The sequence below is a fragment of the Salmo salar genome, chromosome ssa18 (genome assembly GCF_905237065.1).
Source record: "Salmo salar chromosome ssa18, Ssal_v3.1, whole genome shotgun sequence".
Classification (NCBI taxonomy): domain Eukaryota; kingdom Metazoa; phylum Chordata; class Actinopteri; order Salmoniformes; family Salmonidae; genus Salmo; species Salmo salar.
The window spans coordinates 58570928-58643016 of record NC_059459.1 but is presented as its reverse complement, the minus strand read 5'-3'; the positions used below and the strand labels follow the sequence as shown (position 1 = coordinate 58643016).

At 42.7% G+C, this 72089-nt stretch overlaps 1 protein-coding gene and 1 long non-coding RNA gene across 2 annotated transcripts; one reads left to right on the top strand and one right to left on the bottom strand.

The window, feature by feature from the left end:
• Positions 1 to 37888: 37888 nt before the first annotated feature.
• On the bottom strand, positions 37889 to 38619 carry LOC123728646 (uncharacterized). Its single transcript, XR_006760278.1, has 3 exons — positions 38412 to 38619; positions 38181 to 38314; positions 37889 to 38075 (listed from the first exon to the last, which is right to left on the bottom strand). It is a non-coding gene; the product is annotated as an uncharacterized lncRNA (long non-coding RNA).
• A 1768-nt stretch (positions 38620 to 40387) lies between these two features.
• Positions 40388 to 44722, top strand: LOC106577568 (alpha-2 adrenergic receptor-like). Its single transcript, XM_014155714.2, has one exon. The coding sequence runs from the start codon at positions 40742 to 40744 to the stop codon at positions 42038 to 42040; it is 1299 nt and encodes a 432-aa protein (XP_014011189.1). The 5' UTR covers positions 40388 to 40741; the 3' UTR covers positions 42041 to 44722.
• Positions 44723 to 72089: the final 27367 nt, after the last annotated feature.

The following is a 72089-nucleotide window of genomic DNA, read 5'->3' as shown; positions in this document are numbered from 1 at the left end:
TTGACGGAGTCGAAAGCCTTGGCCACACTGAGCCGTGTGGCTAGAGTTGGTAGAGCATGGTGTTTGCAACCCCAGGGTTGTGGGTTTGATTCCCACGGGGGACCAGTACGGAGAAAAAATGTATGAAATGTATGCATTCACTACTGTAAGTCGCTCTGGATAAAAATGGATAAGAGCGTCTGCTAAATGACTAAAATGTAAAATGTAAAAATGTCAATGAATATGGCTGCACAGTACAGTATTGTTTCTTATCGATGGCAGTTAAGATATCGTTTAGGACCTTGAGCGTGGCTGAGGTGCACCCATGACCAGCTCTGAAACCATATTGCATAGTGGAGAAGGTATGGTGGGATTCGAAATGGTCGGTAATCTGTTTGTTGACTTGGCTTTCGAAGACCTTAGAAAGGCAGGGTAGGATAGATATAGGTCTGTAGCAGTTTGGGTCAAGAGTGTCCCCCCCCCTTTGAAGAGGGGGATGACTGCAGCTGCTTTCCAATCTTTGGGAATCTCAGACGACACGAAAGAGAGGTTGAACAGGCCAGTAACAGCGGTTGCAACAATTTTGGCAGATCATTTTAGAAAGAAAGGGTCCAGATTGTCTAGCCCGGCTGATTTGTAGGGGTCCAGATTTTGCAGCTCTTTCAGAACATCAGCTGACTGGATTTGGGAGAAGGAGAAATGGGGAAATGGGGAAGGCTTGGGCGAGTTGCTGTGAGGGGTGCAGTGCTGTTGACCGGGGTAGGGGTAGCCAGGTGGAAAGCATGGCCAGCCGTAGAAAAATGCTTATTGAAATTCTCAATTATAGTGGATTTATCAGTGGTGATAGAGTTTCCTTTCCTCAGTGCAGTGGGCAGCTGGGAGGAGGTGCTCTTATTCTCCATGGACTTTACAGTGTCCCAGAACTTCTTTGAGTTTGTGTTGCAGGAAGCAAATTTCTGCTTGAAAAAGCTAGCCTTGGCTTTTCTAACTGCCTGTGTATATTGGTTTCTAACTTCCCTGAAAAGTTGCATATCACGGGGGCTGTTCGATTCTAATGCAGAACGCCACAGGATGTTTTTGTGTTGGTTAAGGGCAGTCAGGTCTGGAGAGAACCAAAGGCTATATCTGTTCCTGGTTCTAAATTTCTTGAATGGGGCATGCTTATTTAAGATGGTGAGGAAGGCATTCAAAAACGATAACCAGGCATCCTCTACTGACGGGATGAGGTCAATATCCTTCCAGGATAACCGGGCCAGGTGGATTAGAAAGGCCTGCTCGCTAAAGTGTTTCAGGGAGCGTTTGACAGTGATGAGTGGAGGTTGTTTGACCGCTGACCCATTACGGATGCAGGCAATGAGGCAGTGATCGCTGAGATCTTGGTTGAAAACAGCAGAGGTGTATTTAGAGGGCAAGTTGGTTAGGATGATATCTATGAGGTTGCCCGTGTTTACGGCTTTGGGTGGTACCTGGTAGGTTCATTCATAATTTGTGTGAGATTGAGGGTATCACGTTTAGATTGTAGGATGGCTGGGGTGTTAAGCATGTCCCAGTTTAGGTCACCTAGCTGCACGAGCTCTGAAGATAGATGGGGGGAAATCAGTTCACATATGGTGTCCAGAGCACAGATGGGGGCAGAGGGTGGTCTATAGCAGGTGGCAACGGTGAGAGACTTGTTTTTAGAGAGGTGGATTTTTAAAAGTAGAAGTTCAAATTGTTTGGGTACAGACCTGGATAGTAGGACAGAACTCTGAAGGCTATCTCTGCAGTAGATTGCAACACCACCCCCTTTGGCAGTTCTATCTTGTCTGAAAATGTTGTAGTTAGGGAAGGAGATTTCAGAGTTTTTGGTAGTCTTCCTAAGCCAGGATTCAGACACGGCTAGGACATCCGGCTTGGCAGAGTGTGCTAAAGCAGTGAATAAAACAAACTTAGGGAGGAGGCTTCTAATGTTAACATGCATGAAACCAAGGCTATTACGGTTACAGAAGTCATCAAAAGAGAGCGCCTGGGGAATAGGAGTGCAGCTAGGCACTGCAGGGCCTGGATTCACCTCTACATCGCCAGAGGAACAGAGGAGGAGTAGGGTAAGGGTACGGCTAAAAGCTATGAGAATTGGTCATCTAGGACGTCCGGAACAGAGAGTAAAAGGAGCATGTTTCTGGGGGCGATAAAATAGCTTCAAGGTATAATGTACAGACACAGGTATGGTAGGATGTGAATACAGTGGAGGTAAACCTAGACATTGAGTGATGATGAGAGAGATATTGTCTCTAGAAACATCATTGAAAACAGGTGATGTCATTGCATGTGTGGGTGGTGGAACTGAAAGGTTGGATAAGGTATAATGAGCAGGGCTAGAGGCTCTGCAGTGAAATAAGCCAATAAACACTAACCAGAACAGCAATGGAAATGTCATATTGCCATTAAGGAGAGGCATGCTTAGCCGAGTGATCATACGCGTCCAGTGAGTAGTGAGGTTGGTTGGGGTCACGGCAATTCAGACAGCTAGCCGGGCCATGGGTAGCAAGCTGGCAGAAGATGGACTGTTTTTAGCCACCTCGTGCGTTTCCGTCGGTAGATTATTGGGGTTCCGTGTGGTAGAGGGGACCAATCCAATTGGCAAAATAGTTATAGTTATAGTGGCCCAAGAAAATTATCCGATAGACCTATTCAGATAGCAGCCGATAAGACAGCTAACGATTAGCGGGCCGCAGATGGGCGTTCAGGTTACGTCGCGACGGAGGGGCCAGTTGGATAACTCCCTTGGGCAGAAATATAGAAATATAAAGAATAAGATGAAGCTCTGGTAATATGGATAGCCTAGCAATTGAACGGTTGGACTAGACACACGTTTTTCTACTTTGTAATGGACACGGTGCGACATTTAATAAGCTGCTGGCAGGCTATTCGGCTGCGCTTCAGCAACGCCAATTCAACCCGTGCTCATGCCATGGATCTTACAGATAGGAGAAGTGAAATGATAGGCTACAATGACTTTGTTCATTATGCACACCGCTAATGATATGTAACAACACCCTAAGCGCATTGGACACAAAATAAAACACCAATACAAACGTAACAACAGCACAACAAAATAGAAAAACAAGTTTGTGGAATTTGTTTCGCAGGTGTCTTTTCATTATAATGTAACGTAATGTAAAACGGTGACTGTCTTAACAATGGAACTCTAGTTGGCTCTTAGGTATCACATGCACTCATGTCAATCTCATTAAGACTGCAGAACTGGCAGTTTACAAGCTTAATCTTTATTAACAGAGTACAACATAATACATGGACTGGCATGACACTTTCACCCACAGTTTGTCCAACAGAGCTAACCCAAGGCCATGCCTCCAACATGCTACACCTCCAGATCCTATAATAGGCAGCCGCCACGACGATAGGATAGAGACACTTGTGGTTTCTAGCTGCACCAATCAAAAGGGGAGCGGGGTTCCAAAATGCAATCATATCACACGCAATTTTACCATTTATGAAATGGTCATATAAATTTTTTTATACAGACTAGCTAAAACATAAGTGAAATTTGACAAATGTCCAATGGATTATGATCATTTGTTAGTAAAAAAGTGGAGGTGCGAAAACACAAGTTTGGACTCCCTATTTTATTTGTCTCCATGGCGGCCAAGTGTAAGCTATGGCAAAAAGTTGTTTGGCTCAGCTCAGTTTCGACTCGCGAAGAGGATGAACTTTACAGGTGCTTCTGATTAATACACAATGCCATGCTGGTGGGTGGTAACATTCAAATAAAACCCAGCCCTGAAAAGAAACGTAGGCTGAAAAGTATTAGCACATCATATCATACGGGAAACGCACGGCATTGACACAGAAAATATAAAAAAATAGGGTAACAATTTCCAAAGTCCAAATATATCATACTTTAACTAAAACGGTGTCTTATTGACTTAAATTCTTGTGCAATCGTTGTGCAACACCATGGGAATTGTCTTTCAGCTCAAAAAGGGAATTTCCGTTCTTGTGGGCGTTTAATGTCACCCTTTAATGTCACCCTTGTCCATGTTGGCTCTAGGAAGAAAAATACTCAAGTCACTTGAGGTTGACTTTGAAATAAAGGTACTCTTATGCTTGAAACAACTTTGGAACCAATTATCCACCTACTGTAGATAGCTACATTGGTCCAGGGACCAGCTAGCTAACTAAATTAGCTAGGCTTTAGCTTTGCCGGCAAAACTCCAGGGATTATTGTGTGAATAACTCCCGACTAAGGGCTGTTCCTAGGCTCGACACGAAGCGAAGGACCGGGGAACATCCCTTAGGAGGGTGTTAATTATGATAATTCCAGGGTTCAAGGGTCCCTATTGCTTTAATGAAATGGTTGCCAACATGAAATATGAAAATGTTTTACATTAAAAAAAGTTATTTTCACGAATAAATTATTTTTATTTCATCCTTCCACCATATAATATAGTCCGGGCAAAAGCCAGTCATTAGTTCTGAGATTCTGACTTTGCTTGCCAAACAGGCTGGTAGTCCATTCTTCCATTCTAAGCAAAAACGGTTGCTATGGAGGTTAGCTACTTCTCCTTTGCTAGCTAGACAACCATAGCAAACACACAATCATCAAGCAGTTGAAATGACAGCAAACTATGTGCATTTGAATTTGTTTTACCTTTGTTTCTATTGTCATTTATTTGGGTGGCTCAGAGAAGCTGTCAGTCTCATCCACACACGTTCATACTCTATGGCAGCAAGGTTTAGACAAACCCCAACATTTGCAAACCAAATGCTTGGCTATAAGCATGTGGAAGAAATGTCTAGATCCATTTTTCCAGGGGAGATTAAGTTTCTGAATTGCCTGGCTGGGCTGTTGGACAGTGGATGCGCATTGATAAATGCGGGCATTATCCGGGGATTACCCAGGGATTACGGTGAATAACTCCCTGCTATCAACCAATCAGCACCCAGGATCCAAACAACCCGTTTTATAATTTTGTTTTATTCATTTAGTGTGTCTAAAAAAGAAGTAGCTAAGCCCAGAAGACGTGTTTTTGATATCTATACCTCCTGGTGGCTTCCTCTAAATTTCTCTGTAATTGCCACTAAAGTGGGCAGGTAGGAAAGACAAAATAACACCCTTCCCTGCATCACTCACTGTATGTAGATAAACACTTTATTAAAAAAAGATGAAAACAATCGGTTTTAGATATGTTTTCTAACACAAACCGTCAACATTTTACAAAGATTACACTTACTCCTAATCTGTGTGCATAAATATTCCAGAAACTATCAGACTAACAAACTATAAATAAAATGTCTCTCTCTCTCTTTGGCTGTTCCTATGGGCTTGCATGCAATGAGCTTTGGGGTACAATTTGGGTTCTCGAGCAATGGAGGTGCCACAGGTTCAGTTAGGTTGACAATGACTGCATGGATTCAATGCTTCCCATATGGTACTCCGCGTCAGGTGTATAAAGATGTCCTTTCCGAATGGGTGGAAGTGATGAAGGTCATCCTACCAACATCCCAATAATACTAGATTTATTTGACTTGGCACAAAATGTTTCCAGGTGTGTCTATTGTCAGTGAGAATTGCAATGTGCTGACAGCAACCACAGACACAACCCCAGCGGCTTCCGGTTCCAACGAACAGCTGTGTGGATGCTAATGATATGAAATATACATGCATATACTGTAAGTATGTGTGTTGTGTGCGTTGTGTCTCATCAGTGAAAAAGCATTACCTACATAATGATCATTATCCAGACAGGTCATCATTGTTTGCATGACTAAGGGGGAACCTCTGACAAACAACGCCATTAAATGGGGCCATCTTAGGAGAGCGAGTTAGAAGTCGTGATTGATCCAGTGACTGGCCTGCTCAGCTCTAATTAAATGTTATCGCCTGTTAACGATGCTCACGCCGGCAAAACCACAAACACTCGCAGGGCTTTTCATCATTCCAAACACATTTCATCACCTCGATGATGGTTCACCTCGATTGAGATGCTGTAGCTGACTGTGACTGGTAGACTATTGTGTGGATCAGTGCTCTCCATGAATTCTGCACCGACCAGGCCCATTGACCATTCTAAAGTGGCTTACTTAATGACAAGTCCCTCTGAGATTCATAACAAAGACAGAGAATGTCATGTCTCTCCTTTAACTTGTGAATGTCTTGTCATCAATTTCCTTGTTATTACATTGATATAATAACCATGAAATTACTAGGTAATAATCATTCATAAGCCCCTTAATCAGTTCATGACCTGAAAACAGATTAATTCGATTTTCCACGCTGATAATAAATAAGCCCCATGCATAACAATCAGCAGACAAAGCAATCCTTGTAAGTTCCATTTGGTTGTTTTGTATTCGTCCTCATGCCTCATAATTGGATTTCTACACACATTTAACAGTATACTTCTCACATGGTAGCCTTGGGAGACCATTTGTTCTTTCGGTTCCCTTGACTAGCCGCTAGGGAAGGGTTTCTGTCTGGTGAATCCTACCCTGCTGTAATGACGCTACTGTTGCAGCCCGCTCACACATTTGGTCTCGGCACAGGAAGTAACTGCTTCTGCGTTTGAAGTCAAATCTCTTTCCCCCCTGCTCTGGGCCTGCCGGGAAAAGTCCATTCTCACACCCAGCATGTGAGCTGCCCTATGCCCTGCATGTTAATAACGGCAGAACACGATCTGCCTCTCTCTTTTCAGAATGTGTGAAGGTGAACATGATACCTAATCAGATGGAGAAGACACTGGCAACTTAATCAAGCTTAAACAGGCCACTGTTGGGCTCAAGGTGTCAAATTGAATGATGAAATGTTCCAGGTAAATTGCAAACTTCATTTGTCTCCCTGGATTCCTTGTTTTTATACACTTAGAATAAAAGGTGCAATCTAGAACCTAAACTGTTTTTTTGGCTGTCCCCATAGGAGAACCCTATGAAGAAACCTTTTTGGTTCCAGGTAGAACCCTTTTGGTTACATACAGGGTTCTACATGGAACTCAAAAGATCTGCGTTGGGGACAGCCGGATAACTGTTAAGGAGCCCTTTTTTCTAAGAGTGAAGTGAGCTTATTTAGAGGCCTGGACTAAAGTACTTGTTATCACTATCACAGTACTTGTTATCACCCCAAAATGTTTTACACACACATTCAGATATCCACATGTACCCCACTTTAGGAGATGCTTGAGGAAATTGAAAATAAGACCTTTGCTGACTTGAAGACCTGTCGGAGACTAGGTGAGTGATAAAAAAACAATGACTTTTGAATCTCAGAATCAAATTATTGCTGCCAAGAACATCCAAAACGAACTCTAAATAGCGTTCGAAGACAAGCCATTCATATTGTCGTTTGGGGCAGCCTGTGTTATCAACAACATTAAAGGATACCTATTTGTGTCAAATAAACTTTCATCAAGACTTTACTTTCATATTTAACAGTTGGGTAAGTTTTTTCGACAGTGAGTTACCAGAGACAGCATTGTAATGCATAATGTGCATCGCTGTCATATACCATAACAGCCAAGAACACCCCATCATATATTAAACTCCCTAGCTTCTAGTACATGTTCCATATAAAAGGGTAACTATTGCAAACCCCTAGCTATGACAGTTATCAGGGTGTTTAGTTATTATGGATAACCAATCATTCCAATAGCACAGAGCTTGTTGTTTCTAAGCCAGTCTGAATATAATTAGCAACTACCCAGCTGTATGCATGTAAAATAGGAACGATACCAGACGTGCCTTTACTGTTTGATGCAACAGTGGGTGTTTCAGCCCCTATGGAGTGAATACTTTATCCTACAGTACATGTAAATGTCCTTGACAGTATAGGTCACTGAGGTCTTAAAAACCCCAGGTGGCTCCACAATATAATTGCACCAATAGTGTTACTTTCTTTTAAGATAGGCATATCATAAAGAGAAAGAATACTGATGTATTCAGGAGAAGGTCCAATTAATAATTAAGAAAGAAACATTAACACAAGTCATCTATTGCATTATTCATAGCATGTGTGACAGCTTGACAAGCCGAGCTTAGTGGAGCACTCCAAAGTAAAAACGACCTCTGTAGTAAATACTGTATATCCACAGACTTTTAAATTAGCAGAGAAAAAAAACAAATGACGTTTTAGTCTGGATTTTAGTTTGTTACTTTTCTTTAGCTCACAATTAGCCATCGCCTATCAGACCTTCCTGGTTAGGTTGACATAAATTGGAGGAACAGTGGAGCCAGCAATTAGTTTGGTCATTCCTGCATTGTAATGGACTTAAAGTTAGTGTACCATACTCCTGGATCTGGCCGAAATAAGCAGTAGTAATACCTAGTAGCAGGAGTCAAAGTGGAGTCCACTGACTACTGAATATTATGACCTGAGGTCAGTTAATTTGTCACAAAACCAAACAAAAATGAAAAGAATGGCTCCCAGAGATGATGCTGGCGCTTTCGTACAGTCACTCAGCAAATACCCTGTCTATTTTAAGGGGTGAACCCCATTGGTTAAAAAATAAATAATGGTCCCAGAGCTTTCACATGGCACAAAGCACTCATGCTGACAAAATGTCCTTAACCTCCAACCCAAAGTAATCCCCTCTCTACACATACACACACATGAATACACACACATGAATACACACACACACACGCACGCACGCACGCACGCACGCACGCACGCACGCACGCACGCACGCACGCACGCACACACACACACACACACACACACACACACACACACACACACACACACACAAACACACACACAAACACACACACACCCTGGGGTGGAGCACTGCGTGTGTCTGTTCCATGTTAACTCAAAGAACTCGTCACCATAGGGCATTTCATCTCTCCATTACGTCTCCACATGGTCCTGAACTCCAACAGCGTTCACCACATCACCACTCAGAAACTCCTTGAACTTAGAGTGGATTTGACATTTGGGCTCCTAGACTTTGGAATGGTCTGCCAGAGGTTTGCAGATCACACATGGCAAAAAATATAGGCCAAAAATAAAACAAAAGGAAGTATGCTTTGAAGTCTCTGAAATGCATCAGAGAGACATAACAAAGCTCAGGAGAAAAAAAACCGCCTTGTATAACCCGTATCTAAGCAATAAGGCACAAGAGGCAGTGCTGTATCATGAATACAGTCACAGGTAAATGCCGGTTTTCGGCCCGATGCGATATTGCCTTGCATGCCTTATTGCTTTTATAAAACGGTTACTAACATATTAAAATAACAATTACACATTTTCATTAAAACATTATTTTGATAAGTACATTTATAAAATGTCATTCTTTCACCAGAAGATATAGTCCAGACAAAAATCTGGTTGTTTGTTATTTTGGTCGTGTTGCTACAGACTAACCCAGTCATTAACTATTTTTGCATAGTTGCTAAATAAAAAGAACTGGTCTTCCAGTTAGCTAGCCAACTTAGCTAACTCAGACACATCAAACATTGCACCTGGAATGACAGTACACTAGCTGCATTTTAATTTATTGTAGTGTTTTTTCTATTGGCATTTACTTGGATATATCCATGACAATGATGTTGATGCCTGATTGTGCCTGATTTCTCCAGGAAAAAGTTGTCTGGGCTAGCTAGCAAAAGTGAAACTGTTTCCTAGGTCGAACAAGGCTTATATTAAGCACTGTACCAAACGAAATGCTTGGCTGGAAGCAAGGTGAAATAATGTGCGAGTTGAGATAAATACAATAGATGATTCGGACAGCAACATGAACATGATATTCTTATGGAGGCACAGTTATAATTTTCAGATGGAACTGTTAGCAGGCATAGTGTGCCTGTGACAACCAATATAGCCTGGTTCGGAACGCTGCTTGTCCAATCAGCATCCAGGAAACAAACTGATATGCTGACCTGTGTTGACACGGACCTGACACAGCAGTACATCGAAGCTGAATGTGGACAACATGATGTCCAAACATGATGTCCAAACTCAGTTGAACTGTGGAACACACAGGTTGACACCAAGACTTGAAACATCCAGGGCCCGGTTTCCCAAAAGTATCTGGGTAAGTTCATTGTCAGAACCTTCGTAGGAGGATCGTTAAATCTCAGAGCTGTTTAACCAAACCATTGTTATTAATGTTGCACTTGACAATGCTTGTCATCTAACGCCTGCCTCACACCACTCATAGAACAGTTAAGTGCGTCATTAGATGCTTTTTTTGCCCTCCCACGTCTGTTTATACACAGAAGATCTCCACTAAACATAGAATCACATAGTTTATCCATCTCTCTGTGACCACCGATAACTTCAGAACAAAGTTGACTATAAAATACAAAGTTGTCAATGTCTTTGCAATTGAAACCAACAAGTGACGTAAAAGGCGCTTCAAATGAAAACCGAGATGACTGCATTAAAATATAAACAGTAGGTTATAGGCCTATTTCAATCACAGTGAGTCAATACAGCTTCTCCTCATTGATTCCCCCCATTTTCCTGTTGTTTTGGGATTTTCTTGGCTCCAAAAACACAACCCCGTTATTGACTGGACCTCGAGTTCAATCCTGGGTTGGAGTCCGTTCTGTCATTCCCATTGCCTTAAAGTGGCGCAGCATTCCCCGAGATGTCCTCCTCAGGGCTTAAGTAAAGCCTCGTATTTCTCTGCCGTTCCCGCAGAGTACCATGACCTCCTGGAGGTCTTCAGCAAGGCACGGCTACTTCTCTTCCCCTGCATCGTCCCTACGATTGTGCCATTGACCTTCTCCCAGGCACCACACCGCCTCGTGGTTGGCTATATTCTTTATCTGGCCCGGAGACCAAGGCCATGGAGGAGTAAATTGAGGACTCTCTGGCTGCTGGAAGCCTCCGTTCTTCTGCATCCCCTGCCGGTGCAGTGTTTTTCTTTGTGGAAAAGAAGGACAAGACCCTGCGTCCGTGCATTGACTACTGGAGTCTTAATGACATAATGATCAAGAATCGTTACACCCTACCACTCCTCTCATCGGCTTTCAAACCTCTCCAGGGGGCTACCATTTCTTCCATGTTGGACCTTCGGAATGCCTACCACCTGGTTCGGATACACAAAGGAGATGAGTGGAAGACAGCCTTCAACACTGCCAGTGGACATTATGAGTACCTGGTCATGCCGTTTGGTCTCACCAACACCCCCGTTGTCTTCGAGGCCCTGGTAAACGATGTGCTCCGGGATATGGTAAATCGTTTCATGTTCGTCTACCTCGACAATATCCTGTTTTTTCCCCGTTCTGCCCAAGAACACGTCCTCCATGTTCGACAAGTCCTTCAGCGCCTCCTGGAGAACCAGCTATTTGTAAAAGAGGAGAAGTGCGAGTTCCACCGTTCTACAATCTCCTTTCTGGGATATGTCATCGCTGAGGGAAATGTCCAGATGGACCCTGAAAAGTTGAAAGCAGTAGTGGATTGGTCCCAACCTACGTCCAGGGTGCAGCTACAACGTTTCCGGGGTTTGCCAATTTCTACCGCCGTTTAATTTGAGGCTACGGCACCCTGGCGGCCCCCCTCTCTGCACTCACCTCTCCCAAGGTACCATTCACATGGTTCCCAGGTGTTGACAGAGCCTTTGTGGACCTGAATCATTGGTTCACTACAGCCCTCATCCACGTCCATCCGGACCAGTCCCGTCAGTTTGTGGTTGAGGTTGATGCTGACGTTGGCGTGGGGGCTACCCTGTCCCAGCGTTCTGCCCAGGACCAAAAGCTCCATCCTTGTGCCTTCCTGTCCCATCAACTCAATTCTGCAGAAAGAAACTACGATGTAGGTAACCGAGAAGTTCTGGCGGTCAAGATGGCACTGGAGGAGTGGAGGCACTGGCTTGAAGGAGCAAAACATATATTTTTGGTTTAGACTGACCATAAGAATTTGTAATATCTCCGCACAGCCAAGCAACTTAACTCCAGGCAGGCCCGGTGAGCTCTGTTATTCACCAGATTCAACTTCACTATTTCCTACCGCCCAGGGTCCAAGAATGTGAAACCTGACTTCCTCTCTCGCCTATACAGTTCAGCTGCCACACCCTCTGACCCCGAGACCATCCTCCCTACCCCATGCCTTGCGGATTCAGTGGGCTGGGGTATTGAGACCCTGGTCCGCAAGGCACAACGTTCCCAGCCTGCCCCTGGAGTGGGCCCGGCTAACAGGTCATTTGTCCCTAATTTAGTCCAGTCCCGGGTCCTGGAATGGGCTCATTCATCCAGGCTTACCTGCAATCCGGGTTCCCGTCGAACCCTGGCCTTCCTCCGACAACGTTTCTGATGGCCTACAATGGTTCCTGATGCCTCTGACTTCGTCGCCGCATGCACTGTTTGTGCTCAGAATAAGACTCCGCGGCAAGCTCCGTCTGGCCTCCTTCAGCCACTACCTCTCTCTCATCATCCCTGGTCCCATGTTTCCCTGGACTTTGTCACTGTCACTGGGCTCCCTCTGATGGCAACAGCGTCATTCTGATGGTAGTGGATCGGTTTTCCAAGGCCGCCCATTTCATTGCTCTCCCCAAACTACCCTCTGCCAAAGAGACGACCCAGCTCATGGTGCGGCACGTCTTCCGGATCCATGGATCCCTGTCGACATGGTCTCCAACCGGGGTATTCAGTTCTTGTCTCGGTTCTGGAAGGCATTCTGCACCCTTATTGGGTCGTCGGCCAGCCTGTCCTCCGGAATCCATCCCCAATCCAACGGCCAGTCGGAGCGAGCGAACCAAGACCGGGAAACAACCTTAAGATGCCTCGTCTCGATCAACCCCACTACCTGGAGCCGACAACTGGTCTGGGTGGAGTATGCCCAGAACACTCTTCCCTGTTTGGCCACGGGACTCTCCCCTTTCGAGTGCTCCATGGGGTTGTTCCCAGAACAAGAGCAGGAAGTCAACATACCCTCGACCCAGATGTTCGTCCGCCGCTGTCAGCGTACCTGGAGAAGAGCTCGGGCGGCGCTTCTCAAGACCAACTCCAGGTATCATCGACAAGCGGACCGCCACTGGACTCAGGCTCCTCGCTATCGCATTGGGCAGAGGGTATGGCTATCCACACTGGACCTGCCCCTTCGGGTGGGGTCCTGTAAACTTTCTCCCAATTTCATTGGTACTTTCCCCATCTCTAGAGTCCTTAGTTCCATTGCTGTTTGTCTTTTGTTACCCCAATTTATATTAATGTTCCACTGGGTAGAGATCAGAGCCATTTTTATAGATGTGTGGAAAAAGAGATGGGACACGGAGCACAAGGGCCGGCATTTATATGCTCTCCAAAGAAAGGTTGGTGACCAATATTCAATCTCACACAAATGATCAATGAACCTACCAGATACAACCCCAAAGCCGTAAACATGGGCACCCTCATAGATATCATCCTAACCAACTTGCCCTCTAAATACACTTCTGCTGTTTTCAACCAAGATCTCAGTGATCACTGCTTCATTGCCCGCATCCGTAATGGGTCAGCGGTCAAACGACCTCCACTCATCACTGTCAAACGCTCCCTGAAACACTTCAGCGAGCAAGCCTTTCTAACCGACCTGGCCCGGGTATCCTGGAAGGATATTGACCTCATCTCGTCAGTAGAGGATGCCTGGTTATTTTTTTTTTATGCCTTCCTCACCATCTTAAATAAGCATGCCCCATTCAAGAAATTTAGAACCAGGAACAGATATAGCCCTTGGTTCTCTCCAGACCTGACTGCCCTTAACCAACACAAAAACATCCTGTGGCATTCTGCATTAGCATTGAACAGCCCCCGTGATATGCAACTTTTCAGGGAAGTTAGAAACCAATATACATAGGCAGTTAGAAAAGCCAAGGCTATCCTTTTCAAGCAGAAATTTGCTTCCTGCAACACAAACTCAAAAAGTTCTGGGACACTGTAAAGTCCCTGGAGAATAAGAGCACCTCATCCCAACTGCCCACTGCACTAAGGATAGGAAACTCTATCACCACCGATAAATCCACTATAATTGAGAATTTTTCTACGGCTGGCCATGCTTTCCACCTGGCTACCCCTACCCCGGTCAACAGCACTGCACCCCCTACAGCAACTTCCCAATTTCTCCTTCTCCCAAATCCAGTCAGCTGATGTTCTGAAAGAGTTGCAAAATCTGGACCCCTACAAATCAGCCGGGCTAGACAATCTGGACCCTTTCTTTCTAAAATGATCTGCCGAAATTGTTGCAACCCCTATTACTTGCCTGTTCAACCTCTCTTTCGTGTCGTCTGAGATTCCCTAAGATTGGAAAGCAGCTGCGGTCATCCCCCTCTTTAAAGGGGGGGACACTCTTGACCCAAACTGCTACAGACCTATATCTATCCTACCCTGCCTTTCTAAGGTCTTCGAAAGCCAAGTCAACAAACAGATTACCGACCATTTCAAATCCTACCTTACCTTCTCTGCTATGCAATCTGGTTTCAGAGCTGGTCATGGGTGCACCTCAGCCACGCTCAAGGTCGTAAACGATATCGTAACCGCCATCGATAAGAAACAATACTATGCAGCCATATTCATTGACCTGGCCAAGGCTTTCAACTCCGTCAATCCCCACATCCTCATCGGCAGACTCAACAGCCTTGGTTTCTCAAATGATTGCCTCGCCTGGTTCACCAACTACTTCTCTGATGGAGTTCAGCTTGTCAGATCGGAGGGCCTGTTGTCCGGACCTCTGGCAGTCTCTATAGGGGTGCCACAGGGTTCAATTATTGGGCCGACTCTCTTCTCTGTATACTTCAATGATGTCGCTCTTGCTGCTGATGATTCTCTGCTCCACCTCTAAGCAGACGACACCATTCTGTAAACTTCTGGCCCTTCTTTGGACACTGTGTTTACAACCCTCCAGATGAGCTTCAATGCCATACAACTCTCCTTCCATGGCCTCCAACTGCTCTTAAATACAAGTAAAACTAAATGCATGCTCTTCAACCGATAGCTGCCTGCATCTGCCCGCCCGTCCAGTATCACTACTCTGGATGGTTCTGACTTAGAATATGTGGACAACTACAAATACCTAGGTGTTTGGCTAGACTGTAAACTCTCCTCCCAGACTCACATCAAACATCTCCAATCCAAAGTTAAATCTAGAATTGGCTTCCTTTTTCGCAACAAAGCATCCTTCACTCATGCTGCCAAACATACCCTCGTAAAACTGATCCTCGACTTCGGCGATGTCATTTACAAAATAGCCTCCAATACCCTACTCAATACATTTGATGCAGTCTATCACAGTGCCATCCATTTTGTCACCAAAGGCCCATATACTACCCACCACTGCGACCTGTACACTCTCGTTGACTGGCCCTCGCTTCATACTCGTCGCCAAACCCACTGGCTCCAGGTCATCTACAAGACCCTGCTAGGTAAAGTCCCCCCTTATCTCAGCTCGCTGGTCACCAAAGCAGCACCCACCCGTAGCATGCGCTCCAGCAGGTATATCTCTCTGGTCACCCCCAAAGCCAATTCCTCCTTTGGCCGCCTCTCCTTCCAGTTCTCTGCTGCCAATGACTGCAACGAACTACAAAAATCTCTGAAACTAGAAACACTTATCTCCCTCACTAGCATTAAGCACCATCTGTCTGAGCAGCTCACAGATTACTGCACCTGTATATAGCCCATCTATAATTTAGCCCAAACAACTACCTCTTCCCCTACTGTATTTATTTATTTATTTATTTTGCTCCTTTGCACCCTAGTATTTCTACTTTGCACATTCATCCACTGCAAATCTACCATTCCAGTGTTTTACTTGCTATATTGTATTTACTTCGCCATCATGGCCTATTTATTGCCTTTACCTCCCTTATCTCACCTCATTTGCTCACATTATATATAGACTTATTTTTCTACTGTATTATTGACTGCATGTTTGTTTTACTCCATGTGTAACTCTGTTGTTTTATGTGTTGAACTGCTTTGCTTTATCTTGGCCAGGTCGCAGTTGTAAATGAGAACTTGTTCTCAACTTGCCTACCTGGTTAAATAAAGGTGAAATAAATAAAATTAAAATAAAAAAAAGATTAGGAAGGAAGAGGTGGTGTTGGCTCGATTGCGCTTAGGACATTGTACATTGAACTCGTCATTATATCTGGTTGGCAAGCATGTGAATGGTTTGTGTCTGGAGTGTATGGTACATGAAACGTGTTGTTATATTGTTGTAAGTATGTTGAAGAGAGGGACAGATTGAAGTGTAAGGTCATTGATGTTGGATGGGGTTGGAAGAAATTTTGGGATTGGTGGAAGCTTTAAGGTTTATTAGAAGTTAGTAGGGCTCTTTTTTTATTTTCTCAGAAGTACTGAGTCAGGTAGGAGGATTTAGAAATGTTGTAAACCATGATTGGCAACACACTCCAGCGGAGTAGTTGGCGGCATGCACCTTTAACGTTGGTTTGCGGACCGCCATTATATCATAGAAGAAGAAAAAATATCAAACTAAGAGTAGGTGGAGGAGTAGATGTGTCACTTGATGGGTTTCGAAAGCATTTGAGGGTGAAAAGTGAAGATTAAGAAAAAAATTCTGCAGGAGCAAGTAAGCAAACCAAGGTAAGTTGAATATAGCTAGCAAGTTATTCATTTTGCACATTCATGTCCTGTTTCTAGCTAGTCTAAATCATTTATTAAATTCTAAATGTGATGCAAGCTAAAGTTTGCTAAAATATTTTTCTAGCTAATGTTAGCTAGCCAACAGTTACCAAGCAAGCTCAACAGTTTTAGTTTTACAGTAGGTTACCAAGCTAGCAAACAATTTAAGCCTGCTAACTAGGAAGCTAAGTATAGCTAGCTTGTTCAACAGTTTTAGCCTTAGGTTACCAAGCTAGCTTGATAGTTAACACTTACATTTTTTTTTTTTTTAAATAAACACTTTAAGCCTGCAGGCTAACTAGCCAGCTAAATATGTTGCTGTTCTAATAGTAGTAGCAACATGAATGGACAGAGAGTGCTGCTGCTCTTGGAACATAACTGTGTCAACCACAGTAGGTATTGCTGCTCTAAGAGTAGTTTGAGTCAACTGGATCTTCTGCTGCTCTAAGAGCAGAACTGTACTGTGTTATCTTGATGTTGCTGGTCTAGGAGCAGCTCAAGTGAACTATCAGCACTACCGCTCAACTAGATCTAGATTTTGCTCTTCTAAGAGCATAACTGTCAGTACTGGGCTGCATTTCAAACACGTATTTCCGGGCAAGGGCGGTCCATTTAAAAATCCTTCCTTCCTTCCTCGCCCCTTGCCCTGGAAGTGTATACTCCTCAGCCCTCAAATTAAGTGGACACTTCTGTGTTTTTCTGGATTTTTTTGTTGTTATTCTGTCTCTCACTGTTCAAATAAACCTACCATTAAAATTATAGACTGATCATTTCTTTGTCAGTGGGCAAACGTACAAAATCAGCAGGGGATCAAATACTTTTTTCCCTCACTGTAGCTTATTCTTAATGTTTGTCCATAGGTTACCAGAGTGAGGACCGACATTTTCGGAATAAACGTGGTGAGTGAAAGACATAATTAAATTGCCCACTGCGGTATCTTATTCTACCGCTATATAACTTTGTATGCGTTGTTTGTTGGCAATCTTGTTATTTACTACGTTTTTGGAACAAATTCCTGTTGGAACGTTCCACAAATTATACCCACCCCTTCAAATAAACTCTGACTTGACTACTAACATCACTTATTTCCTGACTGTAAAACATACATCATCAGATCCTCACCAACTCAATAATGTATGTTGGGTTGTCTTTTTGATCCTAGGCATGTAATGAGCTGGGTCAGATCTTGATGGAGTGAGGTGTGAGTGAGAATGCCTTGTCTGGACTAGGGTTGGACGATATGAACAAATTCATATCACAATATTTTCCACTGTCCGGACGATAACATATCACGATATACTGTACCATTTTATTTATTATTATACATATTTTTTTGTACATGTTATGAGCCCTTCAAATTTAATAAATTACATAATATTGCTTTTAACATTATAGAAACAGAAAGGGGGCATTGCACATTATTTAAAAATGTTTTTACTTCTGCGTAAACCTGTGCAAACATGAAACTTAAAATGGTATACGAAAACAAATATGCAGTAAAATTAAATAAACAAATATTTAAAGTACTTGGGATTTAAAGAAAATTGCATGTGACCACATTGCCCCCAGTGCTAAATGCTCTCTCAGAGGGTGAACTTGTGGCAGGGATGGATAAGTATTTCAGACAGACTGTCTGCTGCCATCAGAGTGTAGCTGACCAGCTCTTGCTCAATGACCTGTCTCTGGGTTCTTAAGACCGGTGCACTACTGGTTTTCTTAAAAACGCCCCCAAGGCTCTTGGTCTTCTTTGCTGATTGTGGAGCAGTGGCAGCTTCTTTCTCTCTCTCTCTCGCTCTGGTCCTCTTCAAGAGAGAAGTCTTCCACATCTGTGTTCCCTACCAAGAGGGCTTCTGTCTCTGAGGCAGCTCTCACCTTCACCTCCACCAGCTTCTCAGTGGTGATGTAGGTGGTCTTGAACCTTGGGTCCAGAAAGGTAGCCATGGTGAGCAGCTCATCTGTTTTAGGGTCGGTGTATTTGTCATTCAGGTAATCTCGGACCCTCATCTTAATCTTTCGGGTCAGTTTTGGCTTTGCCCTCATTTGATTTCAGAACCTCCGTCTTGAACAAATGGAGGACGGGCTTTAGATAGGACACACTCACGTATGTCTCTCCTGACAGGGCATCTGTGAAATCCTGGAGGGGCTTAAGTGCTACTGTGATAGATTCAAAGACCTCAATGTCTTGCCAGGAGGGTACAAGGTGCTGTGTTTTTTGTCTATAGATTTACATACAACTGTTGTGATTAAAAGAGCTATGTTGTTTTAGAAACGGGATCATTCATTGAGTAGGCTATTTATTGAGAGGATGGATTCATATATTGAAACCATAGGCTAATGTATAAATTAAAAATAAAAACAATAATGTTTGGATATTGTACACATTTACAAATACTATAGATTTGCATAGCTGTATATATTTGGCTTAACTTATAAGAAGGATCAGGCAGTGTAGTCAGCTATAACTTTAAACAGAGGAAATAAGGAGTACAATAGTTATTCTGCATTTCAAGTTATGTTGTTTTTAAGTTATGCTATTTTTCTAACTAGCTCTGTGTTTTGGACGTTGAAACTTACCAATAGCAATGTGTAGCCTGTGTCTGAAACACCCTAGTCTTGTCCATTTGTTCAGCTCCAATTCTTTGATCATGTTCGATCCGCTGTCAGTAATCATACATACTTGACGAGACTCTTTCAAGCTCCAGGATGAAAGTGCCTCCCTCAGCCCAGCTGCAATTATTTCTCTAGTGTGGTCGTCTGGGAAATAAGAGGTCTGAAGGCTTTTGCTTTGCAGCTTCCAGTTGCCATCAATGTAATGAATCGGGAGGCTAATGTATGGCTCTGTGGTCCGGCTTGACCATAAGTCGACAGTGGTAGAGAAGAATGCAGCGTTACGGATTTCGTTGGCAACTCTGTCCCAGTGTTTTGCTGAAGTATTTATGACTCAGGATCTCGTACAGTGAGGGGAAAAAAGTATTTGATCCCCTGCTGATTTTGTACGTTTGCCCACTGACAAAGAAATGATCAGTCTATAATTTTAATGATAGATTTATTTGAACAGTGAGAGACAGAATAACAACCAAAAAATCCAGAAAAACACATGTCAAAAGTGTTATAAAATTATTTGCATTTTAATGAGGGAAATAAGTATTTGACCCCTCTGCAAAACATGACTTAGTACTTGGTGGCAAAACCCTTGTTGGCAATCACAGAGGTCAGACGTTTCTTGTAGTTGGCCACCAGGTTTGCACACATCTCAGGAGGGATTTTGTCCCACTCCTCTTTGCAGATCTTCTCCAAGTCATTAAGGTTTCGAGGCTGACGTTTGGCAACTCGAACCTTCAGCTCCCTTCACAGATTTTCTATGGGATTAAGGTCTGGAGACTGGCTAGGCCATTCCAGGACCTTAATGTGCTTCTTCTTGAGCCAGTCCTTTGTCGCCTTGGCCGTGTGTTTTGGGTCATTGTCATGCTGGAATACCCATCCACGACCCATTTTCAATGCCCTGGCTGAGGGAAGGAGGTTCTCACCCAAGATTTGACGGTACATGGCCCCGTCCATCGTCCCTTTGATGCGGTGAAGTTGTCCTGTTCCCTTAGCAGAAAAACACCCCCAAAGCATAATGTTTCCACCTCCATGTTTGACGGTGGGGATGGTGTTCTTGGGGTCATAGGCAGCATTCCTCCTCCTCCAAACACGGCGAGTTGAGTTGATGCCAAAGAGCTCCATTTTGGTCTCATCTGACCACAACACTTTCACCCAGTTGACCTCTGAATCATTCAGATCTTCATTGGCAAACTTCAGACGGGCATGTATATGTGCTTTCTTGAGAAGGGGGACCTTGCAGGCGCTGCAGGATTTCAGTCCTTCACGGCGTAGTGTGTCACCAATTGTTGTCTTGGTGACTATGGTCCCAGCTGCCTTGAGATCATTGACAAGATCCTCCCGTGTAGTTCTGGGCTGATTCCTCACCGTTCTCATGATCATTGCAACTCCACGAGGTGAGTTCTTGCATGGAGCCCCAAGCCGAGGGAGATTGACAGTTCTTTTGTGTTTCTTCCATTTGCGAATAATCGCACCAACTGTTGTCACCTTCTCACCAAGCTGCTTGGCGATGGTCTTGTAGCCCATTCCAGCCTTGTGTAGGTCTACAATCTTGTCCCTGACATCCTTGGAGAGCTCTTTGGTCTTGGCCATGGTGGAGAGTTTGGAATCTGATTGATTGATTGCTTCTGTGGACAGGTGTCTTTTATACAGGTAGCAAACTGAGATTAGGAGCATTCCCTTTTAGAGTGTGCTCCTAATCTCAGCTCGTTACCTGTATAAAAGACACCTGGGTGCCAGAAATCTTTCTGATTGAGAGGGGGTCAAATACTTATTTCCCTCAATAAAATGCAAATCAATTTATAACCTTTTTGACATGCGTTTTTCTGGATTGTGTCTTTCACCGTTCAAATAAACCTACCATTAAAATTATAGACTGATCATTTCTTTGTCAGTGGGCAAACATACAAAATCAGCAGGGGATCAAGTACTTTTTTCCGTCACTGTATCTTTGGTCTAGAGTTCGAATCGACTTTCTGAAGCCGTCTTTCTCCACAGTTTAAACCAATACAATGTCTTTCACTATGTGATACGTAATTGCACTCGTTCTCATTCCACTTCTTGCTCGTCTTGTCATAGGGAGTACCACTAACGAATGATGCCTTGAGTGATTGCTGAGTGTGGGCCTGGTTTGACGATGTCCTGTGACTTGCTCCAGGAATTTGTTACTCGCATTCCGGTAGATTCTTCATATACGCGCACATGCAGGGTTTTCAGGTGGTGAAAAAGATTGCTGGTGTTTCCACCTTTTGGCTAGCACAATGCGTCGACACAACAAACGGTACTGTTTTTTGGTCGAGGTCTGATATCTTAACGCCAAACCAGTTCCAAATGGCAGAGGCAAGCTTTTTTTTTTTACCAATTCTTTGTCCTCCTGCAAATCAACCTCAATAGCGTTATTTTCCTTGTCTTCAGTCATCCTCAAGGCTTGCTTACATGTTTGCGCTTGATTTTCGGATACTTTCGCTAACAAAAGGAGTTTACTTCACTAAATGTTCTCTTACTCTGCTGTTGCGCATGCTTGTTTTGACTTTGATTGTCAGGCAGATAGCATGTAACATCCATGCTTCTAGTTTTTTTCTTTGCTAAAAAAGGCTGTTTTTAGTCAAATTAACAATTTGAACTAGCCCACATCACTTGGCTGAAATTTAGATCGAAACAAAAATGTCTTATTTCATAAATTTAATAAATGTATCATGATATGCACAATATGGCAAAATCCATATCATGGCACAACGTCATCCCGGTATTCACGTTCATACAGGCATACCGCCCACCCCTAGTCTGGAAACATACGGGTCATCATACCAGGGAGACTGCCTACTTCGCAGTGTCACAACACAGATTTACTCTATACATTTTTGTTCCTATTTAATCTACACTGAATAAAAATATAAAAGCATCAATTTCAAAGATTTTACTGAGTTACAGTTCAGTCAATTTAAATAAATTCATTAGGCCCTAATCGATGGAATTCACATCACTGGGAATACATATGTATCTGTTGGTCAGAGATAACTTAAAAAAAGGTATGGATCAGAAAACCAGTCAGAATCTGGTGTGTCTACCATTTGCCTCATGCAACACAATATATCTCTTTCGCATAGAGTTGATCGAGTTGATCAGGTTGTGGCCTGTAGAATGTTGTCCCACTCCTGTTCAATGGCTGTGCGAAGTTGCTGAATATTGGTGGGAACTGGAACAAGCTGTCATGCACGTCGATCCAGAGCATCCCAAACATGCCCAATGGGTGACCTGTCTGGTGAGTATGCAGGCCATGGAAGAAATGGGACAATTGCAGCTTCCAGGAATTGTGTACAGAACCTTGCAACGTTGGGCTGTGCATTATCATGCTGAAACATGAGGTGATGGTGGTGGATGAATGGCACAACAATGATCCTCAGGATCTCCTCACGGTATCTTTGTGCATTCAAATTGCCATCAATAAAATGCAATTGAGTTTTCAGTGCTGTGCAGTGTACTAATCTCTTTGTCCCTGTGACAGTGCGCTCCTCCCCTGGTGGTGGCGGCCACCATCGATGATAAGATAGGGGTGTGTGCTGCCAGCCTACCCAATACCAAATGTCCTGACGTAAGATCTGAATGACATTTGTTTGGGTCCCCCATATTCATTAGGAACCAAACGGAAGAACATTCACTAAAACAGGGAGACACTACCTGAACTTGTCCAATAGGAAACACTTTTTTTTTTTCTGTTGTGAAATGTTTTGCAACGGTTTGCCCTAATGAATACCAACCCTGATCGTAGCCCCTAACAATGGTTTGTGGTTCTCTTACAGGTACCTGTTGAAGTTTGGCACTGTCAGACGCTACCTGGGCTACAACACTATGCAGGACTTCTTTTCCACTGCAGGCCACTGCAGGCCAACCCCACGTGTGATGACCGCCACTGCAGAAAACAGCAGGACAGCTATAAGGTAACCAAGGCTCCTTCTTCTCGCTCTCACTTTCTGTCTCTGGTGGTCGCTGTGTTTCTCTCTCTCTCTCGCTCTCATATATTTATATATCATGACCTAAGGTGTGTGAGGGGATGTATATGACTAAGTACAGTTGTAATTGACGGTGTTGTGTGCTTTACATTTGATTGTCACAGGCCACATGACAGAAGCTCCATGGAAAGTGTCACCAATGTTTTTTACCACATGATGTGCTGTTTTTGCAAGATCGAATCCCCGAGCTGACGAGGTAAAAATCTGTCGTTCTGAGCAGTTAACCCACTGTTCCTAGGTCGTCATTGAAAATAAGAATTTGTTCTTAACTGACTTGCCTAGTTAAATAAAGGTAAAATATATATTTTTTTAATTTCACTTGCTACATCTAATGGTTTTGATCATGTTTTGGCGTTAACCTGTTAAATGATGAGGGCCATAAACAATACCTAGTTGTCACAAGGAGAGGACCAAAACGCAGCAGGGAAGTGTATACTCATCTTCTTTATTGACAGGAAAAGAAGTAAAAAACCAAACAAACACGTATACAAAAATAACAAAACGATGCACGACAAAATAACAGTCTCGAAGGCAACACAGCAATCCAAGAACAATCTCCCACAAACACTAAACCAAACACATACCCATATATAGGACTCTCAATCAGAGGCAACTAGAAAACACCTGCCTCCAATTGAGAGTCCAACCCCAATAAACTAGACATAGAAATACAAAAGACTAGAGACCACATAGAAATACAAACATAGAACATAACCCGGAACTAACTAAACAAACACCCTACTAAATAAATCACCACCCCGAACCACATAAACAAAATACCCTCTGCCACGTCCTGACCAAACTACAATAACAAATAACCCTTATATTGGTCAGGACGTGACACTAGTAATGCTTATACTGCCAGAAAGATTAAAATCTCACCTTTCTGGTAAAAATAGTTATAAATTGCTGAGGTGTAGTCACTTTTGAGGACACAAGCTCAAGTACACAGTATAGATATTATATATTTTTTCTATTCAACAAAAGTCAGGGAATAAAGCTTGAAATGATTGAAATGCTTTCTAAATATAGTAACAGTCAAACTATAAACTATTTCACTATTCTTCTAACTATGAAATAAATGCTTAGTGACAGTACAAAAGTGGTCTTGTTTAAATTCTAATAAATTATTTAGTATTTTTTTCATGTTGAGGAGCTGCGAAGTTCGATCTTGTCTGGATGAAAAAAGAACGTGATGCTTCGCTCCCAATGCAAATTAGATTTCAGATTTCACATACTGCATCTCAGATGAGATCGGAGAAAGGCATACGATGCGGGACAACCAGAGCTGTCACGGGGTGCACAGGAATTGATGTTGCACCGTTCACAGAGCGATCTGTACACAAAAATGTTGGTCAGAATGGTCCAGAACCATTTAACGTTCCGTGTCACTCCCTACTGTGTATTCCAGGGCAGCCAAAGTGTTCTTGAGCTCTTAACTCGTCTGGAGATGGGTCAGAGTGTGTTGGGGCCAGACCGCTCGGACTGTGGCCAGTCCCTCAACAACCAAGCTGCCCGCCACACTGAGAGGAAGGAGTACGACAATGCAGAGGACATGTACGAGAGAGCCCCGGACATCAGGATGACAGCCCTGTCCCCTGACCACTCCTCCTTGGCATACACCCCCAAACACCTGGGAATGCTCTACAAACACAGGGTAGGTTGAGGAGATGGGATGTTTCTAACCAAGCCACCACAGGGCTGTTGCATATAATCCCATTAAACCAAGTCCTAGACCAGGAGAAGTTCACTCTTTTTACAACCAATTCTGTATTTTGGATGTAAATGACATGTTATAGATGTGTGGGGACAGTTATAATTTTTTTTAAAACAATTCCCCCAATTTCACTTGTTTTTGAGAAACTTACCCCAAGCAGCGATATACTTCCTCATTCTCGTTGTGCAGTACAGGGGTGCCGGAAAAACATGAACAAAGGCTCCCAAAACGTATGTCCTCTTAGAAATGGAAACTCTCATTATTGTGATGCAGGTCTTTAGATGTTGTACACATGAAATTGTGTCATTCCGAACTTTATCTGCAAAGTTATATTCCATTTTGTGCGAATTGAGCGGTTTCCCCTATCCAGCTGTTCCATTCTCCATGTAGCCTGCTGCTAGAATGGACAGAGGTATCACTTCTAAAGTTTTGATTGACAGTATTTCTTGTATACAACATCTAAAGACCTGCATCCCTATACTGAGAGCTTTGCTGTTTCTAAAGGACGTATTTGGGTATTTTTGGAGCCTTTGTTCATGTTTATCCACGGCCCCCATAATGCAGAACGAGTAATGAGGAAGTGTATCGCGGGTGGGGAAAGTTTCTCTAAACCAAGGGAAATCGCAAAAGTATTCTCTTCTATAACATTGCTGTTTTGAAAGTTAGCTTAGAGACCTTGAATTCTTATTCCTCACTCAACTCAAATTCTATTAGGTTGTGTGTAATCCTGATTTGTGACGCTGACGGAGGATATGTGTGATGTCCAGGGGAAGCTGGAGAAGGCTGTTCCTGTATGAGCTGGCTCTGGACATCAGGGAGAAGAGTTTTGGACTTAAACACCCAGTATGGCCACAGTATTGGTCAACCTGGCTGTATTCTACAGCAAACTGGTGAGAGGACCAATACTGCTTACAGTTCACTGCATACCAGACCGTGGTTCAAATATTAAAAAAATATTTTCAAATAGATGATCGTTTGGTTGAGTCTGCCTAGAGTGCCAGATGAGCGGGGTTTGCAGTTTTGGGACTCTTCTATTGGTTTATTAAGCCAGGCAAGCTGGAACAGGCACAGATGTGTTTGAAATGATTTGTCATATAATTGAAACCCAGGTCTGCTGCATGCATACTATGGACAGCTGTGTGTGGTTTGATTTTAATTGGATTCCCAGCTTAATTAGATTTCAAATGGAAATTTAGACTGTTTCTCCCAGATTCTGTCTGTGTTATTGTCTGACAGAAGAAGCACTTCCTCATTGTGCAGTATGGGGGTGCCGAAAACATGAAAAAAGGCTCCAAAAAGACCCAAATATATACTTTTAGAAACTGAAACGCTCTCAGTATAGTGATGCAGGTCTTTAGATGTGGTACACATGAACAGTCATTCCAAACTTGATCCGCAAGTACTTTAGTCTAGTAAACAGGAGTGGTACTCTGAAAGATCCATTCTAAACGACCGTTGGTACGTCTGACGTATACATTATAACAGAGCTACAACTACGAAAGATTTTGATCTCTGGTGGACAAACCAGAGACTTTCTGTTGAATTACTCCCCAGACGGACCGGCGATTTCAACAGAGAGACTGTATGTAAAGACCAGATAAAATGTACAAAACTGCATGAGCATAATTATCAAGTGCTTGTCAAATTGTGAATGAGAGACTGATGAAGTGTGTGCAGCCTGCCAAGAAATAGAGCAGAGTGCCTCCCTTTCATGTTACTTTTTTCAATGCATCATTTGTCCCATCATGCAGCCATAGAATGTATTAAAAATCAAAACATATAGCCTATAGACTGAGTAAGATGGTGCCAACAGAGAGGGCTGCCTCGCTTCTAGTTCTTAGGAAACTTTGCAGTATTTTGTTTTTCTATGTATTATTTCTTACATTGTTAACCCAGAAAATAGTATGTGTTATTACATATAGCCGGGAAGAACTATTGGATATCAGAGCGGCGGTATATCACCAGCACTACCAGCATTACGACCAGGAATACAATGTTCCCGAAGCGGATCCTGTGTTCGCACTACCCGGGCAATTGAACTGATTCCAGAGGCCAACCGAAAACAATGCCGGCGAAGGAGAGGTACTCGGAGCGATCTTCTAGTCCGACTGAGGAGGCGCGCACACCACCCACGGCTTCCGAGTATATTACTCGCTAATGTTCAGTCCCTGCATAATAAAGTTGATGAGCTCAGGGCAAGGGTTTCTTTCCAGAGAGACATCAGGGATTGTAACATACTCTGTTTCACGGAAACATGGCTCTCTCAGGATATACTGTCGGAGTCGGTCCAGCCATCTGGATTCTCAGTTCATCGCGCCGACAGGAATAAACATCTCTCAAGGGAAGAAGAAGGGCAGGGGTGTATGTTTTATGATTAATGACTCATGGTGTAATTGTGGTAACATACAGGAACTCAAGTCATTTTGTTCATCCGACCTAGAATACCTCACAATCAAATGCCGACCATATTTTTACCTCCCAAGAGAATTCTCTTTGGTTATAGTCACGGCCATGTATATCCCCCCCTCAAGCCGATACCACGACGGCCCTCAAGGAACTTCACTCGACTTTATGCGAACTGGAAAGCATAGATCCTGAGGCTGCATTTATTGTAGCTGGGGATTTTAACAAAGCAAATTTGAGGAAAAGGCTGCCTAAATTATATCAGCATATCGACTGTAGTACTCGCGCTGCTAAAACACTCGACCACTGTTACTCCAACTTCCGGGATGCATAATAGACCCTCCCCCGCCCTCCTTTCTGCAAATCTGACCATGACTTAATTTTGCTGCTCCCTTCCTATAGGCAGAAACTCAAACAGGAAGTACCCATGCAAAGGATTATTCAATGCTGGTCTTACCAATCGGAATCCACGCTTCAAGATTGTTTTGATCACACAGACTGGGATATGTTCCGGGTAGCTTCTGAGAATAATATTGACAAATACACTGAGATGGTCACTGAGTTTATCAGTAAGTGTATAGGAGATGTTGTACCCACTGTGACAATTAAAACCTACCCTATCCAGAAACCGTGGATAGAAGGCAGCATTCGCGCAAAACTGCAAGCGCGAAACACCGCATTTAACCATGGCACGGTGACTGGGAATATGGCAGAATACAAACCGAGTAGTCATTCCCTCCGCAAGGCAATCAAACAGGCAAAACGTCAGTATAGAGACAAAGTGGAGTCGCAATTCAACGGCTCAGACAGTCTGCTGTCTGCTGTCCCCACATGCTTCAAGATGGCCACCATTGTTCCTGTACCCAAGAATGCAAAGGTAACTGAACTAAATTACTATTGCCTTGTAGCACTCACTTCTGTCATCATGAAGCGCTTTGAGAGACTAGTCAAGGATTATATCACCTCCACCTTACCTGTCACCCTAGACAAACTTCAATTTGCTTACCAACCCAATTGGTCCACAGACGATGTAATCGCCATCACACTGTACACTGCCCTATTCAATATGGATAAGAGGAAACATATGTAAGAATACTGTTCATTGACTATAGCTCAGCATTCAACACCATAGTACCCTCCAAGCTCATCATTAAGCTTGAGGCCCTTGGTCTGAACACCGCCCTATGTAATTGGGTCCTGACGGGCCGCCCCCAGATGGTGAAGGTAGGAAACAACACCTCCACTTCACTCATCCTCAACACTGGGGCCCCACAAGGGTGTGTGCTCAGCCCCCTCCTGTAATCCCTGTTCACCCATGACTGCGTGGCCAAGCAGGCCTCCAACTCAATCATCAAGTTTGCAGACGACACAACAGTAGTAGGCTTGATTACCAACAACAACGAGACAGCCTACAGGGAGGAGGAGAAAGCTCTGGGAGTGTGGTGCCAGGAAAATAATCTCTCACTCAACGTCAACAAAACAAAGGAGATGATCGTGGACTTCAGGAAACTGCAGAAGGAACAACCCCCTATCCACATCGACGGGACAGCAGTGGAGAAGGTGGAAAGTTGTAAATTCCTTGGCATACACATCACTGACAAACTGAAATGGTCCACCCACACAGGCAGCGTGGTGAAGAAGGTGCAATTGCGCTGCTGGAGCAGGTTTTCATTATGGATCTCGCTGTACTTTGCTCCGTTCATCTTTCCCTCGATCCTGACAAGTCTCCCAGTCCCTGCCGCTGAAAAACTTCCCCACAGCATGATGCTGCCACCACAATACTTCACTGTAGGGATGGTGCTAGGTTTCCTCCAGACGTGACGCTTGGCATTCAGGCCAAAGAGTTCTATCTTGGTTTCATCATACCAGAAAATCTTGTTTCTCATGGTCTGAGAGTCTTTAGGTGCCTTTTGGAAAACTCCAAGCGGGCTTTCATGTGCCTTTTACTGAGGAGTGGCTTCCGTCTGGCCACTCTGCCATAAAGGCCTGATTGGTGGAGTGCTGCAGAGATGGTTTTCCTTCTGGAAGGTTCTCCCATCTCCACAGATGAACTCTGGAGCTCTGTCAGAGTGATCATCGGGTTCTCGTCTCACCTCCCTGACTAAGGCCCTTCTCCCCCGAAAACGTTTTGGTGCCCTTCCCCAGATCTGTGCCTCGACACAATCTCTAACACAATCTCAAGCTTTAAGGACAATTCCTTCAACCTCATAGCTTGGTTTTTGCTCTGACATGCACTGTCGACTGTGGGTGTATGTCTTTCCAAAACATGTCCAATTAATTGAATTTGCCACAGGTGGACTCCAATCAAGTTGTAAAAACATCTCAAAGATGATCAATGGAAACAGGATACACCTGAGCTAAATTTCAAGTCTCATACTGTAGCAAAGGGTCTGAATACTTATGTAAATAAGGTATTTCTATTTTTTCTTTTTAATACATTTGCAAAATTTTTTATGTTTTCATTTTGTCATTATGGGGTATTGTGTGTAGAATGATGAGGGGAAAAAACCATTTAATACATTTTGTTAGACCTGCCTAAAATAAATAATGGATTATTGGGATAGTGTAGGCTATATTCAATTGATTCATTAGACTTTTTAAAATGTAGATGTTCCAAAGGTCTGCATCAGTGGCTTGTAGGCTATGTGTGGAAGCCTGAGATGCTAAATGTCTTTATGTTAATTAACAGTCAGTTACCATGAGACCAGCAGTTATTTGAATGACAATCACCGTCTGACAAAATTTCATGACCACCACAGCACTAAGTGTCACAGGGTTTATGTTTATCTCAATACATTGGGTTCATAGGCAAAATATGAATGTCACAGGGTGGATGTTTATGTAAATACATTGCAGTCAATGTGAAAAGATATGAGTCGACCAATTTGATCTTATGTCAATAATTTGCAGTCAATGGGAAAATAGGACTATATAGGAAAATAGGACAGTGTTGATGCTTATGTCAATAGGACAAGATGAGTGTCACGGGGTTGATGCTTATGTCAATACATTGCATTCAATGGGGGAAGATTAGCATCACAATATGGACACATAGAGAAAGGCATCACTGACATGACAGCATCACTGACATGACACCTTCCTCTCGCTCTCCGTCCCTCTCTCTCTCTTCTTTCTCCCTCTATCTCTTTCCCCCCCTCTCTCCTTCAGTCTCTCCCTCCTTCCCCCTCCATTTTATCTCCCTCACTCTAAAAATTAGGGGTTCAACAGCGGTTCTTCTAAGATCCTCAAAGTTCTTTGAAGAACCTTAGGGTTCTTGGCACTGAAAATAGCCCCCAAAAGGTTCTTCCAAGAACCCCATAGGATGTGTGGTTAATTGAGGAATCTCCTTAGTTGGTGGGTTCTTGCAGGAACCTAACTGTCCAACTGAAACGTTTGGATTTGAATTTGAAAGGACAGCAGGTGCAGGCACTTAACTTTAAAATGTATAGTTCTCCTCAATTTAACCTCTTAGTGATCCCTTCACGCGCCAATCCCTTTAGCGGGATGGATTTGACATCATCCAGTGAAATTGCAGAGCGACAAATTCAAACTACAGGAATGTCAATATTCAACATTCACGAAAATATAAGTCTAATACATCAAAATAAAGCTTAACTTCTTGTTAATCCAGCCGCTGTGTCACATTTCAAAAAGGCTTTACGGCGAAAGCAGACCATGCGATTATCTGAGGACAGCGCCCCGCATACAAACACATGAAAATCATTTTTCAACCAGGCAGGTGCGACACAAAAGTCAGAAATAATGATATAATAAATGCCTTACCTTTGAAGATCTTCTTTTTGCAATCCCAAATGTCTCAGTGACACAATGAATGATCATTTTATTTGATAAATTCCTTCTTTATATCCCCAAAATGTCAATTTATTTTGCGCGTTTGATTCAGAAATACACTGGTTCCAACTCGCCCAACATGACTACAAAGTATCTAATAAGTTACCTGTAAACTTGGTCCAAACATTTCAAACAACGTTCCTAATCCAACCTCAGGTATCATAACATTTAAAACGGGCTAATCTGTTTCCAATACCGAAGAAAAAGAACACGTAGCGCTTCCTGTTCACGCGCACCAAAATAGTAGAGACCTTCAGAGTGACACATGGAATGAATTGCACTACTTCTTAATTTCTCAAAAGAAAAACATCTACCAAATTCTAAAGACTGTTGACATCTAGTGGAAGCCATAGGAACTGCAAACAGGAAATCCTATGACCTAAGGGTTTTGCCTGCCAAATCAGTTCTGTTATACTCACAGACATAATGTTAACAGTTTTAGAAACTTTAGAGTGTTTTCTATCCACATCTACCAATGATATGCATATCCTTGCTTCTGGGTCTGAGTAACAGGCCGTTTACTTTGGGCACGCTTTTCATCTGGACATCAAAATACTGCCCCCTAGCCTTAAGAAGTTTTAAGGTAAGGTGTGTCTCTTATATGACCTAAATGTATATTGTTGTTTGATACCACCTATCTTTTAATATTTGTGCAAATCTTTCTAAAACAGAAAATGGACACAATTCAATGGATATCAATCAACAAATAGGTAAGAATATGTACTGTATGCTGTAAGAATATTCTGAAGGCTAGCTCTATTGGGTGCGGATGACTGAACTGCTCACTTTTGTGTCTGTGTCTGCATGTATGCAGACGAGGAGGCATACAAAGGTATGTCTATTGATATGTTATGCAGATCACACGTACCATCCTCCTTCCTTAACTCTTCCATGAAAATCCCATGGACAAGGTACAGTTTAAGTCGAAAGTTTACATACACCTTAGCCAAATACATTTAAACTCAGTTTTTCACATTTCCTGACATGTAGTCCAACTAAAATTTCCCAGTCTTAGGTCAGTTAGGATCACCACTTTATTTTAAGAATGTGAAATGTCAGAATAATAGTAGAGGGAGTTTTATTTCAGCTTTTATTTCTTTCATCACATTCCCAGTGGGTCAGAAGTTTACATACTCAATTAGTATTTGGAAGCATTGCCTTTAAATTGTTTAACTTGGGTCAAATGTTTCGGGTAACCTTCCACAAGCTTCCCACAATAAGTTGGGTGAATTTTGGCCCATTCCTCCTGACAGAGCTGGTGTAACTGAGTCAGGTTTGTAGGCCTCCTTGCTCGCACACACTTTTTCAGTTCTGCCCAAAATGTTTCTATAGGATTGAGGTCAGGGCTTTGTGTTGGCCACTCCAATACCTTGACTTTGTTGTCCTTAAGCCATTTTGCCACAACTTTGGAGGTATGTTTGGGGTCATTGTCCATTTGGAAGACCCAAGCTTTAACTTCCTGACTGATGTCTTGAGATATTGCTTAAAAATATCCACATAATTTTCCTCCCTCATGATGCCATCTATTTTGTGAAGTGCACCAGTCACTCCTGCAGCATAGCACCCCTACAACATGATGCTGCCACCCTCGTGCTTCACGGTTGGGATGGTGTTCTTCGGCTTGCAAGCCTCTCCCTTTTTCCTCCAAACATAACGATGGTCATTATGGCCAAACAGTTCTATTTTTGTTTCATCAGACCAGAGGACATTTCTCCAAAAAGTAAGATCTTTGTCCCCATGTGCAGTTGCAAACCGTAATCTGGCATTTTTATGGCGATTTTGGAGCAGTGGCTTCTTCTTTGCTGAGTGGCCTTTCAGGTTATGTTGATATAGGACTCGTTTTACTGTGGATATATATATATACTTTTGTACCTGTTTCCTCCAGCATTTTCACAAGGTCCTTTTGCTGTTGTTCTGGGATTGATTTGCACTTTTCGCACATAATTACGTTAATCTCTAGGAGACAAAACGCGTCTCCTTCCTGAGTGGTATGACGGGTGCGTGGTCCCAAGTTGTTTATACTTGCGTACTATTGTCGGTACAGATGAACGTGGTACCTTCAGATATTTGGAAATTTCTCTCAAGGATGAACCAGACTTGTGGAGGTCTACAATTTATTTTTCTGAGGTCTTGGCTGATTTCCTTTGATTTTCCCAAGATGTCAAGCAAAGAGGCACTGAGTTTGAAGGAGGGCCTTGAAATACATCCACAGGTACACCTCCAATTGACTCAGATGATGTCAATTAGCCTATCAGAAGCTTCTAAAGCCGTGATATAATTTTCTGGAATTTTCCAAGCTGTTTAAAGGCACAGTCAACTTAGTGTATGTAAATTGTGATGCAGTGAATTATAAGTGAAATAATGTCTGTAAACAATTGTTGGAAAAATGACTTGTGTCATGCACATGGTAGATGTCTTCTCTAGGGTAGGGGGCATTTTGTATTTTGACGTCCGGATGAAAGGCGTGCCCAAATTAAACTGCCTGCTACTCAGGCTCAGAAGGTAGGATATGCATATTATTAGTAGATTTGGATAGAAAACACTCTGACGTTTCTAAAACTGTTTGAATGATGTCTGTGAGTATAACAGAACTCATATGGCAGGCAAAACCCTGAGACAAATCCAACCAGGAAGTTGAAAATCTGAGGATTGTAGTTTTTTCAATTGTTTCCCTATTCAAACTACTGTGACTTAGGGTTCATTTTGCACTTCCTAAGGCTTCCACTAGATGTCAACAGTCTTTAGAACATTGTTTCATGTTTCTACTGTGAATATGGAGCGAACGAGAGGGCCTGGAAGTAGATGTGTGAGGAAATGACATGAGCTCAGAGGTGCACGCTCACGTGAGTGTGAGCTGTGTTCCTTTTCTTTTCTGAAGACATTGTAATTGTCCGGTTGGAATATTACTGAAGATTTATGTTAAAAACACCCTAAAGATTGATGCTATACATCATTTGACATATTTCTACGAACGCAAATATAACTTTTTTTTACTTTTCTTTGTGACATTTTCGCGCGCTTCCTGCATTTGGAGTAGTGGACTGAACGTGCGAACAAAAAGGAGGTATTTGGACATAAATGATGGACTTTATCGAAGAAAACAAACATTTATTGTGGACCTGGGATTCCTGGGAGTGCATTCTGATGATCATCAAAGGTAAGTGAATATTTATAATATTATTTCTGGCGCATAAGTCATTACATCGCATTCAAGGCAAAAAAGTTAGTGATCGAGCAGCAATGGGTAAATTGGTAAAATACTCAGACAGACAGACACATCCACTAACAGACATACAGGCAGGCAGACCTATAAACTCACAGACAGACAAACAGACAGGCAGAGAGGAAGGCAGGAAGACAAACTCTAAACTCAACCCTAAATCTTACCCTAGCTTTGGGAAGGTTTAATCTTCCCAAATTATACATATTTGTAACTGGGGGACCAGTCATGACCCGGGAATATGACATTTGAAGACAATCGACACAAAAGCATTTTTGACCTCCATTGGACACAATGGTCTTGCAGTTATATAAACTCTGAGACTTGTTATGAATTCCTGAATTAATTTTGAAGAGGATATTGATCAATTTGTTTGTAGATTTACTTGAAACTTGAAACGCTGCCTGTCTGTGTGCCTGCCTGCCTAACTGCCTGCCTGCCTACAGGTCTATCTATCTGTCTGCCTGCAGTCTGTTTGTCTGTGTCTGCCTGTCTGTCTGTCAGTTGGCCTTTCTGTGGGAGAGAGGAGGGAGAAAGGAGAGAGAGAGCGGGAGAGAGAGATGAGAGGAGGGGGAGGCAAGGAAAGAAAGGGGGAGAGAGAATGGAGGGGAGGAGGGAGAGGGAATGGAGGGGGAGAGTCAGGCAAGGGGAGAGAGAGGGAGAGGGTGAAGGAGGGATGGGGAGAGAGGAGGAAGGGGGAGAGAGAGAGAGAGAGATGAGAGGAGGGGGAGGGAGAGGGAGAGAAGGACAGGATATTTGCAGGTTCCATCAAGTTAAATGTAAGACTTTTTAAGACCTTTTTAATGCCACTTGAAATACAATTTAATACTTATTTTGAGGTCTGCGTACACCACAAACCTGCTAATATCTCCATATTTTTTTTATGCAATCACCAATAGAAAAAATAAGTAGGCTAATCATCTCCTAATGGCACGAATATAATAGACTAATATATTTGGTGCTAATTCACCAGCTGGGTAAGGGGAAACTCAAAACACAGTAGCTAGATCACGACCTCTAAGTTTAATTTTCACTGGAAGTAGCCATGTTTTAATCTAACAGTAAAGTAATTATGAATGTCCAAATTTATTTTGCTAATACCCAATGAGACCGATGTTCTCGCAGAGGCTGATGCGCTTTCACTCGCTCCGTATCTCAAATCCATTCACTCTAAAAAGAAAAGGTTCCTGAAGTATTTGTTAGGGGTTCTTCAAATTGAAACTGTCAGAGAACCCCTATAAGTTCTTCAAAGAAACCCTTTTAATTAGAGGTCGATCGATTATGATTTTTCAACACCGATACCGATTATTGGCGGACCCAAAAAACCCGCTACCGATTAATCGGCCGATTTTTTTTATTTATTTTTTTTAAAATTTGTATTATTATTATTATTTTTTTTACATTTATTTATTTGTAATAATGACAATTACAACAATACTGAATGAACACTTATTTTAACTTAATATAATACATCAATAAAATCAATTTAGCCTCAAATAAATAATGAAACATGTTCAATTTGATTTAAATAATGCAAAACAAAGTGTTGGAGAAGAAAGTAAAAGTGCAATATGTGCCATGTAAAAAAGCTAACGTTTAAGTTCCTTGCTCAGAACATGAGAACATATGAAAGCTGGTGGTTCCTTTTAACATGAGTCTTCAATATTCCCAGGTAAGATGTTTTAGGTTGTAGTTTATTATAGGACTATTTCTCTCTGTACGATTTGTATTTCATATACATTTGACTATTGGATGTTCTTATAGGCACTTTAGTATTGCCAGTGTAACAGTATAGCTTCCGTCCCTCTCCTCGCTCCTACCTGGGCTCGAACCAGGAACACATCGACAACAGCCACCCTCGAAGCAGCGTTACCCATGTAGAGGAAGGGAAAAAACTACTCCAAGTCTCAGAGCGAGTGACGTTTGAAACGCTATTAGCGCGCACCCGGCTAACTAGCTAGCCATTTCACATCAGTTACACCAGCCTAATCTCAGGAGTAGATAGGCTTGAAGTCATAAACAGCGCAATGCATTGCGAAGGGCTGCTGGCAAAACACACGAAAGTGCTATTTTGAATGAATGCTTACGAGCCTGCTGCTGTCTACCACCGCTCAGTCAGACTGCTCTATCAAATCATAGACTTAATTATAACATAATAACACACAGAAACACGAGCCTTAGGTCATTAATATGGTCCAATCCGGAAACTATCATCTCGAAATCAAAACATTATTCCTGTTACATTGCACAACCTTCAGTGTTATGTCATAATTACGTAAAATTCTGACAAATTACCCAAAGTGTTGCATATACCCTGACTGCGTGCAATGAACGCAAAATGACACAATTTCACCTGGTTAATATTGCCTGCTAACCTGGATTTCATTTAGCTAAATATGCAGGTTTAAAAATATATACTTCTGTGTATTGATTTTAAGAAAGGCATTGATGTTTATGGTTAGGTACAGTCGTGCAACGATTGTGCTTTTTTCGCAAATGCGCTTTTGTTAAATCATCCCCGTTTGGCGAAGTCGGCTGTCTTTGATAGGAAGAAATAGTCTTCACAGTTCGCAACGAGCCAGGCGGCCCAAACTGCTGCATATACCCTGAAATTCATGTTAGCAGGCAATATTAACTAAATATGCAGGTTTAAAAATATATACTTGTGTATTGATTTTAAGAAAGGCATTGATGTTTATGGTTGGAGCAACGTGTACCTAAGCGATTATATGCAACGTGTAACAGTGTAGGTTCCGTCCCTCTCTTCGCCCCAACCCGGGCTCCTTGCACACATCAACAACTGACACCCACCGAAGCATCGTTACCCATCGCGCCACAAAAGCCGCGGCCCTTGCAACACAAGGGGAAACCCTACTTCAAGTCTCAGAGCGAGTGACGTCACTGATTGAAATGCTATTAGCGCGCACCACCGCTAACTAACTAGCCATTTCACATCAGTTACAAACGCAGGACAGGCTAGATAAACTAGTAATATCATTATCAACTATGTGTAGTTAACTAGTGATTATGATTCATTGATTGTTTTTTATAAGATAAGTTTAATGCTAGCTAGCAACTTACCTTAGCTTCTTACTGCATTCGCGTAACCTCGTGGAGTGCAATGTAAAGCAGGTGGTTACAGTGTTGGACTAGTTAACCGTAATGTTGCAAGATTGAATCCCTGAGCTGACAAGGTAAAAATCTGTCTTTCTGCCCCTGAACAAGGCAGTTAACCCACCGTTCCTAGGCCGTCATTGAAAATAAGAATGTGTTCTTAACTGACTTGCCTAGTTAAATAAAGGTAAACATTAAAAAAAAAAAATAATAATAAAAAATAATCGCCCAAATCGGCGTCCAAAAATACCGATTTCCGATTGTTATGAAAACTTGAAATCGGCCCTAATTAATCGGCCATTCCGATTAATCGGTCGACCTCTACTTTTAATGGATCCTCATGATCTTTTGAGGAACCTTTTGGGCTAAATGTTTTAACTACACATAATAACAACAATAACACTATTTTAGTTTTCAATGTTTATTTAGATTTTAGTGGCAAAGCAGAATACAAAAATCCAAACATGAGGTAAACTCCCAGCAGAGCCCCAAGTCTAATGGGTATATCCTCTGGCTGTTGATGTTTTAATGTGTTGATGTTCTCCGTATTCATAGTCAGAACGATTTTGCAGTGCATGATTGAACAGGTTTCCTGTTACATTCATCAGAGGTGTAGGGAGGATGAAGTCTGTGAATCCCAAAAATAGTCATTATACAGATGATTAACAAAACATGCACACAACAGTATTCATACCTTCGTGTTTGTGGTAAATGTAAATGGAAATGGACATACCTTGTCCATAATGTAGAGGCCTATGGGCCTATGGGATATTTATTGAAGAGGGAAGGGAGGAGGATGGTAAATCTGATCTGCATAACATACCAATATCAATTGGCATAACTTTGTATGTCTCCTCGTCTGTATACCTGCAGAAACAAAAACAAAAGTGAGCAGTTCAGTCATCTGCACCCAATACAGATAGCCTTCAACATATTCTTATAGCCTGCAACACATTATTATTACCTCTTTGTTGATTGAAATCCATTGAATTGTATACATTTTCTGTTTTAGAAAGAGTTGCACAAATATGAAAAGATAGATGGTGTCATCAGAAAACAATATCAATTTAGATCATACAAGGGACAAATCTTACCTTAAATTGAAGAGATCTTTAAATGTTTCAGTTAAGTGCCTGCGCCTGCTGTCCTTTCAAATTCAAATCCAAATGTTTCAGTTGGGCAGTTAGGTTCCTGCAAGAACCCCCACCAGCTAAGGAGGTTCCTCGATGAACCCCAGCTCCTATGGGGTTCTTGGAAGGACCTTTTGGGGGCAATTTTCAGTGCCAAGAACCTTAAGGTTCTTCAAAGAACTTTGAGGATCTTAGAAGAACCCTAGTTGAATCCTTAAGTTTTAGAGTGTATCAATATCTGGGTTGTAAAATAGACAGCTGAGAAATAAAAAATATACCTGCACAAAGCTGATTATGAAGATAATGCACTTTACTGTTTGAACAAATCATTTAATAGCTAAATAGTTAACTAGCTAGCTAACGAGTGCACTAACTAGCCAAGCTACAAGCAATGCTTCAAATTGGCTATCTATTTTGTAGCCTATCTTACTTCCTGTGCTCATTCATCTGGCAATGTCCGACTTGCAGTGGCACACGCACATCACACGCACACAGAGTCTTAGGCTTCATGTGGAGTTCTCAGGTATCTTGAAAATGCGCCTCAGTAGGAGTAGGCTATCATTTGATGTTTTTTTTATTTTATTTGTAATTTTAACAGATTTTGCCACGGTGGCAACAATTAAGCAGCTGCACAACATAGCGGAAACACTGAAGTCATCTCCGGGCACATTTTTTAAGACCATTGAAAACTGAATTTAAAACTTAAGGACACATGGGCACCCTGGAGGGAAAGGAGGGAAAGAGAATGGAAGGCAGAGGAGAGAGAGAGAGAGAGAGAAGGGGGAGAGTGAAGGAGGGAGGGGGGGAGTGAAGGGGGGAGGGGGAGAGAGAGGAGGGAGGGGAGACAGCCAACATACAGACAAAGGTGGGAGAGAGAGATGAGAGGAGGAGGAGGCAGGGAAAGAAGGAGGGGGAGAGAGAGAACGGACAGTGAGGGAAGGGAGGAGGGAGAGGTGAAGGAGGGAGAGGAGGAAGAGAGGAGGGACAGGGAAGAGGGAGAAAGAGAGAAGGGGAGGGGGAGAGAGGTGAGAGAGATTGAGGGAGAGGAGAATGAGGGGGATAAAGAGGAGGTAGAGAAAGATAGAGAGACAGACATGAGATAAATGAGAAAAACGTCAACCCAGTGACACTCATCTTTTCCCATTGACTGCAATGTACTGAGAAAAACGTCAACCCTGTGAAACTCATATTTTCCTATTGACTGCAATATATTGAGAAAAACATCAACCCTGCAACACTCGCCTTTTCTCATGGACTGCAATGTAACATTTTACATTTTTGCAAAAACGTGCCAGGATGACGTTTTCCTATGACATCATGTCGATGTCAGCTTGGCTGATGAGCTCAACTCAAAACACCCAAAGCGTGGAATAAAAAAAACAAGTGCCTTTGATTCCAGCTTCATCACTGGCATGTTTTTCATGTTTTAGTATTGTAATGACGATTTTTTTTTGTAATATGTAGTGATTATAATAATCAGTTACAATATATATTTCAGGTGACAATAGATGTGTTCGCAAATAAAATGTTCTCCCTCATTTAATAATTACCTTAATTTGACTTCCGTTATCTAGCGTATTGGCATGATAGACAGGCATAAGTTATAATCAATACATCATATGATCATTTGTCAGACGACTTATTTCAATATAGCCTAGTCGTCTTTCACAAAATAGCTTATTGAACTGATATAACAAATACAAAAGTATTGCATACTATAATTCAATGAGGTACCAGTTACCAAGAAAATCATGCACTGTGTTGGGGCGGGGCAGAAATCAGTTAGTTGTAAGTGAACAACACATGGGCACTGACTGAGACAGCTTTCTGATATCGCGGCGCGCTGAGAGGGAGGCAGCAGCCGATGGAGAAGGGTTGTCTGTCGTGATATAACAGTGTGCATGTACAAGGCAAGGTGGCATCTTCGTTTAGTCAATTAACCAGATATATGTTTGGTGATTTTCTCTTTGAAGAAGTCTTATTTGGCATCTAATCCAGGAGATGGCATTTAATCCATTCCTTCACCATTGTGCGCATTTTAATTTTGGCAATGTCAATACTGCCTATTTATCTTGGACCTGATATTTTCTGATGGACTCTATATGCATAAAATGACTACTTCTTGAATCGACCATTCTGGAATAACACTAACCACATAGACGGGATGGGATCTTTTAATTCAAGCGGAGTTGACACGTTCCCAGTTTTCAATTTAAATTCCTCATCAGAAAGTCCATATACTTTGGCTACTATAGCGAGTCTTGCAGCACTTGTAAGTTGTCTTATTTTGTTTACAGTGGTCGGTAACGTTCTGGTTGTAATTGCGGTGTTAACAAGCCGGGCACTGAAAGCACCCCAGAACCTGTTTTTGGTTTCCTTAGCCACAGCAGACATTCTGGTTGCCACTTTGGTGATGCCTTTTTCTCTGGCAAACGAACTTATGGGCTATTGGTATTTCGGGAAAGTTTGGTGTGGAATTTACCTTGCTTTAGATGTCTTATTTTGCACTTCGTCCATTGTCCATCTGTGTGCAATCAGTTTGGACCGTTACTGGTCCGTTACGCAAGCTGTTGAATACAATCTCAAACGGACTCCTAAACGAGTGAAATGTATTATCGTCATTGTATGGCTTATATCTGCGATGATATCTTCTCCTCCGTTAATATCAATAGACAAGAACAATGATAACTCTCAGTACCCAGGATGTGAGCTGAACAATGACACTTGGTACATCCTTTCCTCTAGCATTGCGTCATTCTTTGCTCCTTGCCTAATCATGATATTAGTATATATTAGAATATACCAAGTGGCCAAGACAAGGACCAGGGGCATGTCAGAGAAAAAACATGGTCCTGGTGAAGCTACAATGACTGAGAATGGGTTAAGCAAAGCCACCTCGTGCAAAATCAACGGGGACAAAGAGAACGGGCACTGGCAGTGCCCTTCCACGCCCACCAGCATGAGGACCACCGGGGTCCCAGATGAGGTGGACCTGGAGGAGAGCTCTTCCTCAGAGGGCAAAGGTCACCCCAAACCTCAGGACCTGAACCATAAGAGGGCCAAGAGAGCCAGCCGGAAGAACAGCGCCATCTCCAAACACTCCAGCCGGATCTCCAGAGCCAGTAACAAATCCATGGACCTGTTCGCTTCCAGGAGGAAGAAGAGGAGGAGGAGCTCTGCGTCCAGGAAAAAGGTATCTCAGGCCAGGGAGAAGAGATTCACCTTTGTGCTGGCGGTGGTCATGGGAGTGTTTGTGGTGTGCTGGTTCCCATTCTTCTTCAGCTACTGCCTGCACGGAGTGTGCGGGGACCCCTGTAAGATCCCCGATCCCCTCTTTAAGTTCTTCTTCTGGATCGGTTACTGTAACAGCTCCCTCAACCCTGCCATCTACACTATCTTCAACCAGGATTTCCGACGCGCCTTTCAGAAAATCCTTTGCAAGTCTTGGAAAAAATCCTTCTAGATATGTAATAACAAGAGGGACAAGCCAGGACTAAATATCCCTTGAGGTGACAATATCAATGGCATAACCGTATGAAATCTACCATGGAATATCAATGTGAAAGCAGACTTTTTTTTATTTATTTGGCCCATGGAACAATGCAATGTGCATACTGTACTTACAGTGGACAGACAACATTGTCATGCTGTAACTCAATTGAGTCAGAGCATAATACTGAACTACGTCTTCATATCCCCTTACAGGCAACTCTCGAGTGCTTTTAACCTACTTATTTCTCTTACCGGCCTTCATATTTGCCATCCACGTTTAGTGTGTGCATAGTGGTTCCCAGAACTAGACTTACTGAAGTGTGTCGCAAGGCTTTAACTCAATGTCATGTTAGATATCCAGTACTCCTGAGTCCTTTACAACCAAAGTGACAGCAGGTAGCATTTCCAGGTTGATCATGCTAATGCTAAAAACACAGGGGAGCTAGCCTGGCGCATCTGCAGTTTAATCCAGTACTGTATGTTTTCATGGGTAATGCTTTCCCTAAGGATTACAAGTGGTTGAGGTGTTGAGGGATGACTATACCAGGGCTGTCCAACCCTGTTCCTGGATAACTACCCTCCTGTAGGTTTTTGCTACAAGCCCAGTTGTAACTAACCTGATTCATTTTTATCAACAAGCTAATTATTAGAATCAGGTATGCTACAGTAGATTAGGGTTGAAGCGAAAATCTACAGGATGGTAGCTCTCCAGGTACAGGGTTGGAGAGCCCTGCTCTATACGTTGAAAAAATATGGGCTACGGTTGGACCTTTTTTTCACCTTGGATGCGGACTAATAAATATTTAAGAATAAAACATAAAGTGTTTATTTTAATACACTACCTCCCTTGTGGACTGTTTCTGTGTAATTATTTAGCATATTTTGTATTTTGTTTTGCAAGTGGTGCAGTTTCTTATGCTTAAAGTAGTGGGCTGTCATGCAAAATAAACACTGAAGAAATATTATGTTAGCTCTGTTGTAATGTTGGAGTTCTGGTATATATACAGTGGAGCACTCTGACAATGATGCACATGTGCTTTTGCTTGAGTGATTAAGGGATTTGGAGATAGTCTGCACTGCCAGCATCAATCACTGTCTAAAGTGCTAAGATGTCTGGCAACCCATTTGTCCCTCAGATGGTATACAAACAAGATTTTTACGTTTTAAACATGTCAAAGGAACAGCTCAAGGACAACCATGCATTTACACAGTCATTTTTATTTATAGACAATCATTTGGGCATTGTCAAACTATTTAAAATTCATGTCAAATATAGTTAGGGAATGCTAAAGGGTAAATTGTTAAAATGGCCCTGCAGAAGCTTCCTGGTAAAATATAATCTGTAGCTACTTAGCTGCCTAAATATTTTCTTCAGGGGGAAACAATTCCATTGTGGCAATCCTGATCAAGACTATCTATCAGGTCCGAAATCCCACCAAACCCACTGACTGGCTTGGGGGTGTTCTCACCATGGCTGCGTACCGATTATCCACCCTTCTCTGAAAGTGTGGTCTTGCACACTCCCAGTCATACAGTAGATCTAGTGAGTGCACACTTTGGGAGAAGTGTGGAGAATTGGGATGCTGCCTATGTTTCCCTTTAAATCATAACATTCAGATTAGTATCCTTTCACAAAGGGAATGAAACAAGAAAGTATCCAAGAGTATTGTGACACAGCCTGTTTGTTTTACTAAGTAGCCCCAAGATCCCTGGTAAGTTTATTGGCAACACTTTCTGAAGTTAACTATGAAATTGATCAAAGCTTCAGTGATGGGTTCAACCAAAGGATTTGTCCTCCTGGTAAAGACTGGCCATGTCAATACCAGGGTGTACAGGATGTGACCTTTTAGCACAAAAAGGTTTGATGTCACTTGTGGCTGAGAGGAGATAAGCCAATATTCCCCACTGCCTCTTTCATCAGCGAGGTGAAACTGAATCCCCTAACTCTTGTTGTGGATCTTTACTCCATGTTAAACTGCTTCTGTGTTTGGGGTGCCAATGTAAATGCTCTTTGAAATGGTCTACATCTTTTGTGTTTGTTCCAATTACCATATACTGCTGATATAGTGTAATAGTAAATGTCCACATGTTTAGATGTAGAAGTTTCAAGGGTTGCTTTATTTATTATCAGTATAAAAAAAACAACAGTTACATATATGATGTTGATATACTGTAGGCATTTTAAAGGAATTATGTTAGCCCTTTAACCTCATTTCCTTTGTAGGTTTTCCATTTTGATCAGTCTACCAGTGTGAGTGCAGTGGACACATCACCCCAGTTGACTTCCTGTGTAAAGGATAGGGTTTCCCCACATAACCATGAGGGAAGCTACTAGGCAACATGCCCATCTATGATGCAGAGGACTGTTAAAAGGGAATACAGCCAACAGCATTCACCTAGTTCAGTTCCTGTTTGATCTCTAATGCATTAGAAAACCTGCTTTGTCATTGAATCTCACTCTGTCAAATACAAAAGTGGCATTTAATGTTCCACTGGTGTCAGAGCTCAGAGTAAACAGTTATTCAATCGCTTGCTTTATAAGGTCAGACAGATTTTTATTTCAACGCCACCCTCCAATGTTCCTTTGGCAATTTATTGGCAGTATTTGGGTAGTACTAACATTGTGTCAAATAAAAAGGAGAAAGCACTTAAAACACGGACTGAGACGGTGTGACTTAAATTATTTGTGATTCACCCTGAGTGAATTTGATATTACGAGACTTTGGGACTATACGGTTCTTTGGGACTATACGGTTCTATCTGTGCAAAGCATAGTTCTGAGATATTGAGCATTACAGTTTCACATCCTGGACCTCAGAACCATTTTATAGTGAATTCTTCTTTCATAACCCATTAAGGTCCTAGCCTTAAAGATACCTAAAGGGCAGAGCACCAAAATCCTTTTTTTTAAGGGGGTGCAGTTACAAATAGAACAAAGGTTCTATCAGTCACAGAATGTTACAGTTATTTCAATTTCAATATAAAAGTACAGACGTTTAATGATTAGATAAAGAGAATACCCTTACATCTTTCTAATCACACAATCAAATATATAAATTCATGTTCATTTGTTAAAGTAGCAATATGTAACTTTTTGGGCGATCTGACCAAATGCACATAGAAATGTGAGTTATAAATCTATCATTCTAATCCAAAGCAAGTCTAAGAACAGGTAGATCTGATGTATGTGCTCTATTTCTATGCTTCCCGTTCTTAAGTTTTGTTTTTGCGTCTTTTACTTTCGGTTTTGTACACCAGCTTCAAACAGCTGAAACAATAGTTTTGGTTATGGAAAATATATTTCACAGCGGTTTAGATGATACAACGATTCTCTATACTATTTTATTTTTTGTCACATAAACTGAAATTAGGCAAACTATTAGAGTTTTAGCAACTAGGAAATGGTAACTAAAAAGTGTAGCTCTGGATGAGTAAACTGATATATTTGTCTGGTCTCTGACACCCAAAGTTCGTAAACTCCTTGCTAGTTATCAATAAAATGTGTTAAGTTTGTAATTTTTGCGAAATACCCCTTCCATTGAGGTTTTCGTAGTACAAGACAAAAACAGCAACACCTCTAAGGCACCTGTATTTATTTGTTTTTACCATTAACAGCTTACGTTATGGCCATTATTCTGAAAAAGTGTTGAAAAAAAATCTACGTAATTTAAAAAGAGGACCAGAACCTATGATATGAATAATCAAGGATTTGAGACTATAAGGTTCTCCCTGCAAAATGCATAGTTTTGAGATAATACGTCCCAGATCTAAGAACTGTTTTGTGATGTCTTCCTCTTTCATGACTCAATAAGTATATGACCTTAAATACAATTATTTTTTATTCACAACCCAGCATTGTGTGATTGGATTGCAGATAGAACATTATAGTTCCAAGTTAAAAGGTGTTTGCGCAGATGGAACTTTCAGATTGTAAAAATACATTTACTTTAAAAACAAATCAGACACATTTCACATGTAAAGGACCACCTAAAGAGCAAAGAGATCTGTGTATAACTCATTTTTGACCAAAATGTCAGATAGAACCGTATAGTCCCAAGGTCACATTTACTCTGCTCAAACAATTGAAATGTATCACTGAAAGTTTTTTTTTTATAGCTGTATACAGTGCCTTACAAAAGTATTCATCCCCCTTGGCGTTTTTCCTATTTTGTTGCATTACAACCTGTAATTTAAATAGATTTTTATCTGGATTTCATTGCAATGGACATACACAAAATAGTCCAAATCGGTGAAGTGAAATGAAAAAATTACTTGTTTCAAAACATTAAAAAAAATTACAAACGGAAAAGTGGTGCATGCATATGTGTTCACCCCTTTGCTATGAAGCCCCTAAGTAAGATCTGGTGCAACCAATTACCTTCAGAAGACACATAATTAGTTAAATAAAGTCCACCTGTGTGCAATTTATTTGTCACATGATCTGTCTCATGATCTCAGTATATATATACCTCAAAGGCCCCAGAGTCTGCAACACCACTAAGCAAGGGGCACCACCAAGCAAGCGGCACCATGAAGACCAAGGAGCTCTCCAAACAGGTCAGGGACAAAGCTGTGGAGAAGTACAGATCAGGGTTGGGTTATAAAAAAAATATCAGAAACTTTGAACATCCCACGAAGCACCATTAAATCCATTATTAAAATGTTTTAAGAATATGGCACCACAACAAACCTGCCAAGAGAGGGCCGCCCACCAAAACCCATGGACCAGGCAAGGAGGGCATTAATCAGAGAGGCAACAAAGAGACCAAAGATAATCCTGAAGGAGCTGCAAAACTCCACAGCGACGATTGGAGTATCTGTCCATAGGACCACTTTAAGTCGTACACTCCACAGAGCTGGGCTTTACAGAAGAGTGTCCAGAAAAAAGCCATTGCTTAAAGAAAAAAATAAGCAAACACGTTTGGTGTTCGCCAAAAGGCATGTGGGAGACTCCCCAAACATATGGAAGAAGGTACTCTGGTCAGATGAGACTAAAATTGAGCTTTTTTGCCATCAAAGAAAATTCTATATCTGGCGCAAACCCAACACCTCTCCTCACCCCGAGAACACCACCCCCACAGTGAAGCATGGTGGTGGCAGCATCATGCTGTGGGGATGTGGGAAACTGGTCAGAATTTAAGGAATGATGGATGGCGCTAAATACAGGGAAATTCTTGAGGGGAAACCTGTTTCAGTCTTCCAGAGATTTCAGACTGGGACGGAGGTTCACCTTCCAGCAGGACAATGGCCCTCAGCATACTGCTAAAGTTACATTTGAGTGGTTTAAGGGGACACATTTAAATGTCTTGGAAGGGCCAAGTCAAAGCCCAGACCTCAATCCAATTGAGAATCTGTGGTATGACTTAAAATTGCTGTACATCAGCGGAACCCATCCAACTTTTATTTATTATTTTTTATTTCACGTTTATTTAGCCAAGTAGGCCTGTTGAGAACAAGTTCTCATTTACAACTGCGACCTGGCCAAGATAAAGCAAAGCACTGCGACAGAAACAACAACACAGAGTTACACATAAACAAACGTACAGTCAATAACACAAAATAACAGAAATATTGAAAAATCTATGTATAGTGTGTGCAAATGAAGAGTAGGGAGGTAGGCAATAAATAGGCCCTAGAGGCGAAAATAATTAAAATTTAGCATCAATACTGGAGTGATAGATGTGCAGATGATGATGTGCAAGTAGAGATAGTGCGCTGCAAAAGAGCAAGAGGGTAAGTAATAATATGGGGATGAGGTAGTCGGGTGTGCTATTTACAGATTGGCTGTGTACAGGTACAGTGATCGGTAAGCTGATCTGACAGCTGATGCTTAAAGTTAGAGAGGGAGATATAAGATATTTTTGCATTTCGTTCCAGTCATTGGCACCAGAGAACTGGAAGGAAAGGCGGCCAAAGGAAGTGTTGGCTTTGGGGATGACCAGTGCAATATACCTGCTGGAGCGCGTGCTACGGGTGGGTGTTACTATGGTGACCAGTGAGCTGAGATAAGGCGGGGCTTTACCTATCAAAGACTTATAGATGACCTGGAGCCAGTGGGTTTGGCGACGGATATGTAGTGAGGGCCAGCCAACGAGAGCATACAGGTCGCAGTGGCGGGTAGTATATGGGGCTTTGGTGATAAAACGGATGGCACTGTGATAGACTACATCCAGTTTGCTGAGTAGAGTGGCTGTTGGAGGCTATTTTGTAAATGACATCGCCGAAGTCAAGGATCGGTAGGATAGTCAGTTTTACGAGGGTATGTTTGGCAGCATGAGTGAAGGAGGCTTTGTTGCGAAATAGGAAGCCGATTCTAGATTTAATTTTCGATTGGAGATGCTTAATGTGAGTCTGAAAGGAGAGTTTACAGTCTAACCAGACACCTAGGTATTTGTAGTTGTCCACATATTCTAGGTCAGAACCGTCCAAGTAGTGATGTTAGTCGGGCGGGAGGGTGCGGGCAGCAATCGGTTGAAGAGTATGGACTTAGTTTTACTAGCATTTAAAAGCAGTTGGAGGCCACGGAAGGAGTGTTGTATGGTGATGAAGCTCGTTTTGAGGTTTGTTAGCACAGTGTCCAAAGAAGGGCCAGATGTATACAGAATGGGGTCGTCTGCGTAGAGGTGGATCAGAGAATCACCAGCAGCAAGAGCGACATCATTGATATACACAGAGAAAAGAGTCAGCCCGAGAATTGAACCCTGTGGCACCCCCATAGAGACTGCCAGAGGTCTGGACAACAGGCCCTCCAATTTGACACACTGAACTCTATCTGAGAAGTAGTTGGTGAACCGGGCGAGGCAGTCATTTGAGAAGCCAAGGCTATTGAGTCTGCCGATAAGAATCCTGTGATTGACAGAGTCGAAAGCCTTGGCCAGGTCGATGAAGACAGCTGCACACTACTGTCTTTTATCGATGGCGGTTGTGATATCGTTTAGGACCTTGAGCGGGCTGAGGTGCACCCATTACCAGCTGGGAAACCAGATAGCATAGTGGAGAAGGTATGGTGGGATTCGAAATGGTCGGTAATCTGATTATTAACTTGGCTTTCGAAGATTTTATAAAGGCAGGGCAGGATGGATATAAACTCAGCAAATAAAGAAATGTCCTCTCACTGTCAACTGCGTTTATTTCCAGCAAACTTAACGTGTAAATATTTCCACAGACATGTGACTAACAGAAATGGAATAATGTGTCCCTGAACAAAGGGGGGGGGGGGTTCAAAATCAAAAGTAACAGTCAGTATCTGGTGTGGCCACCAGCTGCATTAAGTACTGCAGTGCATCTCCTCCTCATGGACTGCACCAGATTTGCCAGTTCTTGCTGTGAGATGTTACCCCACTCTTCCACCAAGGCACCTGCAAATTCCCAGACATTTTTTGGGGGAATGGCCCTAGCCCTCACCCTCCGATCCAACAGATTCCAGACGTGCTCAATGGGATTGAGATCCGGGCTCTTCGCTGGCCATGGCAGAACACTGACATTCCTGTCTTGCAGAAAATCACACACAGAACGAGCATGGGAAACAGTGTTTAAACCCTTTACAATGAAGGTCTGTGAAGTTATTTGGATTTTTACAAATTATCTTTGAAAGACAGGGTCCTGAAAAGGGGACGATTATTTTTTTGCTGAGTTTAGGTCTATAACAGTTTGGGTCTAGAGTGTCTCCCCCTTTGAAGAGGGGGATGACCACGGCAGATTTCCAATCTTTGGGGATCTCAGAAGATACGAACGACTTGAAGGAGCTGGAGCAGTTTTGCCTTGAAGAATGGGCAAAAATCGCAGTCGCTAGATGTGCCAAGCTTATAGAGACATACTCCAAGAGACTTGCAGCTGTAATTGCTGCAAATGTTGGCTCTAAAGTATTGACTTTGGGGGGGGTGAATAGTTATGCATGTTCAAGTTTTCAGTTTTTTTGTCTTATTTCTTGTTTGTTTCACAATAAAAAAATATTTTGCATCTTCAAAGTGGTAGGTATGTTGTGTAAATCAAATGATATAAACCCCGCAAAAATTTTCGATTTTAATTCCAGGTTGTAAGGCAACAAAATAGGAAAAATGCCAAGGGGGGTGAATACTTTCGCAAGCCACTGTAGCACTGATTATTCTATGAAAACACAGTGCATATTCCTTTCTGTTCCATGTAAATCTACATTTGTTGAAATAAATTGAAAAAAGTGAGATAGGAACCTCTGTGATGGTATGATACAGATATGACATGGTTCCTCAAAAGGGTGCGATAAGAAGGAATGCAATTCAGGCCGATTTTACTAATGAGTATGCTCTTACCAAAGAAAAGCCTCAGAGAAGACCTTGAAAGCAAACCTCTATGGAGAGAAAAGCTTATATCGGTGAATATTTTCTGATTGTTTGTTGCATTCAATCTGTGAATCTAACAGGTTTGAGAAGTTAGATGTCTGCTGCCACAGATTACAGGTTAAACAATAGCTTAGGATGGCTGTCTCACCTTTCTTGTTTGTTTTCCTGAAAACGTTGTAGTGTTATATACAAGAGCAGTGTAACAGTGTAGTCAGTCTTTGCTGTATCTTTATATTTATTTTCCCTGTGTCTGTAATGGCTAACAGTCTGGAAAATCCTGCTGGTGAAAATGGAAAATGGAATGAATGGACTCCCAGCTAGCACATTTGGGGTGGCAGGTAGCTTAGTGGTTAGAGCATTGGGCCATTAACCGAAAGGTTGTTAGATCGAATCCCTGAGCTGTCAAGGTAAAAATCTGTCGTTCTGCCCCTGAGCAAGGCAGTTAACCCACTGTTCCTAGGCCGTCATTGTAAATAAGAATTTGTTCTTAACTGACTTGCCTGGTTAAATTAGTGCTTGGTGAGAACTGGGTTATTTTGCATACAACTTTCCCACACAATTCTGGGAATGGTGCAGGATACCCAGCTAGCGCCTAACATATGTTTCTTAGGTGGGAATTTCAGTACTTCAGCATAATTTTTTCTGCAGGTTTTCTTATGGTTCTATTTAACCCATGTTCTCAAAACGTTCAGATAACATTAAAAAACAACGTTCTGCTGTGGAAATTTCAGTATTTCATTATAACATTTTCTGCAGGTTTCCTCATGGTTCTATTTAAAGTCATGTTCTCAGAACGTTAAGAGAATGTTAAATAACAACGTTCTTCTGTGGGAATTTCTGACTTCAGCATAACGTTTTCCTCAAGGTTCTATTTAAAGTCATGTTCTCAGAACATTGACAAAACTTTACATAAAAACCCATATAAAAAATAATATATTATACTATGATCGAAACACTGTAGTATTACTCAATTACTCTACTTTTTGTATTTGCAGACATGACTGTACCAGTGTTTTTGCGGACATGAATAGTATACTGTAGTATTTCCTGTAGTGGTTTTGCGGGCATGACTAGCAATGCCTGCAGTCCAACCACTTAAAAGACACACCCTATCCCCTCATCCCTCAAATTAAGTGCGCACTTCTGATAACGTACCATGACGTCTGACGAGAATACACTTGCAGGGCAAGGGGCGAGGGAGGTAGGAATGATTTTTAAATGGACCACCCTTGGCCAGAAACTTGTCACTCGTTCATTCTGCAATGATTGTGTTTTCAGCCACCGGTAGCTTGTGGGTGCTTTATATGCACTACAGTCAATTATGATTACATGTCTACTTATATTAAATATACAATATAATTAAATATATGCCTACTGTATGATAGCTAGCAAATTAATTAGCTAATTAACGTTAGCCTGCCAAGCTGGAACTTCTGAAGAAGGAAAATGTTTTATTTCTACAATTTCCAAAAGATAACCAAACTAAAACATATTTACTTTTTACGAGACGTGTTTGTGCTGTCATGTGCATTAGTAGCACAATTTGTAACTTATTTGTATTCGTTTTTACTTACACTTGTATGTTGACTTCGCCATTAAGTTTTCGCTGATTGTTCTTAGCGGATGTCGCAAATTGAATTATGCGACAGTCGTCGCAAATTGAATTATGGGGAGTTTCTGGCCTCGGAGTGAACATAATTGTACACTCGCAAACTCGACCAAAAACGAGGGCTACGTTGCAAACGTCCCTTGCTTGGCTAATAATTTGGGCCGCCCTCCAAGATGGCGACGGGGATTCCCCCAAGGGCATAAGGTGAGGGTAAGTGGATGAGGGTATGTCTTTTAAATGTCTGGACCGCAACCAATGTTCGCTCTAAACTGCGTGCAGCTCCCAGGGACTGCCATGCAGAAGAAATATCAGCCTGCACAGAGAAGCACAAGATTGAACTTCACTCAACTTTCTAGAGTTTTCCCCTTCAGTTAACACTATCAATGTCTGATCGAATCAACGCAATATTAGCCACTTTCAATGCAACATACCGAACCAAAACGAGCTATGCAAGACATGTTGTTGTAGGTAGAACACATCAGAGTAGGATTCGTTTGCATTGACACTTATGACTCAGCCCCTACTCTACACAGACTAGTACTGCATAACCAATCAGAACTGCAGTAGGCTGATATGCAAATAGACCATTGCCATATATGGATCTGTGCCATTCACTTTGAAGCGGACTGTAAAGCATGAGTGGTTCTGAGTAGGTGTGCTTGTTTTGAGATCAAAGTGAAAGCTGCATGAAGCCACGTCTGCACATTTGTTCATATTCTTTGCTAGTTAGTGAGTTATCAGCCCAGTTATATATCATTTCTAGTCAGCAATAGGGGAGTGGTTGCTTCCTACAAGAGCACAAAACGTGTACATTTCTAGACATCTTTGAAAAATTAGTTGGGGTAAAGAGCTTTTTTTTGTCTTAAAGGGACAGTATTGTATTTTGAGGAAGGCTTGAATAAGCTAAGTAGCCAATAGGCAGAGGGTAGCATGTTTGATCATAATGACCATAGTTATGTTTGGAGGAAAAAGGGGGAGGCTTGCAAGCCGAAGAATGCCCTCCCAACCATCGTGAAGCATGGAGGTGGCAGCATCATGTTGTGGGGGTGCTTTGCTGCAGAAGGGACTGGTGCACTTCACAAAATAGATGGCATCATGAGTGAGCAAAATGGTGTGGATATGTTAAAGCAACATCTCAAGACCTCAGTCAGGAAGTTAAAGCTTGGTCACAAATGGGTCTTCCAAATGGACAATGACCCCAAGCATACTTCCAAAGTTGTGGCAAAATGGCTTAAGGACAACAAATTCAAGGTATTGGAGTGGCCATCACAAAGCCCTGACCTCAATCTTATAGAAAATGTGTGGGCAGAACTGAACAGGTGTGTGTGAGCAAGGAGGCCAACAAACCTGACTCAGTTACACCAGCTCTGTCAGGAGGAATGGGCCAAAATTTACCAAACTTATTGTGGGAAGCTTGTGGAAGGCTACCCGAAACGTTTGACCCAAGTTAAACAATTTAAAGGCAATGCTTCCAAATACTAATTGAGTGTATGTAAACTTCTGACCCGCTGGGAAGGTGATGAAAGAAATAAAAGCTGAAATAAATCATTCTCTCTACTATTATTCTGACATTTCACATTCTTAAAATAAATTGGTGATCCTAACTGACCTAAGACTAGGATTAAATGTCAGGAATTGTGAAATACTGAGTTTAAATGTATTTGGCTAAGGTGTATGTAAACTTCCGACTTCAACTGTATGTTGGCTGTGTCCACTGGCCAAACTTGATCTTAATTAGTGCTTGTTTCCTTTGAAATGGGGTCTGTTTGAATAGACCAAAATGAACAGCTTTGTATGAGTTAAAAGACATGGCATGCTAGCTGCATCCTGGTGGCGCAGTGGACTAATTCCATGGATAGAGAACAGAAGATCATAGGTTTGAATTGGATCAACTCTGTGCCACAAAATCAAATGTTTGCATGATTAATGGCTATTGATATGAATGTCCTTGTGTCCTATCTGTGCTTGAAGTTCAAAACAGTTACCCTAAGCTAGCAGTGTTATTAAGTCTTATTGAAACATGTTCTCAGAACGTTATTTAATTACCTTCAAATAACCTTTTAATTTCTGTTCTAAGAATGTTAATAAAACCTTCCAGGAAACCTCTCTCCAACTTAAAAATGTACATTCTGAGAACAGGCAAAAATACTCACTTCCATTATCAGAATGTTTAAAAAAACTTTCCGTTTACCAGTCAGGAAAAGTATGGCTTCGTTCCCAGAACCAATTGGAAACCAAAAACGTACGTTCGCACAACTTTCAAGGAACCAAATGTGATAGCTGGGCTATTACATGTAGCATAGGAGGGGGAAATGACAACCCTGCTCCTATCTATACTGTAATGGATATTTACGATAATTGCAGGTTTTCATACTGTTTTCCTTCAGGTAGCTGAGTTGTACCGAGGTTTAATTTACAGTGTCTATGTGGTTTTATGCTACGTTAACTCAACTTAGCTTAAGAGGATTGTCTACCATCTGCGATATGACACTGCTAAGAAATTGAACATTTGTAATGGGACAAGCCCTGAGGTACTCCCTGGGTTGGGCGTTATCCAGATCTTAATACCGGGCTTCTACCATCCCGGGGTTTACAGTATTACTGGCATAGCAAACACAGGTAGTGCTAAAAACATGAAAAAAAAGCCCATTGGGCATCTAAAAAATTTGCACAAGTACTAGCCATATCTGCTCAGAGCAGAGGAGAATGGAGAGATGGCAGTGGCAGCTTTACAGATAACTCATCCAGAGCTATTTGACTTTTCAAAAATGGCAGAAAGCTAACACTATGATGCCCTGTCATGTAATTAATTCAGCCACTTACTTTGCTAACTAGAAAGTTAAACCAATAACACAGGTGGAGAGTATAGCACATCTTAGACAGTTAAAAGATATGGAAACACCAAATCCCGCTTTCTCCCGTTGTGCTCTTTACAAACAAACACTTGACTGGCTCAATCAGCTCTGGAACTATGGTAAGCTTCATGATGAAAATGAATGACAGGTGAAATGAACGCGGCCTGCTTTATCTCCTAACGTATTGCACAAGTTGACTGCAGGTATTTACTTAAAAAGTAGCTAGAAATATTGAAATATATTAAAGAAATAGTTTCAACAATATTGAAAACCCTCCAGCTGGTATTTACAAATACCCCAGTATATAGTATATAAGGTATACCTCCAGGTGTCTAGAAAGGAATTAATCCTAAACTCTTTTTAGACGTCTTAAGAAAACTCTACCAAAGTGCAAATGAGGAATAGTTCCACTTGAACTTGACTAAGCTGATTGTGCGATATCAGGCCATTTCCTAAAGGAATGTAATGTGAGGGATATCAAGGGGCTAACAAGGTGTTGTTTTATCAGGCTTGGACCACAAGCTAAATTGATTTGGGCTTTATTGGTGTAGTTGAGACTCATGTCTTGATAAGTTATTGGATGAGAAGATCAAGCCTTGGCTCACTGCAGAAAGAAATAATTATGTTAGAGTGCCTGAGACCTGATGATCGCTAGCTCTCCAAGAACTGGATATTCATTCTAAAGAGGGGAAGGTATCGCAGATAGTATTGTGGTCGTTTCAGTCACTCATCATTACAGTGAGTGAAAAGTCCTCCTTCAGGCATTTTTCCTCATCGACCCACTGTCTGCTTCTATTATAAACGAGTCAATAGTTGAGGTATGATCAGTGTTCAATACCACTTGATGAACCACCCGCAGGAGTGCAGCCACAGCACTAGAGAATGTCATTATGTAAATAAGCATGTCAATACTGGAAAATATAAAATCATCCACAAATATTCAAAGGTGTTACATTCAAAATCTGATCGCTCGCACACACACACACACACACACACACACACAAATATGATGGGCTTCCGCTTCAATTCTTTAGTTTTATCCAGGGACAAATCCTGGAAGGAAACGGTTGGCTTCTTAGCTCGATCATTTGTGAAAGGGAGCTAACTGGATGCATACAGAGGTTGTGGCTCTTCTTCACATTCCACTGGGTTCATTTTACAGACAGCAGTCAGGCCCAGTGGGGAATGAGAAATGTGGCAGTAACCTGAAGGTAGCTAGAGCTATCCCAGGTGGGTTATTCCAGCCGTTGAGCCCTTCAGCGAAACTCTTCAACCCGAAATTGCCTCCAAAACTATCCATCTGTATAAAATGTATAAAGTTGAGCCTTGTTTTGGCAAAATGTCCACGAGTTTCAACCTGTCTTTGATGCCCCAAAGCCTGGATTTTCAAAGCTTTTAAGGAATGTGCTAACTCTCCATAGAGTTTCTCTGCAATGACATAAGTAGAGGGGGAGGTACTATTGCCCACTGAAAACATTGCTATATCAGGTAACATCACCAATAAGTACTTTCGCCAATCAATACAATTTCATGCCTACATGTTCCTCTCATACATGTGTTACTACACAGTAACACCATTGTAATAACTTACTGTTACATACTGTAGTAACGACTCACTTTCCCACATTGTGGATTTCATTGAATTCCAGTCCAGTCTAGATGTACTTAATGTGCTGTATGAAGAAACACCAATTATCCATTTGTTCAATGCACTACAGTGTACTCTTCAATGCACTATGAATTAGTGACCTCAATCTCCTCATCCGTACGTCAAATAGCTCCAGTGAACAAGAGAGCGCCAGAACCTCACCAAGAAAGAAAAAATCTGAACTCTTCATGGTATATACTTGTTCTTCATAGCTTTCCGTCCACTTGTTCTCTATTGTCTTCTTTGGTTGTGTTTACCACCACTGTCATTGCCTCAAAAACATGCATACTGCATAGCTGCTCAAACTCTGAAATTGCTGTCATAGCAACAGTTACAGGCGAGTAGGTAAGTCGGGAAAACAAGTCAAGAGACAAAGGGGGACATACCTTTCATGGCCCACTGCAACTGCAGTAGGTGCTTGTTTGCACTGTTAAAAGGACGCAGCCTATACGCGAGCACAACAATCAGATTGTCACAGTGAACCATAGTATACATAATAAGGAGGTGGACGAGACAGGCACAGATTTTAGACCTCAGCTCACAGTGATGCCCAACAATCAGTGACTCAGAGTGCTAAGGTCTTTTCTTCCTACTAGCATTGCTAGCTACTATTAGCTTTACCTCTCTTCCTTCACTTCACCTGTTCACCTCCACTTGAATGGTGCACTCATTGAATTGCACAGTGAGGCCCTACTGTACTGTACCATAGGATGACCGTGGCTGCATCATGGCGATGAAGTGAGTGAGAGGCTGTGTGCATCTGACCTTCCCGAAAAGTGAAAGAAACTCAAGGCCTTTGAGGTTGCAATGTACTCCACAGCGGGCACAAAACACCATCTATTCTCAAGAACAGATACATGGACTCTTTCGAAAGAAATAAAGCCGGATATGTTGTTATGGGGATGCTTTCTTGAGGGTTGTGTTTAAGTTCACCCATACGATCGCATGTGTGTGTTTATAGCTCTTGCCGAGTCACTCTGTTAAGGTGCACAGTAGAAAACGGGCCGAAAAGGGAAAGGACCAACCTGAATTTTTCAAATAACAAACTTTTTTTGTTTATGTTGCAAAACAATTTCATTTGCAAAACATTTTACTTCGATTTGCTATGCTGTGCATTAGTGAATTCCCCTCTCTGCACTCTCAGAGTTGTATAACTCATTTAACCTGAACATCACACCAGGTTCGACTCAGGTACTGGGAGCAGCCGCCCCTTCAAACACCCTTAAGTCACCTTTATTGTTCTGTTTTCTTCATAGTGATGTGATTACAAGGCCTGAGGGGAGGCCATGTTGTGAAAAACAATGAACATCGATGCTATGACCGGCTGCTTTGCATCACAAATCCATTCCAAAACAGGTTAGAGCTGGAAGGCCAAATCCAATCAGACAACCGTTGAACCGAAAAGTGTAATGAGTTATTTGCCACGGCAACAGTGTCCAACAATGCTGTAAACCTTAGGTACAATCTAATTGGAGATCAAGTCGATCGCTTAGATCAGGGCTGTTCAATATCGGTCCTGGAGGGCCAAACCCTTCTGGTTTTCATCCCCTCCTTCAAATCAGTGAATGATTCAGACCTGGGACACCAAGTGAGTGCAATGAACTACCAGGTAGACACAGACGTGTTTCGGCCCTCCAGGACCAGAATTTAACAGCCCTGGCCTAGAATGTATAGATTCTATATGAAACCAGTGTATGTACAGTATGTATGTGGTAGATTGATTTTAGGGGAGAGTATAAAGTAGGATTGTCTGAGATGAAGTTGGATTTCACACAATCAAATCCAAATGTGCCAACCTGCCGCACTAGCCATGCATTGTGTAGCTGTGGATGACTAACTTACGAGGGAGGATACATTACTCACAACTCTCTGCCTACACTAACATTCCCCTTTGCCAGTTTTGAATCGTGACCATAAATTCCAAACCACCTGCTATGCTGCTATTCCTCAGCTCGTCCACGAACAATGGGCCTGCTACCGAGAGCGTTGACGCGCATCCTATCATAGAGCTCCTGCGGCTTAAATGGCTTGTCATTGTGAAAGGGGAGGATGAGGTGGGTGTGGGTATAATACATTCTATTGTCATCTGCTGTTGGAAAGCCGTGGTGCACGCTGAGGATGAAACGTGAGGTCAATCGCTGGCATCGCCGGCACAGCTTTGCTTTCAAAGCCACAACCTCCGCCACCTGTAGGCACGCGTCATATCTTTGTAGTCCGAGCCCCCTCGTCACCCTCACGGGTCAGCTTGATCGTCCTTTTTAATCGTCCCGTGGCGTATTTGAATGCATCTCACATGTGAATTTCAGTTTTTTTTCCGCACACCTGCTGAGAGCCCAGTTCTGAAATGTCGACACATTGGCCAGTCCACAAAAAAGTGCAAAGTAAAATTACTGTCCGAACTTCCCCTTCCCCCCTCTCCCTAAAATAAATTTATGGCTAAGCGGGTTGGAGCCAGATCGGCCCAGATTCAAGAAATCCATTATTTTAGATTTGTCCCATTTTCATTTCCGAACAACAAACAGGAGTGACATGCTGGCTGGGAAAGGCTCTAAACTAATTTACTGACCATGTACCCGACTATAGTGCTCTAAGATATTAAAAACCCAGCTGTCTCCACTGCAATCATAGCACTGGTACTGACAGTCAATGAGATGTTATGACTGGTTTTAACTTCTGTGATGAACTATTTAGGCTTAAAATAAAAGTGTGCTTCCTCTAAAAATCCGCATTGATGTTCCTCTTAAAACTATGAACACCTTACTTTGTAGAATAATATTTTTGTCACCGTAAAAGTCTTGGACGTCTTGAGCGTTCATTTATGTGGAAACACAATCACATTCAATACTTCGGAAGCTTCAAAATAACTGACTGCACTTCTGTGAAGCTCCTTTTGCCTGTAATGTATTTTTCACACATTGTTATAGTGACAAACAGCAGCATCGATGCAATGTTGAGTCTGAAAGCAAACAGACCATAGCCTACAGCATTCTGTGGATTGAGGTTTGAGTTAACGTTCAGATAGAGTCAGTGTGAATGGTTTGAAGACTGTAAATAGTGCTAGGGGAGACATGCACCCATTATTTTAGAGGGGACACGAAGTACATGAGGATGGAGGGGGGGGGTTCAATTCTCAATAAGTCAGTGAATTCTGTATTTTTCAAACACCCGAAAGAGCCTTTTCTTGCAATCTAGAGGCATACTCATTATGCCTAATTCTACATTAAAAAAATATGTATATATTTTTTTTCTAAGTTAACTCTTTACCTGTTCAATTGTCATTTTAATGAATTATCTTTTATGCCTTAGGAGTTTAGTATAACTGCAATTTGAAAGACAGCAAGGGTGGTTCATCACTCCAGTGTAGTTTAACTGAAGAATACGTTGGATAGAATTGTATATGTACAGCAATAACTGAATATGATGGCCTTGACTAGAATACAGTATACAGTGCATTCGGAAAGTATTCAGACCTCTTGACTTTTTCCACATTTTGTTACGTTACAGCCTGATTGTAAAGTTGATAAAAATCGTTTTTTTCTTCTCATCAATCTACACACAATGCCCCATAATGACAAAGCAAAAAATATATATATATTTTATTTTTGCACATTTATTACAAATAAAAAACTGAAATATCACATTTACGTAAGTATTCAGACCCTTTACTCCATACTTTGTTGAAGCACCTTTGGCAGTGATTACAGCGTTGAGTCTTGGGTATGACGCTACAAGCTTGGCACACCTGTATTTGGGGAGTTTCTCCCATTCTTCTCTGCAGATCCTCTCAAGCTCTGTCAGGTTGGATGGGTAGAGTCTTTCCAGAGATGTTCAATCGGGTTCAAGTCCGGGCTCTGGCTGGGCCACTCAACATTCAGTGACTTGTCCCGAAGCCACCCTTGCATTGTCTTGGCTGTGTGCTTAAGGTCATTGTCCTGTTGGAAGGTGAACCTTCACCCCAGTCTGAGGTCCTGAGCGATCTGGAGCAGGTTTTCATCAAGGATCTCTCTGTACTTTGCTCCATTCATCTTTCCCTCGTTCCTGATTAATCTCCCAGCTCTTGCCACTGAAAAACATCCCCACAGCATGATGCTGCAACCACCATGCTTCACCGTAGGGATGGTGCCAGGTTTCCTCCAGACGTGACACTTGACATTCAGGCCAGAGTTCAATCTTGGTTTCATCAGACCAGAGAACCTTGTTTCTCATGGTCTGAAAGTCTTTAGGTGCCTTTTGGCAAACTACAAGCGGGCTATCATGTGCCTTTTACTGAGGAGTGGCTTCCATTTGGCCACTCTACCATAAAGGCCTGATTGGTGGAGTGCTGCAGAGGAGGTTCTCCCATCTCCACAGAGGAACTCTAGAGCCCTGTCAGAGTGACTATCGGGTTCTTGGTCACCTCCCTGACCAAGACCCTTCACCCCAATTGCTCAGTTTGGCTGTGCTGCCAGCTCTAGGAAGAGTCTTGGTGGTTCCAAACTTCTTTAATTTAAGAATGATGGAGGCCACTGTGCTCTTCCAGACCTTCAATGCTGCAGAAATGTTTTGATACCCTTCCCGAGATCTGTGCCTCGACACAATCCTGTCTCGGAGCTCTACGGACAATTCCTTCGACCTCATAGCTCGGTTTTTGCTCTGACATGCATTGTCAACTGTGGGACCTTATATAGACAGGTGTGTGCCTTTCCAAATTATGTCAAATCAATTGAATCTACCACACATAGACTCCAATCAAGTTGTACAAACATCTCAAGGATGATCAATGTAAACAGGATGCACCTGAGCTCAATTTCGATTCTCATAGCAAACGGTCTGAACTCTTATGTAATAAGGTATTAAAAAAAAATATATATATATATATATATATATAAATTTGCAAACATTTCTAAAACCCTGTTTTCGATTTGTCATTTAGGGTATTGCGTGTAGGTTACGATAAAAATAAAAAATAAACATTTTAGAATAAGGTAGTAACGTAACAAAATGTGGAAAAAGTCAAGGGATCTGAGTACTTTCCGAATGCACTTTGTGTAAATACATACATATATATACAGTACCAGTCAAAAGGTTGAACACACTTACTCATTCCAGGATTTTTCTTTATTTTTACTATTTTCTACATTGTAGAATAAGTGAACATATCAAAACTATGAAATAACACATATGGAATCATGTACTCTAGTAACCAAAAGTGTTAAACAAACAAAATATATTTATTCAAGCCACATTTTGCCTTGATGAAAGCTTTGCACACTCAATCTGGAACTTTACAGTCGGAAAAACCATCAAGCGCTATGATGAAACTGGCTCTCATGAGGACCACCACAGGAAAGAAAGACCCAGAGTTACCTCTGCTGCAGAGGATAAGTTCATTAGAGTTACCAGCCTCAGAAATTGCAGGCCAAAGAAATGCTTCACAGAGTTCAAGTAACAGACACATCTCAACATCAACTGTTCAGAAGAGACTGCTTGAAAAAGGCCTTCATGGTTGAATTGTTGCAAAGAAACTACTACTATAGGACACCAATAATAAGAAGAGACTTGCTTGGGCCAAGAAACACGAGCAATGGACATTAAACTGGTGGAAATATGTCCTTTGGTCTGATGAGTATAAATTTGAGATTTTTGGTTCCAACCGCCGTGTCTTTGTGAGACACAGAGTAGGTGAATGGATGATCTCTGCATGTGTTGTTCTCACCGTGAAGCATGGAGGAGGAGATGTGATGGTGTGGGATGCTTTGCTGGTGACACGGACTATGATTTTTTTAGAATTCAAGGCACACGTAAACAGCATGGCTACCACAGCATTCTGCAGCAATACGTCATGCATCTGGTTTGCGCTTAGTGAGACTATCATTTGTTTTTCAAAAGGACAATGACCCAACACACCTCCAGGCTGTGTAAGGGCTATTTGACCAAGAAGGAGAGTGATGGAGTGCTGCATCAGATGACCTGGCCTCCACAATCACCCTACCTCAATCCAATTGAGATGGTTTGGGATGAGTTGAACCGCAGAGTGAAGGAAAAGCAGCCAACAAGTGCTCAGCATATGTGGGAACTCCTTCAAGACTGTTGGAAAAGCATTCCAGATCAATACCAAGTGTGAGAATACTAAGTGTGTGCAATGTCATCAAGGTAAAGTGTGGCTACTTTGAAGAATCTCTAAAAATAATGATAGTCGCACACACTATATATAAACTCCCAGTAATTTATTGGGCAGCCAGAAGAAGCCACAGTGATGCCGAACCTTTGGTGACTTAATATGAAACAGATCAGGTGAAACAGATAAGGGCATGACAGCCCCTCATGATAAGTAAACATTTTTTGTGACCCCCACCCAAAGTTGACAATCCCTGCACTAGAGTATCTAGTGTCCTACCTAGCATACGCTATATATTCAAAAGTATGTGAACACCACTTTAAATTACTGGATTCGGGTATTTCAGCCTCACCCGTTGCTGACAGGTGTATAAAATCGAGCACACAGTCATGCAATCTCCATAGACAAACATTGGCAGTAGAATGGCCTTACTGAAGAGCTCAGTGACTTTCAACGTGGCACTGTCATAGGATGCCATTTACATTTACATTTAAGTCATTTAGCAGACGCTCTTATCCAGAGCGACTTACAAATTGGTGCATTCACCTTATAATATCCAGTGGAACAACCACTTTACAATAGTGCATCTAAATCTTTTAAGGGGGGGGGGTTAGAAGGATTACTTTATCCTATCCCAGGTATTCCTTAAAGAGGTGGGGTTTCAGGTGTCTCCGGAAGGTGGTGATTGACTCCGCTGTCCTGGCGTCGTGAGGGAGCTTGTTCCACCATTGGGGTGCCAGAGCAGCGAACAGTTTTGACTGGGCTGAGCGGGAACTGTGCTTCCTCAGAGGTAGGGAGGCGAGCAGGCCAGAGGTGGATGAACGCAGTGCCCTTGTTTGGGTGTAGGGCCTGATCAGAGCCTGAAGGTACGGAGGTGCCGTTCCGGAGGCAATGCACCATGGTCTTGTAGCGGATGCGAGCTTCAACAGGAAGCCAGTGGAGAGAGCGGAGGAGCGGGGTGACGTGAGAGAACTTGGGAAGGTTGAACACCAGACGGGCTGCGGCGTTCTGGATGAGTTGTAGGGGTTTAATGGCACAGGCAGGGAGCCCAGCCAACAACGAGTTGCAGTAATCCAGACGGGAGATGACAAGTGCCTGGATTAGGACCTACGCCACTTCCTGTGTGAGGCAGGGTCGTACTCTGCGAATGTTGTAGAGCATGAACCTACAGGATCGGGTCACCGCCTTGATGTTAGTGGAGAACGACAGGGTGTTGTCCAGGGTCACGCCGAGGCTCTTAGCACTCTGGGAGGAGGACACAAGGGAGTTGTCAACCGTGATGGCGAGATCATGGAACGGGCAGTCCTTCCCCGGGAGGAAGAGCAGCTCCGTCTTGCCGAGGTTCCGCTTGAGGTGGTGATCCGTCATCCACACTGATATGTCTGCCAGACATGCAGAGATGCGATTCGCCACCTGGTTGTCAGAAGGGGGAAAGGAGAAGATTAATTGTGTGTCATCTGCATAGCAATGATATGAGAGACCATGTGAGGATATGACAGAGCCAAGTGACTTGGTGTATAGCGAGAATAGGAGAGGGCCTAGAACAGAGCCCTGGGGGACACCAGTGGTGAGAGCACGTGGTGCGGAGACAGATTCTCGCCACGCCACCTGGTAGGAGCGACCTGTCAGGTAGGACGCAATCCAAGCGTGGGCCGCGCCGAAGATGCCCAGCTCGGAGAGGGTGGAGAGGAGGATCTGATGGTTCACAGTGTCAAAGGCAGCAGATAGGTCTAGAAGGATGAGAGCAGAGGAGAGAGAGTTAGCTTTAGCAGTGCGGAGAGCCTCCGTGACACAGAGAAGAGCAGTCTCGGTTGAATGACCAGTCTTGAAACCTGCCTGATTAGGATCAAGAAGGTCATTCTGAGAGAGATAGCAAGAGAGCTGGCCAAGGACGGCACGTTCAAGAGTTTTGGAGAGAAAAGAAAGAAGGGATACTGGTCTGTAGTTGTTGACATCGGAGGGATCGAGTGTAGGTTTTTTCAGAAGGGGTGCAACTCTCGCTCTCTTGAAGACGGAAGGGACGTAGCCAGCGGTCAAGGATGAGTTGATGAGCGAGGTGAGGTAGGGGAGAAGGTCTCCGGAAATGGTCTGGAGAAGAGAGGAGGGGATAGGGTCAAGTGGGCAGGTTGTTGGGCGGCCGGCCGTCACAAGACGCGAGATTTCATCTGGAGAGAGAGGGGAGAAAGAGGTCAAAGCACAGGGTAGGGCAGTGTGAGCAGGACCAGCGGTGTCGTTTGACTTGGCAAACGAGGATCGGATGTCGTCAACCTTCTTTTCAAAATAGTTGACGAAGTCATCCACAGAGAGGGAGGAGGGGGGGAGGTGGAGGAGGATTCAAGAGGGAGGAGAAGGTAGCAAAGAGCTTCCTAGGGTTAGAGGCAGATGCTTGGAGTTTAGAGTGGTAGAAAGTGGCTTTAGCAGCAGAGACAGAAGAGGAAAATGTAGAGAGGAGGGAGTGAAAGGATGCCAGGTCCGCAGGGAGGCGAGTTTTCCTCCATTTCCGCTCGCCTGCCCGGAGCCCTGTTCTGTGAGCTCGCAGTGAGTCGTCGAGCCACGGAGCAGGAGTGGAGGTCCGAGCCGGCCTGGAGGATAGGGGACAGAGGAAATCAAAGGATGCAGAGAGGGAGGAGAGGAGGGTTGAGGAGGCAGAATCAGGAGATAGGTTGGAGAAGGTTTGAGCAGAGGGAAGAGATGATAGGATGGAAGAGGAGAGAGTAGCGGGAGAGAGAGAGCGAAGGTTGGGACGACGCAATACCATCCGAGTAGGGGCAGAGTGAGAAGTGTTGGATGAGAGCGAGAGGGAAAAGGATACAAGGTAGTGGTCGGAGACTTGGAGGGGAGTTGCAATGAGATTAGTGGAAGAACAGCATCTAGTAAAGATGAGGTCAAGTGTATTGCCTGCCTTGTGAGTAGGGGGGGAAGGTGACAGGGTGAGGTCAAAAGAGGAGAGGAGTGGAAAGAAGGAGGCAGAGAGGAATGAGTCAAAGGTAGACGTGGGGAGGTTAAAGTCACCCAGAACTGTGAGAGGTGAGCCATCCTCAGGAAAGGAACTTATCAAGACGTCAAGCTCATTGATGAACTCTCCAAGGGAACCTGGAGGGCGATAAATGATAAGGATGTTAAGCTTGAAAGGGCTGGTAACTGTGACAGCATGGAATTCAAATGAGGAGATAGACAGATGGGTCAGGGGAGAAAGAGAGAATGTCCACTTGGGAGAGATGAGGATTCCAGTGCCACCACCCCGCTGGCTCGATGCTCTAGGGGTATGCGAGAACACGTGGGCAGACGAGGAGAGAGCAGTAGGAGTAGCAGTGTTATCTGTGGTAATCCATGTTTCCGTCAGCGCCAGGAAGTCTAGGGACTGGAGGGTAGCATAGGCTGAGATGAACTCAGCCTTGTTGGCCGCAGACCGGCAGTTCCAGAGGCTGCCGGAGACCTGGAACTCCACGTGGGTCGTGCGCGCTGGGACCACCAGGTTAGAGTGGCAGCGGCCACGCGGTGTGGAGCGTTTGTATGGCCTGTGCAGAGGGGAGAGAACAGGGATAGACAGACACATAGTAGACAAGCTACAGAAGAGGCTACGCTAATGCAAAGGAGATTGGAATGACAATGTCTCGAATGTTCAGAAAGTTAAGCTTACGTTGCAAGAATCTTATTGACTAAAATGACGAAAATGATACAGTACTGCTGGCTGGTGGAGTAGGCTAGCTAGCAGTGGCTGCGTTGTTGACTTTGAACGTGTAGCTGGCTAGGTAACCTCGATAGTTTCAGTACTACACCTTGTCATGATACAAAGCAACTTTGCCATCTTTCCAACAAGTCAGTTTTTCACATTTCTGCCCTGCTAGAGCTGTCCCGGTCAACTGTAAGTGTTGTTATTGTGAAGTGGAAATGTCTACGAGCAACAACGACTTAGCCGCGAAGTGGTAGGCCACACAAGCTCACAGAACGGGACCGCCGTGTGCTGAAGCGCGTAGCGTGTAAAAATCATCTGTCTTCGGTTGCAACACTCATTACCGAGTTCCAAACTGCCTCTGGAAACAACTTTAGCATAATACCTTTCGTTGGGAGCTTCATGAAATGGGTTTCCATGGCCGAGCAGCCGCACACAAGCCTAAGATCACCATAGGGAAGAGATTCTCCGGCTGCTAGCTCAGCTGCGGGGAAAAACAAGATGTGCATTCTAAGAACTTTGATGCAGCCCAGGCACACAGAATTCGAGTTCTGAATGCCTCCTACAGCCAAGGGGTTGATGAGTCGGGGCAGTACTGACCTGTTACAATCCACTCGACAGATGATAAGCTCAACTCCGCAGCCAGTGGGAGACTAAACACTGGCAAGGAGAAGGACGTTGGGTGGGAGGCAGTCTGGTCGGCCTCCATATGTCCTAGAAGATCAGATCCAGCTATTGAACAGCTTTGCCTCGCTGGAGACAGACATACATGCACCGGGAGTCAGCTCTGATACTGTGAGTACACCAACAGCCAGCTACCGTCCAGGGGCACCCTTCACAGCTCAGCTGGTCGCTGACTAAAGGAAACAAGGTATTGGGCCCTCCTCCATCTACTGGTACATGTGCGGTGAGTAATGCTGGTATGAGTCAAAGCACACCTCCCCCCCTGCCCAAGGCAGGCCCGTTCTGTTCCCCCTCTTCTTTCCCCATCGGATTCCATCACAACCATCATCGTTGTGGGAAGCCTGATGGTGAGAGATTTTGGCCTGCCTGCGGCCTGTGTGCCGACCAAGGTCCACTGTCACCCAGGCTCCGTGTCCAAGCTATAAACTCCCTCCTGCCCACAGTTCTAGCCAACTACTTTATTATTGGTAGCGTTGTCACTCATGTTGGATTTAACAACATTCACTTTAGGCAAGCTGAAGAACTGATGAAGGGCTATAACATTCTTCTGAGCACCCTTGTTCGCACAGGGAAGAGAACGGCCCCCTGCCGTGCTATATAAGAGGTTCGGAACGTTACAACCGCCTCACTGCCCTAAACGAGTTCCTGAAGAAACTCTGCAAAGACAGGAATGTCTCCTTTTGTGACAATTTTGACTTGCTATGGGAGCAACCAACACTCTTTAAAAGAGATGGGATTCACCCTAACCACAGGGGTTCCAGGATTATCTCCATCAACATAGTGAACTGCTTAAGAGACTAACGGTCTGGGTTTGGTAGCGCCCAGAGAGAAAGTGCAGTTAATGTAATCTATTTTCCTTTAACTGTTAGCTCCGGGGGTATTGTCTGCAATAATCATATGCACATAGAATTTAATTCCACTGTTTTCACCGAAACTGTCTGCCTTAGGAAGAAGCCCACTGTGGGCAGCCCACTCAGTACCATTGACTCAAATGTAAATGTCACTAACATGTCTACCTCAGATCAGCCTCTCAGAATAGCACTAAAAACAAACAAGCAACCCAGACAAGTGTAACGGTCGTCGTATGGAGTAGACCAAGGCGCAGCGGGTTGAGTGCTCATCTTAAACTTTTATTGAACACTTAATCACAAAACAAGAAAACGAACGCACAGTAATGCAGGCAAAACACAGCAGTGCAAAAACAACATCCCACAAACCACAGGTGAAAGAAGGGCTACCTAAGTATGACTCCCAATCAGCAACAACGATGTACAGCTGTTCCTGATTGAGAGCCATACCAGCCAAACAAAGAAATACACAACCTAGAAAATCATAGATATACAAAACCAGAACAATACCCAACAACCCCGGAACACATAAAACAAACACCCCTCTTACATAATTACATATCCCAACAAACCCCGAACCACATAAAACAAACACCCCCTGCCACGTCCTGACCAAACTACAATAACAAATAACCCCTTTACTGGTCAGGACGTGACAACAAGGACAAAAAATAGCCCATATTAACATATTTAGCCTGAGAAACAAGGTTTATGAAATTGACAACCTATTAACATCAGAAAATATTACTATTCTGGGTATCTCTGAAGCACACTTAGATCATTAATTTGATGATGAAGTAGTAACTATACATGGTTATAGAATATATAGGTAAGATAGAAATGCAAATGGAAGAGGTGTTGCCATGCATGTCCAGAGTCATATTTCTGTTAGGTTGAGAGAGGATCTCATGTCAGATGATGTGGAAGTAATATGGCTACAGGTTCTGCCTCACCTAAAGCCTATTCTTGTAGGAAGTTGCTGTAGACCACCAAGTGATAAAAGTCAGTATTTGGACTATACTGTATGTGTGACATGTTGGATAATATATGTGATATCAAGAGAGGTATATATTCTGGGTGGCCTAAATATTGATTGGTTGTCATCAAGCCGCCCACTCAAAAAGAAGCTCCAAGCTGTAACCAGGGCCTGCGATCTGGTTCAAGTCATCAGTCAACCTACCAGGGTATTTACAAACAGAACAGGAATTAAATGATCCACTTGTATTGATCGCATCTTTACTAATGCTGCAGACATCTGCTCTAAAGCAGTGTCCACGCCCTTCGGATGTAGTGATCATAATATAATAGCCATATCTAGAAAAAACAAAGTTCCAAGGCCTGGACCTAAAATATTGTATAAACAATCATACAAGAGGTTTTGCAATGATTCCTATGTCGAAGATGTGAAAAGTATTTTTTGGTCTGGTGTGTGTAATGAGGAACATCCAGATGCTGCACTTGAAGCATTTATGAGACTGCTTCTTCCGGTTACTGATAGGCATACACCCATCAAGAAACTGACTGTTAGAACTGCCAAGTCAACCATGGATAGATGATTAATAGAAAAACTGTATGGCTGAGAGGGATGAGGCAAAGGGAATTGCAAATAAGTCTGACAACACAGCAGACTGGCAAACAGAGCAAATAGAGAAATAATGTAACTAAACAAAAAGAAGAAGAAACTATACTCTTGAACAAAGATAAATTATATCAAGAATGATAGTAAAAAGCTCTGGAGTATTTTCAATTAAATTCTAGGCAAGAAAGCAAACTCGGCTCCATCTTTCATTGAGGCAGATGGCTTGTTCATAACAACACCCTTTGATATTGCCAACCACTTTAATAACGTTTTTGTTAACAAGATTAGCAAACTTAGGTATGACATGCAAACAACAAATGTTGAGCCTTCATATTCATGCATAATGGACCAAATAATGAAAGACAAGCACTGTATTTTGAGTCCACAGAGTGGGTGTGGAAGAGGTGATTATTTGTTGCTAACCATAGGACAAACCCCCTGGTACCGACAACATGGATGGTAAATTCCTGAGGTTGGTAGCGGAATACATTGTGACTCCTGTTTGCCACATCTTCAATTTAAGCCTAGAAGATGGTTTGTGCCCTCAGACATGGAGGGCACACACCATCATTCTGCAACCCAAGAATATCAGAGCACCCTTTAATGGTAGAAACAGACGATCAATCAGCCTGTTACAAGTGCTTAGCAAACTTTTGGAAAACATTTTGTTTGATCAAACACTAATTTATTTGACAGAAAACAAATTAACAACAGACTTTCAGCATGCTTATAGGGAGGGGCACTCAACATGCTCGGGCACTGACACAAATGACTGATGTTTGGCTGAAAGAAATTAATAAGAAGAAGATTGTGGGAGCTGTTTTGTTAGACTTCCATCCAGATTTTGATGTAATTGATCATACCCAATAAATTACTGGGAGTTTATATATAGAGTGTGCGACTATCTTTATTTTCATAGCTTATAGTTTATTCGCCGTTACTTAGCACTTCTGCATAAAATGATATTCTCTGGATGTGCGCCAGCTCATGTTTTTTATTCAACTAATTTGAAGAATCAACAATATATTTTGATTTGTTTAACACTTTTTTGGTTATTACATGATTCCATATGTGTTATTTCAACGTTTTTGTCTTTACAATTATTCTACAATGTAGAAAATGGTACAAAAAAAGAAAAACACTGGAATGAGTAGGTGTGTCCAAGCTGTTGACTGGTACTGTATATATATATATATATATATATATATATATATATATGAAATGGGTAAAACAGTATGTAAAAATTACTAAATTGAGCACTGTTTCGTTATTAAAGTGAGCATTGTTCCATATCTATGTACATAGAGCAGCAGCTTCTAAGGTGCAGGTTTGAGTAACCAGATGGTAGCCGATTAGTGACAGTGACTAAGTTCAGGGCATGGTACCGGGTGGAGGCCGGCCTACTTTTCTAGGGAGTTTTTCCTAGCCACTGTGGTTCTGCATTGCTTGCTGTTTGGGGTTTTAGGCTGGGTTTCTGTACAAGCACTTTGTGACACCTGCTGATATAAAAAGGGCTTTATAAATAACTGTGATTGATTGAGTCTAGCGGCCAGCTATCTCTTAGTCACTCTCACTCAGATATCATATTAAAAACTGCCAACGTTTCTCTCCACCCTATGGCAAAATGTGTAGAATTGCAGGAAAGTCGCTGTAAAACAATAACGTTTTGCTTAGGGCGCCCAAAAGCCTAGGGCCAGCTCTGACTGCATGTGTGGAACACAGACCCCCGAGCCACTGCAGTCCCTATCAGGAATCAAGGTAAGACCCAAGTGCAGACTGTGTGAAGTAACAATGTTTATTTTAACCACAAGGGCAGGCAAACGATAGGTCAAGGCAGGCAGGGGTCGATAATCCAGAGTAGGAGCAAAGGTAGAGGACGGCAGGCAGGCTGAGGGTCAGGGACACGCAGAGTTCAGTAATCCAGAGGTGGAGCAAAGGTACAGGACGGCAGGCAGACTCAGGGACGGGCAGAGTGGTCAGGCGGGCGTGTACAGGATCAGGACAGGCAGGGGTCAAAAACGAGGAGGATGAGAAAAAGAGGCAGGGATAAAAAAGGAGCTGACTGTACGAACGCTGGTAAGCTTGACAAACAAGATGAACTGGCACAGACAGACAGAAAGCACAGGTATAAATACCCAGAGTGTAAGTGGGGAAGATGGGCGACACCTGGAGGGGGTGTAGACAAGCACAAGGACAGGTGAAACAGATCAGGGCGTGACAGCCCCTCATGATAAGTTCACATTTTTTGTGACCCCCACCCAAAGTTGACAATCCCTGCACTAGAGTATCTAGTGTCCTACCTAGCATACGCTCTATATTCAAAAGTATGTGGCCACCCCTTTAAATTACTGGATTCGGGTATTTCAGCCTCACCCGTTGCTGACAGGTGTATAAAATAGAGCACACAGCCATGCAATCTCCATAGACAAACATTGGCAGTAGAATGGCCTTACTGAAGAGCTCAGTGACTTTCAACGATGCCATCTTCCCAACAAGTCAGTTTTTCAAATTTCTACCCTGCTAGAGTTTTCCCGGTCAACTGTAAGTGTTGTTATTGTGATGTGGAAATGTCTACGAACAACAACGACTCAGCCGCGAAGTGGTAGGCCACACAAGCTCAAAGAAAGGGCACGCCGCGTGCTGAAGCGCATTGTGTGTAAAAAATCATCTGTCTTCGGTTGCAACACTCATTACCGAGTTCCAAACTGC

Excerpts from the sequence above, each read along its gene's own strand:
- LOC106577568 (XM_014155714.2), top strand. The coding sequence starts at position 40,742 with ATGGGATCTTTTAATTCAAGCGGAGTTGACACGTTCCCAGTTTTCAAT.